Genomic DNA, 61,218 nt, shown 5'->3' on the forward strand with positions numbered 1-61,218 from the left:
GGCCCCACGGTTTCTAGTTACACCCCTGTATATATTATAGTTAACACACACACAAAAAAAAAAACATTTTTTGGCAGCTATGTTGGAATGCAGCGATACATTTAAAAAAGCAACATGCACATTGTGTGGATCTTTCTTTATCATTATGAAATGCAATAAATTATATTTAGAGCTTCCACTTCCAATATATTGAATGTACATATTACAATTTTGTTAAGTTATAAGGCAGTAGAATATTAAAAAGTACCAAAGAAAGTGAATAAATGTAACTTACCTTTTTTTTCTGAAACACTTGAAAGAATATTTTCTTGTTAAATAAAACAACACGACAAAAAGAAACAAAAGAAGTACGACCATAATAATAGAAACATTTGTTTCTAAACTGGGAAGGCTTCCGTTTTCTAAAGAAATAATAATAAAAGGTATTAGTACTCTAGTCAAGCAAATAACTAAACATTACTACTCAGTAGCGTACCTAGTGGGGGGCGGGGGGGTTGCGGTCCGCCCCGGGTGTCGCTCATCAGGGGGGTGCCACGGGCTATGCAGTTTTAAAGTGTTTGGGGGGGGTGCCACATACAGGATCCGCCCCAGGTGCCAAATACTCTAGGTACGCCCCTGTTACTAGTACATATACATATACTTATATGTACACATAAGGAGACTTTTGCCTGAAAAGCATGATGCTGCTCCAAAGTACAAAAGTTCTTACCTTAATTACTCATAAAGCATTTGCAACAATTTTCATATTGTAATTTTTAACTGTGATTCCTGGGGAAAGTTTTCAGTGTACCCATGGAAAACTATATGTTCCGAGCCAGTGCTTCCTACAGCGAGATCTACATGTGGCCTCCTCTGTGTCTGGGTATGCATGTCAGTGTCTGTCTGCCTAAGTATGCATGTCAGTGGACAGTCGTGTGAAAAAGAAAGTACACCCTCTTTGAATTCTATGGTTTAACATATCAGGACATAATAACAATAAGCTGCTCCTTAGTAGGTCTAAAAATTAGGTAAATACAGATGAACACCACATGATATAATACACCGTGCCATGATGTTTTCAACAAAAAACACATTTACACTGTTGTACAGGCTGTATACTCACTACTTTACATTGTCGCAGAGTGTAATTTCTTCAGTGTTGTCACATTAAAAGATATAATAAAATATTTACAAAAATGTGAGGGGTGTACTCTCTTTTGTGAGATACTGTATGTGTTGGGTCGGATGATGCATGTTGGGATATCTAGAACACCGCAGAAAGCATAAGAAATACATCTTCCACTTCCCCTAAGCACATAGCCATATATATGGTTGGTAAATCCAGAGACCCCCAAACCTTTAAAGTGCAAAGTGGTTTCAAGCAGAGAAAAAAATTGCACAGGTAAACCAAAAATACACATCTCTTGATTTTAGGGGAATACTCAAACTTAATCACCAAAGCAAAATTCCCAACAACAACTTTCAGGCACTTTTTGGATGTATGCTGCATGCTGGGCTAAATGATACAAGTGGAATTTACAGCCCCTGGTATATATCTGACTGTCATAACCAAACACTCCCATATGTATTCAGCAACATCTCCAGAGTACAACGATACCACCCATGCATATGTTGGGTTGTTTGGGGGCTAAAAGGCCACATTTGGGTGAAGTGCATTTTTGACATCTGTTCAGTCTTGCCCATGTCCTATTTGGGAAATCTTTGAATCTGGGCAATTCGATTTACCCTATCAAATCATACATTTTTGAAAACTAGACACCCCATGGATATTTCAGATACCAGTATTTTAACTCTTTCCCTGTGAGGATTTCTGTCAAGCTATAGAGCTAATTTTAGGACTTGCTAACATAATATTTAAAAGACAAGCTTTAGAGAGTTATCCTCCCTTCATCAGGTCTGAAGCAATACTGATCAACATGATAGAGGTTTCAACTTAAAACAAGTGATGGTATTAGAGGTATTAGAGAAGGGTAGGGTGGGGGTTGAGTAGGCTGTCATAAATAATAGGCCTGGAGGTGAAAAATGCAGAGAGGTGGAGAGATAACCAAAGGACAGAGCAAATAAACCTAGGGAAACCAATAAACACATTAACACATCAGAGAGAATAACAGCAATTAGACACACATTGGACATTAAGATGAATGTTCATATGAAGTTCTGGAAGTGTGTCAGGACTATTTATATTTGGACTTTGTTCTACATTTTATTGATACCGAATGGTTTGCCTCATGGTGATATTAGTGGGGAAATATTTTTACACGTTACCACATTTTTATTTTTGTATGTATTTTTTATTTGTTTTACTAATCACATTGTGCTTACTAAGCTAGGCTGCAATGACTTGCAAGGTTGAATGCAGTACCTGAGTCCATAATGGGCACCGCCATCTTGCGAGGGGCTAAATCTCTTGCTATGGCGCTGTCAGGCATCACACAGAGTGGTGCAAATTGTCAGGTGTGGTGGCCCATTTAAGAGGTCTGTCTCGCGTTTAACTCATTTCCACAGCTTGCTGTTTGGTTACCTGGTACGACTGAACCCTGCCTCCCTCACCTGAAGCCTGTTGTTAACACATCTGATCTCATAAACAGGCTTTATACCCCTGCCTCTCAGTAACGCAAGGGTAAGTTATTGTGACATCACTGGTATTAATAACATGTTCAAGAGGTCCCTCTCACCATGTTTTTTAAAATCACCAAAGTGTTGGTGAAAAAAAGCACAGGAAATTATTTCTGTGGCTACCTTTGATAGTGATTGGGCACTCTTCATGCAGCTATTTGGCCATCAAATACCCCTGATATAATAGTCTGGGTTAACTGCTTTACAGAAATATATACTTTTGTGGGTATTTTTGGTTTATATGTTTAAAATTAGAGTTGCAATCCCATCATACCTAATGTAAAAATGCTACGAATAATGTACACCTTATAGTATGTTCCCTATAAGTGCTGGGAAAGGAAATTCTCTATAAATTAGGTACTTCTGAAATCAGGACACCTGAATTGATAAACACATTTTCACTAGTTTTTACTAAATTTCTCATCCTAATTTTTCAGCTAATCATCTAACTATGGTATCAAAAGAAAGCTCCATCTCTCCTTAAAAAAATAATATATAGTTTACATGGGTAAACTATTCACAGGAAAAGAGAATAATCGCTGAACCTACATAGCGCAAAAATGGCAAAATTGCTCCGGGACTTGAGGTACCAAAAACCCCTGGGATTGAAGGGGCTAAGGGGTTAATATACATACCAGGTAACCAAACAGCAAGCTGTGGAGATGAGTTCAACGCTAGACAGACTTCTTAAAGGGACGGCCATGCCTGGCAGTTTGCAGAACACTGTTGTTGATTGCCTCCTAGCTTCTTTTAAAGTGCCATATTTAATATGGCGCATGTGGATGCTCCATGGAGCAATCAGACTGGACCCCTGCTGCAGAATTCAGGGTTGCTGAATGTCTCTATGTCGAGGAATTACAGCAACACCGTTTTGGAGAAGAAAGCGATCTTAGATTGCTTTCTACACCCGTTTCAACTTATGATGTGCCTGGCAATTCTTGTCAAGGGGTTAATGTAATGCTGAATATTAGCCCCAGGGAAATGTATTACTGTAATGCAGATGTTGTACTTTATATTACTGTAGTTTTCGGGCCCTGGATTGGAGCACTTGGAGAGGTTGCTGGGAGACCGGTGAGGTGTCCGGTTCCAGAGTTCCAGCACCCTGTTTTATCTCACCTGCAATAGCTAATTAATCACAGGTGCTGTTAAGTACTTCCCCAACAACAAGGAAGACAGAATATGTTTTGCTTCCTTGTTGCTTAGAAAAGGCTGATAATTTTGTACATGAACAAAACATCCAACCCAGTCAGCATTTCCTGTTATTTAGTTAGTGCTCAACAGAGCAAGGACTTTGTTTTCTTTATACTCTGCTGCAATTTGCCTAATTCTCTGCTCCAGTCCGCTGCTGACCATCAAGGGACTAACAGAAGAGCGGCTGAGACTCATACAACAAAAAAGAAAATACAGATGCTTTGCTCAAAAGTTTGGGGTCACTTAGAAACGTCCTTGTTTTTGAAAGAACAGTACGTTTTTTGTCCTTTAAAAAAGCTCATGGATCAGATACACAGTGCAGACATTGTTAATGTTGTAAACTATTGTACAGAAAGAGAAACACACAAGACTGGATATTCAGCATTCAGGCTTTATTGGAGTGTGCGGTCCAGACTGATAAATACAAAACAGGACTAGTTAATACAGACGCACAGGATAACGCACAGAAAAACAGCAGCTGCACAGCGGCAGGATTGTGAACAGGCCGGTACCTTGGCACAGGTAGGGTACAAACTGTAGATAGGGAAACACTGGTAGTGGAGAGCCCACGGACACGGCGCTGGTCATGGGTAGCCCATGGACACGCTGCTGGATAGCCCACAGACACGGCGCTGGTGCTGGGTAGCACCACGATAAGGTAGTAGTGGTGGGGTAACAACTTCCAGTTGAGGATATCTAATCCGAAATGCCTAATAATATACTTGCCCAAAACACACATAGCAAACTACCTAGCCCTACAGGAAGCTCTATAAAATCTGACCTGACTGTTGGCAATGGAATTGCATGTAAAACACAAAAAAGAGGAAAATATCAGAGAATTGCAACTTATCGCAAAGCTCATGTGGCAATTTACCCCTGCGTCCCCTTTCTCGGTTCTCATAATGAATATTCATTTATTGTATTGATGTTACACTACACAATTCCTAATTAGAGACAGGTAAGTTCTGACGAATCATTTGTTGTGTACTAAAAATTACCATCAGATTTCATTAGACTTGCCTTTTATTAGAATTGAACTTTGTTGCAGGTCCCCGGGATTTCAGACAGGGCACCTGTGAACAGAGACAACAGGGGACTGAGTGCGAGGACCGAGACTCAGTTGCCCTGCTCCCTATGCCGCAGAGGAAAACGTGTTTTCAGAGTGTTTTTACAGTTCATGGCCAGGGCCGAACTGGGACTGAAAAGCAGCCCTGGAACCATTTGGAGACCAGCCCCATATAGTTTATCTCGCGGTCGAGCTCTTGTACCCACACGCACCCCTTATACATACCCGAGTCATACTACCGTATTTGCTCGATTATAAGACAAGGTTTTTTCCAGAGCAAATGCTCTGAAAAATACCCCTCATCTTATAATCGAAGTCGTCTTCTAATCAGACCTCAAAAAATGTCTGCTGGGGCCATGCTGCTTACCGGGCTTTGGTCGCGAGCAGCATCTCTGCTACTAGCAGCAGGAGAACAGGAAGCTAGCACATAATTCCTCACATAAGCTACCTCCCCCCCTTCCTCTGGGGGCGGGGCCAGAGAAGTTGCTCGCACAGCCGGGCCTCTGCAGAAGTCTGCGAGTGGGAGAGATCTGCAGTTCAGGTAAGGGGGTGGGAGGTTTGAGCCAGTATGTGTGATTAATGGAATGAATGAGTATTTAAATGTTTGTGAATGAGTGTGTGTGTGATAGCATGGATGTGTAAGGGGGGTGGGGGTGGTAGCATGGCATAGGGAGGCTGTAATCACACTACTATCATCCCCAGGTTCCAGCATGTACTGGCTGCCTTGGCTTGATAGGAGTGTGATTGCTGTTAGCAGTTTATATACCTCCAGAAATGCATTTTAACCCCCTATATGCCACTCAGCCCCATGATATGCCTTTTAACCCCCTATATGCCAGAGTGGCATATAGGGGTATAAGGCATATCATGGGGCAGAGGGGCATATAGGGGGTTAAAAGGCATATCATGGGGCACAGTGGCATATAGGAGGGTATAAGACATTTCTGGAGGCAGAGTGGCATAAAGAGGGTTAAAAGGCACATCATGGGGCAGAGTGGCAAATAGGGGGGTATAAGGCATTTCTGGGGGCAGAGTGGCAAGCCTGGGGGCAGATGTGCATAACTGGGGGGGGCAGGTTGGCAAATAAAAGGAAATAAAAAAATATATTTTTCTCAATCATAGCTTTTATTAAATATGAAAAAATAGTTTACATGAATTAATATTTACTAGTAAAACTTTTTTCCTATAGGGTAGTCTTATATTCAGGCTTTTTGGTTTTTTCCTAAATTAATATTTTGATTTTGGGGGGTCGTCTTATAATCGAGCAAATACGGTATTTGCCATACAAATAACTATAAAACATTCTTTTTATCGCATTATTTGTATTAAAATGCCAGAAAGCAAAAGTGTTAAAAGGCCCTAATAAATGAAATACATTAGACATAATGGAATCAAACCATTTGCTACTGCAAACATTTTTAGATGTGGGATGAAGTGCCCTTTAACTTCATTAGGCGGCGGGAGGAGGCCCAGAAGCCGCTTTCAATCCCGCTCGCAGCCGCTCAGCGGCTGTTTTGAAGGTGGCCCATGGACTGATCAGCCCACCGGGAAATTTCCCGGTATCCCGGTGGGCCAGTCCGGCCCTGTTCATGGAATCTAGAATCTCCAATATTTCCCCACCTCATACCATGATATTCCTCATTATCAATTCCTCCATCTTAATCCCCTACGATATGTGTTTGTTCCCATACCTTAATAAGGGACAAGGTACAACCAATATAAGAAACTGATGAAGATATGCAACCTGTGATTCTATTGGCATAAGCCTCTATATGATATCTGTTACTTAAGGCCCCTTCCTGAGTCTCTGTGCGAGGATATGACGTTGCCATATGCCTTGTCACCAGAATGAGGAATCTGCACACACACCAAAGGAACTTCGGTGCTTAACTGTGCCAGGAAGGGCCAGCTCCCCAGTAGATCAAAATAAATAAAGGCTCCAGGCACTCAAGGGTTCCAGCACAGGAAGATTTATTGAAGGAAGACAGCAACAACGTTTAGACCTCACAATGAGGTCTTTATCAAGTTATGCCTTAGCACTGTTATGAGCATTTGGAAACTATGATGTGTCAGCCAGCTAAGAGACACACAGGGCCTACCTGAGGCAGAGGAGTAGGAACCTCTAGGCAGGATGGAACGCCAGGACAGGAACCGGATACATGGTCTCAGAACAAGCCGGGGTAAGTAACAGGTTAATAGGTCCAGGAGACTGAGACATATTCGAAACGCAGGCCGAGGTCGGTAACAGTTTAACAGTTCCAGGAGACAAAGACGTGATCATAGTACAAGCCGAGGCTAGTAAGAGGTTAACAGGTACAGGAGAGGAACTGGTGCAGGACTCCTCAGGGTAGGGATAGAGGAGCAGGAATACAAGCTTATCTGCGGAGGCAAGCTCGCGGATGGCGTGGGACTGCTCCGGGATGCCCGATGCTTCGCGTTCGGCGAGAAACAGATCGTACAGGACGGCGGAGGACCTGGGAATGTTGCAGGGTAAGTACTGTTTCTGACAGAATGGTCCAGCAGTGGTCCATATGTTTACATTGTACAATATGGTCAAGGGAGATCCTCTGATCTCCTCATCTATGATCAAGATGTTCCGGGCTGGTAAGTAGAGAGGGCTTGCTACTTAAAGCAGCATAGTTATTCCTAGTTGATAAAATGTAGAACCCCATACTCATTGTTAGTCTAATATGTCCTACCGTTGTGCTTTATAGGACTATGTGGACACTCAGCACTCAACTTTTCAAGGCTGAATTAAAAAGCGGAAAAGCTGAACAAGAACAGAGGAAGTTCTGGGCTTTACAGAAATGAGTCACAAAGCTCTTAGTCACAACATGAACTGTTTGTCTGTAAATATTATCTATTTAGTATTGTCATAATAACAGTCTAACATATTTTATTGTTACAAGGCCCTGAAACTACTTGGTAGTTTTCCACATCTTGAAACTACAACTTTGTGATCAAACTCAGTCATGGAGTTCTCTTTGTGTTGCTCCTTTGGTAAAACAGTTATAGTGGCAAATACCGTATTTGCTCGATTATAAGACAACCCCCAAAATCTGAATATTTAGGAAAAAAAGAAAAAGCCTGAATATAAGATGACCCTATGGGGAAAAAAAAGTTTTACTAGTAAATATAAATTCATGTAAACTATTTAAGTATGTAAGCTATGATTGAGAAAAATATTTGTTTTGTTTTTATTTCCTTTTATTTGCCAACCTGCCCCCCAGTTATGTACATCTGCCCTCAGGCTTGCCACTCTGCCCCCAGAAATGCCTTATACCCCCTATATGCCACTCTGCCTGCCTGGTATGCCTTATACCCTCCTATATGCCACTCTGCCTCCGTGATATGCCTTTTAACCCCCTATATGCCACTCTGCCACTTATACCCCCATATCCCACTTTCCAGTTTTTTGTTTTTTTTTTCAGGTGGGGCAGCGGGTGGCTTTAGTTCCGCCGGGACTTCTATGACTGAGCACTGGAATGTCATGTGACGCCGGTGCTCCACCATAGAAGCCCTGGCGGAAGTCCCAGCAGAAGTTCGCTGGCTGCCAGAGAAGAGAACTCCCCACAGCGATGTGGGGAATTCTCTCTGGCAGCCGGGGAAGGTATGCACGATGAGCATAGACAACCTCCGCTGCTGCCGGCACTGCTGCTCAGTGATAAAAGCCTCGGTGGAAGTGTCGGCAGCAGCTCAGTTACCAGACAGGAGGATCCAGGTCCCCTGCAGCGCTGCAGCGGATCTGGATGTTAGTCTCATAGTCAGATCTCTATTTGAGGTCTGATTAGAAGACAACCTCGCTTATAAGACGAGGGGTATTTTTCAGAGCATTTGCTCTGGGGGAAAAAATCTTGTCTTATAATCGAGCAAATATGGTATATATTTTCTACTAAGTGGAGTAACACAACACAGCAATGGAAAATGTGTCACAAACTGCTCCCTAATGCATGGATGTCTTGTCGTGTCAAGTATTTGCTTTGCTGCTATATATAATGCTATGGATTACGTGTTTTTGCCTAAGCATGCCAATTCCATTTAAATGCTTTGCTTGTAATGCACAATGCAGAGCTGTAAATCCATGCACATCTATTTACTTAAAGAAAATACACATGCTCACATGGAACGTGGCATGAAAGGGTGCACATAGTATTGTATTCTGAAGGAAAAGCAAAAATAACACTTTCAGTTCTCAGGCATTGAAACAAGCTTTTTTCATGTTAATGTTTACAATTGAAATTCCTCTCTCGCTTGGTCCTGCTTTATTCAGAACTTTTTTAATAGAGACATTCAATTTGGTGATTTTATCATGAATGCTGTAAGTGGTTAATGTGTTTTAATGTTCTCAATGTATACTTTAACGTGTCTCTATACAGAGATTGTTTTGTTCATCATTAACAACCGCTCTCTAGAGCTTGAGAGCAGGGTTCTGTTTACCTAATGTATCGGTTTGTCTGTGTCAATTCTGGTTTCGTCAAACCCTTTTTAATATATGTATTGTAAGAAGCGCTGCATAAATTGTTGGCACTATATGCATAAAAGATGATAATAATAATAATAATAATGGTATCTGTTTGAAATGTCAGTTGGTTATTTTAACTCATTGTTATTGTCGATAAAAAATATGTATATGGCATCAAAAAGTACCTTCAAGTCCAAACGATGCTTCAGTTGTTTCATTCAGTGCTTTGTTCCAAAATACACACTTATAATTTTGTATTGAATGTGTTTCACTCTTGATGGTACTTGATGTGTTATAAAATCCATCTTTTGTCAGGCTATGGGAAGTATTTGCTGGCAGAGTTATATTGTTGCCATTATTCTTCCAATATACTTCAGCCTTTGGAAAACCTAAGGACTGGCAAGTCAAAGATATTTCATTGCCATCACTTGACACCTGGGTATAACTGTAAATATTCTCATAGGAGGCTGTAAAAGGAATCAACGAAAAGGAAAAAAGAACACTGTTGATCATCTATTGTAGATGCACACTCAGAGTATGAGCATCTATGAAAGTGGATATGTTTACTATTCTTAATGGTTTCTCTAAATGGTTCCCATATGTGCTTACAGTAATGTGCAACTTGTATAAAAAGTCATAGATATACATGGACTGTTGAGGAACTACCAGTATCGACTATGTATGAGTGATGGTATAGAGAGCTGTGAACTGAATAATAGTGCAAGAAGGAGAGAGATGACAGTCACAGTATGAGAGCATCAATATGAGGGAGTGCTAATGGAATGTGGGTATGGAGGTTAGATTTTGGAAGAAGTTATAAAGCAAAACTAGTGGTTAGTTACAATAATAATATGGGAGGAACACAGCAACAAGAAATAACAGTGATTATGTGGTATTAAAGGGAGGGACTGAAAACCCTTACGATCAGAATATAAGCTTTGCTTTTCCAACAGATTTACCTATGAAACAGTTATTGTGTGGCTTATAATCAGTTCTTCAATGCGTTGTATTACCAAATGCATTGATATCATATCTATATTAAGGATGAAAAAAGTGGAAAAATATAATCGGCAGTAACAATAGATGTCCTTGAGGTGGATGAAACCGTTTATTCTGTAAGAACACATTAAAAGGCTTATGGACATGAAAACTGACCTTGTACCTCAAGAGTAATTGATTTGTAGTCAGATCCCTCCAACTGTAAAAAGCAAGTGTAGACTCCTGCATCGGTGAGCTTTACATGCTTGATTTCCAGCACAGCTGTCCCATTCTTTAGTTCCTCCATTAGCATTGTTACTCTGTTGCTGTTAGCATTCCCTTGGTTTAGTATATTTATCTTTCCATTATAGAGTCTCAGGATTTCTTTGTTTGCCCTGGTTGATGAATATATATGTTCCCAAGAGGCTAATAATTTAGTAATGTTAAAATTGTCTTCAATTGGGAAGCTGCAGTTCATTTGCACTGTGTCCCCATATTTAGCCTTATATATCAGCTTTGGAGCTGTCACTACAAATAAAGCTATAAGAAAAAATAGTAATTACAAATGAGCATTAAAAATAAATACAATGATTTTATACTACAGAATACTTTATATAACTTACCGTATTTGCTCGATTATAAGACGAGGTTTTTTTTCAGAGCAAATGCTCTGAAAAATACCCCTCTTCTTCTAATCGGGGTCGTCTTCTAATCAGACCTCAAATAGAGGTCTGATTATGAGACTAAGATCCAGATTCCCCGCACTGCTGCAGGGGACCTGGATCCTCCTGTCTCCCCCCCCCCATTTAACACCCCCCCACACACACTTACCGGTGCTTCCTGCTGTATTGCCGGGGCAGCGGGTTGACGTCTACGCGATCCGCGTAGACAACGTCCGCTGCAGCCGGAAGGAGGTGTGGCTAGCAGCGGGGGTTGTCTGCGTCCGTTGCGCATACCTTCCCCGACTGTCAGAGATCAGAGTTCCCCGCAACGGTGCGGGGAACTCTGATCTCTGACAGCCGGGGACCGGTAAGTGTGTGTGTGTTAAATGGGGGCATAGGGCATTTCTGGAATGCCTTATACCCCTATATGCCACTCTGGCACTTAGGGGTTAAAAGGCATATTATGGGGCAGAGTGGCATATAGGGAGGTATAAGGCATTTCAGGAGGCAGAGTGGCGTTAAGGGGGCATTTAATAGAGCACTCTGCCTCCTGAAATGCCTTATATCTCCCTATATGCCACTCTGCCCCATAATATGCATTTTAACCCCCTAAATGCCAGAATGGGATATAGGGATATAAGGCATTTCTGGAGGCAGAGTGGCACATAGGGGGTCAAAAGGCATACCATGGGGCACAGTGGCATATAGAGGGTTAAAAGGCATATAGAGGGTTAAAAAGCAAAGTTAATATTCAGATTTTGGGGGGTCGTTTTATAATCAGATATACCAAATACGGTATATTGTGTCCATATTTTGTTTATAAACATATAAAACATTACTAGCACCCCCCCTACCCAATAGATAAACATCAGAGCACAGGTACATCAGCTTGATTTCATTCCCCAAGATCAATAAAGGTAACATATAACTATATGTAATAACAAGTGATATATATATGTGTGTGTATGTGTGTGTGTGTGTGTGTGTGTGTGTCCATTTCATGGTACTCATTTTGAAATACCAATTTCCTTTATTTCCCAATACCCCTATAACTATGATTCAGCACATTCAACTACCGTAATTAAATATAGTTAAAGGAGAACTATCACCTCTGGGATAAAACCATAACTGAATACAGCACTGAAAACCACCCTTCAATTATATTATTACTTTTATTTAATATTAGGTTTATAAGTTTAGCCAAAGCTAATTTGAATTAAGTGAAAACCCATGATTGATATACAGTATATGTAAGTAATAATCTGACAGTTCTCCTTTAATTTGTAGAATTCTACTTGATAAGGTGTGACATCGCAACGAACCTGATACTTCTTGGAAACTGGATGCCATAAGCATTAAAGACACAAGACTGTACATGTTCTCTAATATCTGGAAAACATTGACAAGAAATAATCAGAAATTGTCTTTACGGATGTAAATTAGAAATTGTCTTTACAGATTCTAGGTTAATGTCTTCCTTCTGTTTAGTAAATGTTTGTTTTATATGAAAAGTTATGAAGTTATGAAGATATGAAAAGCAAGTCAATATAGGTCCTCTACATCTCATATTGTTCCTCTTTCTTCCAGGAAAGAAGATATCAGTTAAATGACAGGTGAGTAACTCATCTTCCCCATGTGAAAAAACCCAAGGCTTATGACTGGATATTTTGTCAAGGGGATTTTTTAGATTTGAGTCTACCTGCTACAGAATTTAACATGCTATCACCCTCCATTCCCCTCTTCTGTATTCTACTCCAGTATAAAGTTGTAATATTTTAAATTAGCAGTCAGAAGATGTAGTTTCTATGCTTACTAGGGAATATGCTGCTCTAGGGTATGGCTGAATGTGTTATCAACAGAGTTAGTGCAACCATATAAGCAGATTAGTTTTAATTGTTTGGCTGCATGTTTGGTGTAGTTGTCGTGCTGAAGAATACATCTGGGGCCAATCAGATGCCTCCCTGATGCTTTTGTCTGTACTTATCAGGAGACCATTAATTCTGACCAAATCCCCAACTCAGACTTGCAAGGAGCCTCCACCATGCTTCACTGTGGCCTGCAAAGACTCATTATTATAGCGCTCTCCAGCCCTTGGTCGAACTGCCTTCTGCTACAGACAGATATTTATAATTTTGACTCATCAGTCCAGAGCACCTGTTACCATTTTTCTGCACCCCAGTTCCTGTGTTTTTGTGACTAGTTGAGTCACTTGGCCTTGTTTCCACTTTGGAGGTATGGCTTTTTCACCACAAGTCTTCCATTAAGACTACTTATGATCAGGCTTCTCTGGACAGTATATGGGTATACCAAGGTCCTACTGTTTTCTGACAATGCTGACCTGATGGTACTGCTAAACATCTTCGGATTGTTAAGGGAAAAAAGCGTGATGTATCTTTCATCTACTGCACAGTTTCCATGGCACACCACTGTGTCTATGGTCCTCAACATTGTCTGCTCATTTGTACTTCTTTAAAAGTGCTTGGCCAGAACATCTAGAAATCACTGCCTTGAAATTTCTGCCCGGGAGAGACCTTCCTGATGCAGTAGAACTACCTTGTGTCTTTTCGCTGTGCTCAGTTTTGCCATAGTGTATGACTTTTGCTATACACTATTGCTAGTGAGTTTGGCTGTTCCTTACCCAGTTTTATTCCTCCCACAGTTAATGACTGTGTTTTAATCTACATATTAAATTGATGATCATTAGCAACTGTTTGCACTAGCGTCTGCCTCACCGTCTGTGACATAGCGGGTAGGGAGCTGGTGCCCTCTATCTCAGAAGAGTGGTGGCGGGTCGAGGAAGTCATCGGACCAGAGAGGGATCACCATGCAGGTAAGTCCTGACAATATCAACTGAAATTGGTAAATTACTCCTCGCCCTGGGACTCCACTGGGTAGTGCAGCAGCTTGCAGGGCGAGTGAGTCTAGCAGAGGCTTTCTGAGGTAAGTGATCTGCATGTATGTTTGGGTATTTTAGTTTGTGTGTGTTTGTATGTTAGTGTGTGTCTGTCTGGTCTGTTTGTGTGTGTCTGCCAGGGTGTGTGTGTTAATGTCTTGGTATGTTAGTGTGTGTCTGCCTGTATGCATGTGTGTCTGTCTGGATATGTACTGTCTGCCAGGGTATGTTAGTAACTGTGTAGGTATATAAGTTAGTGTTTGTCTGACTATGTTAGTGTGTGAACGTGTGTCTTTAGGTATGTTAGTATGTGTGTCTTGTGTAAGTTTGAGTATCTGGGTATGTTTGTGCGGTTGTCTGGTTTTGTATATAAGTTTGTGTGGATGTGTGTTAGCGTTGAGTGACTGGATGTGTTAGTGCTGAGTGTCTAGTTGTGTTGGTGTGAGTGTCTGGGTGCTGTGCATGTCCTATGTGGGTCCCTTGGGTGTGCGACATGTGATCTAAGCCTACAATGTAGGCGCCCTCAATGCAGGGGGGGGCAGGTCATGTGTATAATAGGCCGTATACAAGGGACAGAGCCAAAGGGGCGGCAAAATTAGGTTTCGCCTAGGGTGACAGCACAGTATATGTGAAACTATAATATGCTTATTTTAGGAAAAATCAGAGGAGGAAATGAGCATAGCATGTATGTAGTTTACCTCAGGTTACTACTTTACTATTTAAAGTACCTTTTTATATGTGACTGTTTTAGGGTTAATCCTTGTGGAATCACAGAACAACTTCCTCTAAGTTATTTTGCATGTTATAACAAAAGACATTTCAATATTTACATAAGCAGAGTTCATTACTTGCTCTAGGGACTTTCAGGGTAAGTAAACTGTGGAAATGGATATAAACAATAACTCCCCACATTGCATTATTCACACTTGCTCTTAAGTAAGTTAGATTAAGCAAAGCATGCAAAGTTTAAGGCATGCTTCAGCCATTGTATAGATTTTTAAAATATCCCATTGGCGACAATTGACACATCATGAGTTTAAACAGGTGTAGAAAGTGTTGTCATGCCTCAAAGCCATATTTAATATGTCAACGTCTGCCTGTTTAAAAGGCCTCCTAACCTTAAACCTTCCTCCTCTTGCAAATGCACGAGGGATTTGGCTAAATTTCCCATGTGCATTTGCCTCCTTCCCTGAGAATGATGATTCGATAATATGATCTGGGGGAGATCTTATTATTGAATCTATCATCGTTCTCATTCATCTTTCATGTGACTGTATAGTAGGATGACTGTATCTTTCTTGAAATGAATTCACTGCACTTATGTGATTAGTGATATTGACATTACAATATCAGGGGCAGAATTGGGTTGAGTCAGGGCTATGTTCACATGGGGGGGGTAGTCCCGAGCGTGAAAGGGTCAGGAAGTAGAGAGTACCGTATGGGAGTGACCAGAGCCAAATTCCAATACTACTAATCAGCTGCTACAGTACATGTTATGCAAGCATAAACCATTTTCAATAGTGTCCTATTCATCTAAAGAATATAGCCGCAAGTGAAACCTAGGCAAACTTATTATGTTGTTGTTGTTATTATTATTATTATCTATTACAGAAAGGAATATTCAAGACTTTTAAGACAGTATTATTATTTCTTAACATACTGGAAAGTGTGATATCATAATGACCAAGGTTGGACAGTAAGGAAGCACAATGCCTTGTTCAAGCATATAATCATTTTTCAATGGGAACTACTCAGCACATACTTTAGCGTACCTTGTAATAAGCTATAGTTAATGTGAGACATGTATATGGCATTTTCTGTATTATTGCTTTTGGTATCATCATGCTTATTGTTTACTGTGCCTGACCATGGTCCTATATAAGTAGTTAGAGGAAATGGCCATGGGGAAATCCAGCCGTGAGGGGAAATTGGTTGGCCAACAGTAACCCTAAATTGAGATTTAAAATATCCCTATTACAATAAATATGAAACAAATAAAATCAACACAAAGCTGTTCACATTAAGAATTGTTTTAAATCATAGTGATATCGGAATGGCCACTTTTTGGCCACTCAGTGTCATATATTATCACGCATTACATTGGCCTAGATTCAAATGCTGAGACCAAAATCTATCACACGTTACTAGGGAATATTGTCTCAGTTAATATGTTTGGCAAATATATCTGTTTTGAGTACCTATTTTTTTTCCAATGCAATGTCTGCAAAGATTATTATATTTATCTGTGCCATCAAACTCCAGTTATGGCCAAGCTTAAGACATATCCCAATTAATTGTGTGCTACACAGTTCTCCTATTTTTACGTTTGACTCTCTCTCACATGAAAATATTTATTGTATGCTATGTTGTCTTCTTTGAAAACATGGTTATATTGGAGCTGGACTCATCATCCCCATTGCTTTGCCTGACTATTGGTCTTGTCTTAACTGTGCATAGCAGTTGGATTACTCAACATCATTATCTCATCGCATCATGATTTCCCAAAGGATGCAAACCCTGGAGGTTGGGGTGGTTCACTCTGTATCTGGCTAATCCCAAAAGTCAACGGAAAGTGAAATAAATCATTTTGTTGTGCTTCATTATGTATCGGCTTTCAGATTGCATCCTGCCTGTTTAATACAGGAATATGTTCTGTATAATTTAGGGTTTTTTTAAACAAACATTCAGTAACTCTGTAACCAATAAATTCACTATGTGAATTTTTTAGCAAAGCAGTTCTCACATACTGACATCCATTTATAAAGCTCCATATGTAACTTTATTGACTTATAATAAAACCTCTAAATAGCTACACCACCTCTTGAAAAAAGATGATACATTTTGCAATCAGAGTCTTATGACCCTGATGAATTCTGGCCATTTTTTCTCCAAAGTCTCTGTAATCATTTTTCCATAATGCTGTGGTACAATTCCTGCTCTAAAAATACTTTATTTAATTCACTAGAGCAGAACTATATATCAGGCTTTACTTACACAGTGTTACTTACACACAGAAAAAAGCTTGATAAGCAGCTGCTAAAGCATTAACCCCTTAAGTTAATTCTATTATTAAAACTACTATAGAATGCATTTTATTATTCAATATATTTTTATTTTAAAGATACTGTACATGGTTTAAGTAAATGAAAAGCCAGTTTATCTCAGAGAGGCTGAGATCAGTGTCAAACAACTAGCATATGTATTCATTTCTTGTCCACCAAAATTAAAACAAAGATTCATTATATGTGCATGCAGTACTGTAATGAAGTCTGTGGTGTATAAGGACACAAACACTGGAAACCACCAGTTCCTTAAAAAAAAGTATTAGTCAACAAAACACAAATTCATGAAAACTAACTTACCCATAACTAATAAGGTGGATAATTAAGCCACTCACCATCTTCCAGGGCCCCTGTCAGCTGAAGGGGCAGACAGATGAGCAATTCTCCTTGCCTCCAGATTGTCTTGTCCTTGGTGGTCTTGTGATCTGTTCCTTCCTTGTCTGTATTTTTCACTGGCAGCCTCTGCACATAATGTCCCTGTGCTTCATTACACTAGACAGAAACCACAAGTGAACTCTGAGCAGATCTCATGTCAGCTCCACAGTATATAAGGCAATCTGGGGGCAAGGCGAATTAAAGGGAGAGTGTGGCCAGAAGAATGGAGAGCAATTAGATGGGTGTAGGATTTAAAGATGGAGGAAGCAGTTAAAGTATGTACACAAACAGAGACAGCATTAGAAATGACAGAAGGAAGATGGAGAGAAAAATTAACACTTGGGAAGAGACAGAAAACAATACTGAGATGCAAGAAAGACAGACACAAGAAAAAAAGAATAGAAGAGAGGTAGACATGGGAGAAGGAAAAGAGTAAGTGAGAGAAGTACAACATCTAGAAACTGGAGAGAAAAGGGAAATAATTGTAAGATAAACAAAAAAATAGACCGAAACAGATCAAGAGCACATTCATAGAAGTGCACCCTTTCCTTCAGCTGATTCCCATTTCACAGAGATGAACAGTCAAGTACTGTATGCAAAAAAGAGACGTTCTACCTGATTTCAGAGCAGCTGCAGAGATGTCAGGTTCCTGTTAAGATTAAATATGTTGTGATTATGTTGCAATGCTGCATCCTTTCACTTTTACTTTCTCTTTACTTCCCTTTGCTCTAACAATTCGATTTTTTCCAATTTTTCCATAATACTGTGGTACTCTTCCTGCTTGATAAGCAGCTGCTAAAGCATTAACCCCTTAAGGACAGAGTTGTTTTTTGGTGGGGGGGTTGTACCCTTTGTGACAATGGCTGTTTTAACATTACTTGTGTTTATCTGTAATTTTATTATCTCACTTAGTGTACACACAAAAGTTATGTATGGTTTTTTTTTCAGGACAAGAAGAACTTACTTTAGATACCATTATTTTGATCTAATTTATTATAAAATATAAAATATGGTGAAAAATATTTAAAAAAAGACCTTTTCCAACTTTTATTAAAGCTAATGGAAAAACCTGCTAAATAGATTCTTCCATCTGTTCTGAGTTTAGGAATACCGAATGTTTTTCTGTTTTTTCCTTTTGCAAGTTATAGGGCAATAAGTACAAGTGGTGGTTTTATTTGTTTGTTTTTTTAAACGGTCATTCTGCCCCCATGTACTATTTGGGACATCTTCAGTCTGTTTAATGTGCTTTCATCAAAAACTAGACACCCCAGGGTTTTTCAAATGCTGGTATTTTAACTCTTTCATGCACTGTTTCACTAATTCTACTACCAGCCTTTGTCAACCTTTGTGGTAGTAATAATTTTATGTCTTTTCACACACATTGTACCTCAGGTATAAATTTACAACTCCTGGAATATGTCACTTCAAAACGACACCCCAATATGTGTTCAGCAACATCTCCTGAGTACAGCGACGGTGCCTTGCTGAAACCTGTCTACTTTTAAAAGCGCCTTCAATGGGCCTGTGAGCATAAGAACTGGACCACGGAGCAATGAAAGAAGGTAGCCATGTCTGATGAGTCACAATTTCTTTTACATCACGTGGATGGCCAGGTGCATGTGTATCGCTTACATGGAGAACACATGGCATCACCATGGAGGCCCCACCACGCAACTTACAAGACTTCAAGCATCTGCTGCTAATGTCTTGGTGCAGGATACCACAGCACACCTTCAGAGGTCTAGTGGAGTCCATGTCTCGACGGGTCATGGCTGTGTTCGCGGCAAAAAGGGAGACCTACACAATATTATGCAGGTGGTCATAATGTTATTGCTGATCGGTGTATATTTTTGTACTTTTTTTTAAAATGTTACCATATTTTTATTTTTTTAAACTATTTTTTTCTTCTGTTTTTTTTTTCTTTCATTTATTTTACTATGCACATTGTTGTTGGTAAGCTGGCCTTCTTTAACTTGCATGGTTGAATGTAGTACCTGTATTTATCCTGCAAGAGGCAAAATCTGTTGGTATGGCACTTGTGACTGATCTCCCGAAATTTCGTTAAAGGAGATGTCTGGTGCCGTATTCAATATGGCGCAAGTGGACACTATGGGGAGTGTTCAGGCCGGGCCATTGATGCAGTTTTCAGTGTTGCTGAATGAATCAACATGAATGCATTACAGCGGTACCATTTGGGAGAAGAAACCATTAGATGTTTAGATTGATTTCTAATCTATTGATTGCTATGTTGATCAGCATGCTGGAAAAAATCTAATCCTTGCTATTACTGTTACCATCACTGTTTTTATGAGATGTACATTTTCTCTGAATGCTGTTGTTTAACTGCCAAAGCACAAAACAGTACAATTTTATATAGACGTGGGGCTGACTCCTGAGACTATACAGGTATGATTATGAAGGAATGAAGTAGAACGGTTCATGTTCATTTGATCCAGATACCTTGTAATAGTATGGTTTTAAAACATGGTTTTAAAACACGTGTATGTAAAATCTGAAAAACTCTGCTGGATCACTTTAGTTTGATGATGTTAGCCTATCTCGAAGGCTTGTATATCCATGGTTTGGACAGATCACAAGCTGAAACTAACGACCAATGCTGAAACCAGCTGCTAGTAGAGGCTTCCCTGGGAAGTGTGTCAATGCCAGCCTTCTAAATTTCTTGTTCCCTCGGAATTTCCCTCTTTCTGATTTAGTGTATGTTATATACCGTATTTGCTCGATTATAAGACGAGGTTTTTTTCAGAGCAAATGCTCTGAAAAACAACCCTCGTCTTGTAATCGGGGTCGTCTCCTAATCAGACCTCAAATGAGGTCTGACTATTAGACTAAGATCCAGATCCCACGCATCGCTGCAGGGGACCTGGATCCTCCTGTATGGTAACCTCAGCTGCTGCCGGCGTCTATCACCGAGCGCCGGCGAAAGTGCCGGCAGCAGCCGAGGTTGCATAAGCGCGTACCTTCCTGCTCCCGGGATAGCCCGCCCACTGTGGGGAAGCAGAGCCGGTTGGGGAGATTCCTCCAGAAGACCGGAACCCGGCGGTACTGCGCTGTCCCTGCACAGACCTCTTCAATTTTCTGGAGGAGGCGGGGCCTAGCGGGGTCACACAGCGTCATGCTGTAATCCCGTGGGAGCTGCAGCAAGCGCCTGCTGAGGCATCACGGTGAGTGAAGTGCCTGAGTGGGTAGTTAAGTGTCTGGGTGGGTAGGTAAGTGTAAGTGTCTGGGTGGGTAGGTAAGTGTAATTGTCTGGGTGGGTAGGTAAGTGTAAGTGTCTGGGTGGGTAGGTAAGTATAAGTGTCTCAGTAAGTGTCTGGGTGGGTAGGTAAGTGTCTGGGTGGGTAGGTAAGTCTCTGGGTGGGTAGGGAAGTGTAAGTGTCTCAGTGGGTAGGTAAGTGTCTGGGTGGGTAGGGAAGTGTAAGTGTCTCAGTGGTAGGTAAGTGTCTGGGTGGGTACGGAAGTGTAAGTGTCTCAGTGGGTAGGTAAGTGTCTGGGTGGGTATATTAGTGTCTGAGTATGTAAGTGTCCCCCTATATGCCACTCTGTCCCATGATATGCCTTTTAACCCCCTATATGCCAGAGTGGCATATAGTGGGTTAAAAGGCGTATCATGGGACAGAGTGGCATATAGGAGGGTATAAGGCATGCCTGGGGGCAGATGTGCATAACTGGAGGGCAGGTTGGTAAATAAAAGGAAATTAAAAACAAACAAACAGTTTACATGAATTATTATTTATTTACTAGTAAAACTTTTTTCCTATGGGGTCGCCTTATAATCAGGCTTTTTCTTTTTTTCCTAAATTAATATTCAGATTTTGGGGGGTCGTCTTATAATCGGGGTCGTCTTATAATCGAGCAAATACGGTATTAGTTTTTTCAAGACTAGTAGCTTTTCTTTAAAAAAAAAAAAATCTATAGAATCTTATAAATTGTACAATGATTGCAAATGAAAACCCTAATTATATTCATATACCTTTTCTGAGTTTGTATACACATATCATGGGTAGAAATTTCGTTTATTTTGTCAATTTTAGGGCAAAAAAATGTGCACAGATTTTTTTTTTCAAAATTGTAATATATGCAGATTTGCTGGTCATTTTTACATATTTTATTTCCCTACCAAACACATTCCACGTTAGCAGTAAAACAAAAATCTTTATAAGCAATCTTGCCATTTTGGGTATGCCAACTGTAGAAACAAAACACCAATTTGTTTTATGGCCTTCCCAGACTACAGGGATTCCATGCATGTATAGGTTTGAACAAATTAATTTTTTTTGTAGTGAAGGGCAATATTTATTTTATAGTGATTTATATTTCTAAGGGCACAAGGTGGTAAATTTTTCTGTTTTTATCTTTGTTAATCTATTTAAACTTTTAGATATTGCAAGCAACCAACGATTGTCAGAAAAAAAATCGCTTCCCTGTCTGATGTGTTCTCCGAGCCAGCTCTGGAGGTGACCGGCAGTAAGTATATCACGTTTCAGGAGATTTGTTTACACACTTATATAGTTACTGAGTCTGCTGCTGCTACTTGTATATGATACATATACTGCTGCCTTTCTAGAAAGCACGCTTACATCTTGTTCTGCCTTACAGTCCTGAAAAAAGTGTGCTGTTGTATTCAAACGCACACATTTCATTTTTTCCCCTGCTCCGCACTATAATCTGCACTTTGAAAAATTGTCTATCTCGTCAAAAATAATCGCACCCAGGGAGGACTGGCAACTTTTGGCCCGGGGACAGGGCTTCATATAAAGTGAAACTATGGTTCGAAATTCAGAATGTGCAGCATTTACCATGGGGAGCAATGAAAAGCTCTTGGGTTAAGATGCCTTAAATGCCACTCTTCCCCCAGAAATGCCTTAAACCCCCTATATGCCACTCTGCCCCCCTAACAAGCCACTCTGACCCAGATATGCCCTTTAACTCCCTATTTGCCACTCTGCCTCTCAGATATGCCTTATACACCCATATATGCCACTCTGCCTCCCTGATATGCCTTTTAACCCCCTATATTGCCCTCTGCCTCCCTGATATGCCTTTTAACACCCTATATGCCACTCTGCCTCCAGAAAACCATTGAACCCCCCATGCCACCCCCCCCAACTTACCAGTGCATCCCTTTACTTGTGACCCATGCTTCAGACTTCCTGGTGTCTAGTGGGGCAGCCGGTGGAGGTCTGTGCAGACCCCCGCTGCTGCTGGCCAGTACTTCCGGCGTGGCTTCTATGACTGAACGCCGGCATCACATGACCTTCCGGTGCTTCACCTTAGAAGCCCCGAAGGAAGTGCCGGCAGCAGCGGAGGTTGTCTGTGCGCATTGCACAGATGTCCATCGGCTGCCAGAGAGAAGGATCCGGGTTCCCTGCAGCGCTACGGGGAATCTGGATCTTAGTGTTATAGTCAGACCTCTATATGAGGTCTGATTAGAAGACGACCTCGAATATAAGACGAGGGATATTTTTTTAGAGCATTTGCTCTGAAAAAAACCTCGAGCAAATACAGTAATATTATTATGTTTTATAAATTATGCTGGTGTAAAGGCCGATTTCATTAGTAGTTGTGGCGATAAGACCACTTTTTGTACCAGCATGTAAAGTACAAGTGGAGCAGTGAGTAGCAACATTTTCTGGTTGCTCTGATTGCACCAAGTTGTAGTAGAATTACTACTAATAACTCCAAGACAATAAATCAGTATATACCTGTGTCTAAGGGAGGGCTAGCACCTTCTGACCCAGGGAGTACCTTAGAACCTAATGCAGTTCATATGTTAGAGGCCTGTTAGGCCTAAAGTGGCCATTACGTGAAAATATAATTTTATTTTTTTCCCTCTAAACCATAGCTATTGGGTAAGGACGGAGTCCTCATGGGTTTCCATTGGCTCTTAGTGATAAGATTTTTGATATGGTTGCACAACTATAAGTACATGCATAAACTCCTCTGACACTGATCTTGTATCTCTATTCATAGAACTGAGCGAAGCTGCATGACGGAGCAGGCCCAGAGTCTGTTTCAGTTCCAGCTCAACTTAATGCATCATGATCAGCTTGTAGTCATCCAGATTTCCACCATCTCCTATGATGTTAGCAATGCGTCAGTCTTAAAAGGCCTTACAAACCTTATGCCCATTGCAGCTATGGTAATTGTTATTTACCTATGTAAAGAACCATACCTTTTAAACTGCAATCAGAAGCAATCAAGGAAATTCAATTTGCCGGGGAAATGCCTGGCACAAGAGCAAACAGGATTTAACTGAGTAATGTCACATAACTGGAACAAGGTTTTCATTGACCAATATATCTAATGTGCTAATAACTTTCAAACGATATTACAAGGAAATGTATGATGTATTTTGAACATTATTACATTGGCATAAGCTGATAAAAATGTTTAAAAAAATCTGTTTTTATTCTGTACCTGCCAGAATATTATATTTATGAAATTCCACACATTTAAAGTGCTATATATTGCCACACATCCCAATTCTTTCAACGCCCCAACAGAATAAATTAACTGGAGACTGGAGTGTTGTATTCGTTTTTGTAAAGCATTGAAGAATTTCAGTTGAACCTCTTCCATATAAATAATCTGTATGAAGAGAACCAAAACTTGATAGAGCATAGTTTATGCTTGGAATTTAAGTTCAGGTGTTTAAAAGTCCTGTATAAATCGGTAAATGCTACACCATAAGATACGTTGGGTCCTATTAAATTGGCTTCTATAATTCTGCAACTTCAGATGTTTCTGCAGATGTCTGTTGAAAAAAAGGTATATTAATTGAATATATATAAATGTATATATATGTGTTTTATTTTGATAGTTAAGTAGGAAAAGATCCTTCTAATATGTAATTAGTGATCTGTAATCTAATCAAAATATTAGTTTTCCATGCACAGTAAATTTCAAGATTACTAAAATGAATACGGTAACAATAAAAGGAAGTCTGTGTAAGAATCCCTCAGAGGGATTGCAAAAAAGGATCCAGTCATGATTTAAATGCCGCATTCCTGTCTAGGTTACATTGGCTGTCAGGAATAATTATTAATCCTCTATAGTATTTACCCTCTGTATGTTAACCTCTGCTGGCTATCATGTAACTTAAGTGGTAAACCAAATACATGTGTTACATATTGTTTAATCATATGACGGACTGAAGGGAAAAAAAAGAACACCCCCCCCCCCATATAAACACACACACATGTCTATGGTAATACACACGCAATCATCTCCTGGCAGAGGTATTGTGATCTCTGTATTAAAAGAGTGCCTGTCCCATTTGCTTTATTAATTTAATCATTATGGAATGAAGTAGGGGTTGGCAGAACTTCTTATTAAAAAAAATAAATAAGGATATGAAAATAAAGGCAGTGTATTTAGCAATAGGGGAAGTATCTTGTTAAATTTAACCAATTATATTACATTAAGGAATAGGGATTATGCAGAAACGTTATATTGTAGCAATGTTTGAAAAGTGGTTTTTTGCCCTTTGCAACTATAGACGGGTTTAATAACAGGTACATTCTATTGGTTGCTAGGGTTTTTTCCATTTTTGCACCAGGATCACTTTTTATACATTATTCCCCTATGTGTTATACTTACAGAATACAGGAGTTTAGAGGTTGTGTTTGTGGAATAGGGCCATTGATTACTGTGAAGTTGTTGAGCTTTTGTTGTTTTTCTCGCAATGTGATATCTGTGCCAGACTAAAGTAATCAAAATGAAGAAAAAAGTTATAACTTTTTGTTCGAGAAATTTGTATGATCATATTTCCCATTTCGTTACATTATTGTTCCCCTTTGGCAGCATTTGTAAGGGTAGACTAAGGAGAAGGGAGATCAGTCCGGCAAACCAATTAGACATACACATTGTGACATTTTGGTTTAAATCTCAATCTGAATTCAAAATCTGCTGCTTTCCTGAAATGCCACTCTTCCCCTTTTAGCGCAAATATTTCCAGGTAGGTATAATCTATTTTAAATTGCTGTTATTCATTATTGTTATTCATTAGTTCGTGCTGAACAACATACAATATGTACATGCAAATTAGATGAACTTTAATGGTCATTATCATACCTTTAAGAACACCACACGTGGTGGCTAGTATTAATATGCACGAAGCAGTGATTATCATCCACCTATAGCTTCTTATTTCCACAGTGTCATCTAAAATCAAAATTGTAAACATGAGGAGTGCAACAACAGTATACAGACTGTGACATAAGGCATAACAACATGTTCAGAAAGTATGCAAGACTTTTAAGTCAAATATATTAAAATGTGAATAAATTATACAAAGGATCTAGTCAGTTTACAGTGCATAAAATATATGAAGGGAAAGTAAGGGGAATGAGCAATTGCTGGTAACTGTTCCTGTGTATGACTTTGGCTACCCTACTTCTTTGATTTGGGGCTGGTGTTCCTGGTGGACCCTCAAAGTTCGGGAGCTGTTGTAAGTTTTATCCTGTAATCCATGAACCATTTTAGTAGCCCTTCTCTGAACTTTCTCCAACATATATATATCCTTCTGGAGATCCGGTCTCCAGTACTGTACACAATACTCCAAGTGAGGTCTCACCAGTGATCTGTACAACGGCATGAGCACTTCCCTCTTTCTACTGCTAATACCTCTCGCTATACAACCAAGCATTCTGCTAGCATTACCTGCAAATGCAAAATTATTTTGCATTTATCCACATTAAATGCCAGTTGCCATTTTTCCAGTTTACCTAAATCATTTGCCATTTGGTTTCTCCCTCCAGGAACATCTACCCTGTCATCAGCAAAAAGACATACCTTACCATCAAGACCCCATTTGGAACACACTAGTCCTATTGACATACTTCCGGCTTTCAGAAGATTGACAGGGCACAAGAAAAATTACACAAGTCTCATTTTCTAACTCCAATAGAAAAAGATTGCACACACCAGTTTGTGGGAGGCAAAGTCTTTGCAATATGGACTCTATTACAGTTAAATAATGGAGACCAGACTGCAAGTACTGGGTCATTTTTGTAAGTGTTCTTTCATATAAACCTATGATGAAGTGGTATTGTCTACGCAATAATATTGCTTCTTTCAGAAGTTACTTGGTGAGAATTAATAATTATTTGTATGAAAAATTAAAAGAAGAAAAAAATGAATGCACCTGGGATGGTGAAAGTCAAAGATGTAGTGTTTATAATATCCTTATTCCAGAAGCTGCAGGTGAGTGTTCTATTAGCTACAGAGGAAATCCTGATTATACTTGTGACGTTGAACATTTCTTCAGCAGTCTTGACAGAGCTGGTGTTCACCACCATACTTAGATTGTCCCTTGCGTTTAGCCAGGTGACCTCCGCTTCCGGATACCCTACTGACTGACAAGCTATTTCTTTCATTCTCTGTCCTGTTGCAGTGACAATGTCAGCAACCTTTACATTGATTTTCTTGTAGGGAGCTAAATCACAGGATGGAAAAGAAATGAAAACACATTAATGTATGCACTCTCATGTTTTAGCAATGTTAACACACAGTTCATCCATTTGAAAACTATGATTATATGCAGTAGGTTTTCAAGGAAACGGTATGAAAAATATTAACATTCACAACATTAGTTATGGCCCAAGAGAAGATGTAGTCGAAGGACCAAGGTTCAAGGAGTAAGATGTAGAGTAACATAAGATTTAAAGGCTTCAGAAGACTCTTTTTCAGGTGTAATGGAAATACATATCAATGAACCATACAAAAGTGGGTGCCATTACCTTGCACTTCCAGATTCAAACTTTTGTAGTCCGATCCTTGGTAAGATACCATGCAGACATACTGCCCAGCATCTCTTAGCGTAACATTGTTGATCTGGATAACGGCATGTCCCTTGGGCAGCTCATCCTTTAAAATCTTAACCCGTCCCTTGAAGTCTTTGTGCTGCGATGAGAGTATGTCCATGCCTTGAAGAAGCTTGACCACTTCATATGTGCCTCCCTTTTCTCTGCTATGTTCCCAGTACACAGTTAGATCTTCCACTTTCACTCCATCACCCACATGAAAATTGCATCCCATTCTGATGTTGGTCCCGTACTCTGCTGTGTAATGTGTTTTCGTAGCCTGAACTGTAAATAGAGCTGTGACAGAGAATCCTTATTAGACAGGAAAGTTAATACCTTAGCATAACTGACATTAAATAATTGCAAAATACATGCCGTATAATTTTGATGCTCATATTTACCAAGATGATCACCATGCCATAATATCTGAGCACCAGACATTTGACATTTTCTTATTCCCTCTGTATTAACATTCTTGGCTGACAATTGACGTCACGTTAAAACATCTTGTTGTCGACAATCGACGATCACTTTTTACTCCCAGACGGTGTTGCTGTAATGCCTCGATGTCGATAGCGAGGCATTCAGCGACACCGAAAACCCACGTCAGGATGTACTGTGACCACTTCGGAGAGAGGTCACAAGTGCCACCGCAAGAGATTTTGCCTCTCACAAGATGGCAGCTCCCTTTAAAAAATAAACAAGTTCTAAAATAACGCTATATCTTCAGAAAAAATCCTTGCGTAGAAAGAGTAAAAAACGCCGGCATTTTAAATGCCCATGGGGTGTTTAGTTTAAAAAAATTTATGGTTGTAATCTGAATTGGCCATGTGCAAAAATGTCCTAAACAAAGGACATGGGCACAGACTGACCAGATGTTGTTGAACACATTTTGGGGTGTTGTTTGATAGTAGCATATAACAGGAGCCGTAAATTAATACCTGAAGTAAAATGTGTGTGAAAAAAATGCAAAAAAACCCAGTACTTGAAATACCCTGGGGTGTCTAGTTTTCAAACACATATGGTTTGAGGGGGTAAATTGAATTGGGCTGCTTCAAAGATGTCCCAAATAGGACATGGGGGCAGAATTACCAGATTTAAAATAGCAATATGCTACTTGCACTTATTATCCTGTAACTTGTAAAAAAAAAAACATAAAAACATTGGGTGTTTATAAACTCAGGACAAATATTAGAATCTATTTTGCATGAGGTTGTTTTTTACTAGCTTTTATATAACTTACGTGTTCAAAAAATAATATGAGCATCGCAAAAATGTTTGCCATTGCCACAATAGGTGCAAAAAAATAAAGTCAGCCATTGTCACAAAGAGGGTAAGTATCACAACTGATGGGTACAAAAGTAACCGTTGAGTTGTAACTATCAAGCTGTCAAAATATGAATTACTTACCAGTAAGAACATCACATTGGCTCCAGAACAAAAGTGTGACCATAAGACTTCTGTGAATATCCATTTGGACCCTGGTATACAAGACTGGGAGAAAATTGTTGTTTTGCCATCAGTGAGGGAAACATAGAAATAACGCAGATAAGGGTTAGGGCCAGATCAAATAATACTGTTCTGTGGCTGAAAAGTCCGATGTGTCAAAACCTCTCTAGTACTTCCTCATAACTTTACAGTACGTATAAGGGAAATACATCAAAACGAGTATACAAGAAACAATTACTGACAGTTATAGAAACAGATTACGTGGCTGTAAAATATATCCCTTAACAACTGAGCAGTGTGTGAACAGGTTTTCATCAGACAACAGTAAACCATTGGCTTTTCATTTAAAAGAAATAAATTTGATATTATCGCACTCTCTTAGCCCCCATCCCAATTTCACTGATATGTAGGGCTCCCTATTTCAAAATTCAAAGTCAAGCATATTTGGTTACAAATACAAGTACAAACACAATCATCCTTTTTACTGTAGCATTTCAATTTCTACTTACAAACACCATAACATGCTGAAATTACAATTGCACTTACAGCTCCTTGTAACAAACGTTGTTTCTGCCTCATTTGGTATATGATCAATGTAACATGCCATTTGAATAACAGTCAAACTGATGAATGATGTCAGAATGAATAAATCATTCCATGTCAAATATGCGCTATATTTCGCTATCTTTAAACAAATACACCCACACCAATACTTTTGCCAATGTCAGTATTCTTTTCAACACCTACTTTTTTTTCCACATAGCAGATAAACATTTGGATGTGGCCACTTTCTTCTTTCTCCCCACCCACTTCCCTCCCTCTATCAAATATATGCGGCTAACTCTGCCCCTAAATGTGGCTAACCCTAACCTTTTATAAAGCCACTCCCAGGACAGGAAAAGCTCTATGTAGTCTTCATCAGGAACGGGGGAGGCTGGCTTTTACCTCCTCTGATCCCCCCAGCCTGAGAGGTTCACATGTATGATAAAATACATCAGTATACAAATATAATTACAATTGCCTATGTAAAGTCTTAATTAAATGTCAGATTAATCATTACTCTTGATTTCGCAGGTTCCTTAAAGCCAACGCACTAGCTGCTGTGCTCGTGATCATGTTAACCACAGTGGAAGTATCAGAAGTTTTCCCTATTGTGTGTTTATGCTAGTGTTTACGCTAAATACATTTGCATCCAAAACAATAAACAATAAAATAACCAAAGCCCTGCCATTTGTGGCTTTGTTAAGATGTCTTTAAGTCAGTCTATATGAACTTATTTATAGAAACACTGAAGTTGGCACAGATAAATATAACTCATAGAATATAGGCTGTATGTTTCCTGCTGTAAAAACCACAAATCTCAACCTATAAACTTCCTGTTCACCTGTTTCAGTGATGTTTATAGAAAAAAAAACATCAGATCTTGTCTCAAGTTTTATGATAATTTGAATGTATCCCTCATTATTTTGAACATTTAAAAAACAATTGTCTGATCTAAAGTAAATTAATTATTGATCCACTCTAAATTATCTTTATTTATATTGATTATTATTATATTGACCAATATATAAGAACTAGAACATGTAACATATACTGGAAATGGTTGTACTTAACCAATAAAAATAACATTGTTTTGTAATCTAAAAGTAATAATGCAAGTGAAAGGAAACACATTCCAGTAATGATTTCTCCATGACCACAGCAGACACACATTTAAGGCATATTAGGCAAATATTATAACAAACAGTAATCATTGTAATTTGGCATTTAAAATCCTTAAAATGTAAAAGACCTTATTTATTTATTTTAATAGAAGCTATGATTCTACTGAGAAAATGTATTTAATGAAATAACATACTGGGGTGTATATTATCTTTAGTTACAGGTTGTCAGTATTTCAGTAGGAACAAAAATACCTGTTCCCTTTCTTAATTTAGTTCACCTTTGGTTCAATCTAGAAATGGAGTAGGGTTTTGTTACTTGAAACAGACAAGCAGGAAAACTTACGTACACTTTTGCATGAGTGTTCTTTAGTTCCTGGTTTTCTCTGTGATTTACAGAGAAAGAATCCGGGTTTTCTTGCAGATTTATATGAACTTTCCTAGCTGTACATAAGTCACGAGTATTCTTGGCATATACAAATATTGTTTCAGAATTTTCTGATGTGTCATATTTAAGAACATGTGACACCATTTGTGGCTAGTTCCTTTTCAAAAGTTTAGCATTATCGGCAACAGAGGCTATGTTTTTGTCGTAGAAATAGTGGTGTTTGCTTACATATCAGCAAATTACGCACTTTTATAATGTGTTTTTGTTCTATTTTTTTTTTATTTCAGTTTGTATTTCAAAAATGACACCAAAAGGGAAGGCACCATGCTGTCAGAGTTCTATCAGGTTTGTCACGCAGAAGCACATTTATTTCTTTGGTCTGTAACGTGTGACAAAAGCGTTTGCCTTTATTGTTTGGCAGCAGGTAGCCTTGGAGGAGGAAATGCGTCAATTACTTTCTATCCCAAATTCAGAAATGATGCTGTCCAGTTCCGCCCAAAACACATTTACAGAAAGTGAATGCACAGAAAGTCCACAAAAGAAATGCCACAATGATGTAATCAGGATGTAAATGTTCTTTAGACACGCTGGTGCCTATATGTGAAGCTGAAGTGAAACATACAAAAGAATTAAGGTACACAATGTTTAAATTAGCAACTGATCCTCTGTTCAGCCCTCCCCCAACTGAAAGGAAAAAGGAAATGTTCTACAATTATGTAAATTGTGTTCTATCCATGAAAGTATGCAGCAGCTAGCACATTTGCATACTCCGCACCAAGGCTCCACACCCGGGTTGCTCAGGTAAATCGTGGAAGCAATGTTGCGGCCTCCTAGCCTCTCACAAATAGGTTAGCTCTGCCCAATTGCACAGCAACCCCTGCCCCAGCCGAAGTCATTTACCTGTAACAGGGATGGCTCCAGCAGTGGCGTACCGGGGGGGGGGGTTGGTCTGCCCTGGGTGTGCACCCTTCCAGAGATGGACTATATTTTCCGCTAGAGGAGCAGGCTCTAAGCCTATCACCGGCTTATAATCAATCAAGGGAGCGGGAGGTCTGTTAATAAGCAGCATATATTGATGCTGTACCACCATCAATGTCTGTCTCAGTATATAATGATAGGAGTTATGCTGTACCACTGTCAACTACTGGCTCAGTTCGGGGGGGTAACTAGAAATCACAGGGCCCTGGTGCGAAAATTGCCCCAGGGCCCCCCAACTTCAACAGCTGGTCTGTGCCATTGTTGTCCCCAAACAACTTATCTGCGTCTTCTTTGCCCCTTGCCCCCCTTTCAACAAGCAACATATGTAAACACACACAAATTACACACACTTACTTATACTCACACACACATTCCATCTCACCCCACTTACACATCCATGCTCACACACAATTATACATCCATGCTCACACACATACACCCCACCCACCCCCTTTCACCGCTCCTGCAGCTTTCTGTCGGGCTGCTCACTCAACGTGTTTGCAGCCTCTATTTCACCAGTGCGGTGCAGGTCGGAAGGGGCCTTTCTAAAGGGATTTTTTGGTATGAAGATATAGGAACAAGGGGTCGCACCGGGCTCCCTGTAGTTACGCCAGTGGGCTTAGTATATAATGATAGCAGTTATACTGTACCACCATCAATACCTGTCTCGGTTGCGGTGCCAGCGGTTTATGCTGAGCCCCGGGATCTGACGTCATCATATGACAACCTCAACAGTGAAGCTGTGCGCACCGTGATGGAACAGTGAGACAGAGGCCTTGCGCTCTCCCCATAGGACTTCAGCAAGGTAAGTGAATTAGAAAAGTGGGGGGTGGGGTAGTGAGAAGAGGAAAAGTAAGAATATTTCAATAAATAAAGAGAACATAGAGAAGAGTTTTACTCTTTAGAGTGGGGGTGTTACATAGAGGATCCGCCCTGGTGCCGAATATTCTTGGTACACCCCTGGGCACCGGCTACTATTTATCGGGCATCCCATTTTTAACACAAATAATAAAAACAATTATGCACAAAGATACTCAATTTTTCTGACCACAAATGTCTTTTAAATAAAATGTAACGGGGAATCTTTATTGATCTTGTATGTGTCTCTATCCTGTAATGGACCCTTTAGACTGAGGGCCCTAAACAGTTACCAAATATGTTTAGATGGTAGAGCCACCCCTACTAGACTTACGCCCTGCCAACGCTTTACCTCATTCCAAACATTGGCATGGATGAGGAATGTAAGCTCTATCGTGTATTTATTCACTACGCTTCATCTCATTCTACATACATGTGTCATTACATTACGTCTACAATACTCATAGCATTTACTGTTTACTGTAAAGGGTGGAAGGGAACCTTGATAAGGAAACAAAAAGTAATGATGGAATGCAATCATTTTAAGGGTACTTGGTTAGATTTACTTTTTCGTTTTATTGTTTCAGCATTAATGGAAATTACAAACACTTCCAATACGTAAAGGATGAGAACAAATGAAACAGGCAAAAAAAAACAATATTAGTGAACATTCACAGAAACAAATTTCTGCAAACAAACCTTAACCTAAAGACACCACTCACACACAGGCAGAATCTTGCACTGACTTGGGTAAAACCCCAGGACACTCTGGAGATCATTTATTAGGCATCAGAACCCCCCAAGTCAGACATCTAATGTGTATTTGTTATAGTTAACATGATATATTGTTTTTAATGATTGCAACATTTCCAAAATGAATATAATGTGTATGCAAAGGGAACATTGTTGTTCTTTCGTTTGTCTGTTTCTAGTGATGTCTTTTACGTAGGAACGTTGTTGACCTTGGGAGGGGTAAGGAAAAGTGTTGGTATTTTTCTAATTCATATAATGTATGTTAAATCTTGACCTCGATATGTAAGGTGTTCATGTCACAGAACACTCATTTGATGAGTTTTAGAATGTGTGTATATCTTGAAGGGAGCTTTGGCTTCATTTTTGTTATTACATTCCAGTAAACCTTATATGCAATAGGTTATTGTGTTTTGTCAGCTCTAGAAATCCCTGTGTTGTTCAACCAATTCCTTTTTTCTTCATAGCAATTAGTGAAACATTGGGTAAGCAATGTATAGTTATTTAAAGGAGATAATGCAAAAAACAACATTAAACTGCAAATTTTTTGCTTTTCCTTTTGTTTTACTCTGTGCTGGTAGATGCTTGGAAGTGATGACCAATACTTATAAGGATGCAATGAGTCTCATATAAGGACCCAATTTGATTGTGGAGTCTAGCTACTAGAAGATGGCCACTCTTGGGGAGCACTGTAGATGAGGTGGCTTAAGAGGATGCTAATCACCCATGCAATAGGGGTAGGAAAGAGGGTAGGTGAAATGGTCTGGTACAGAATGATAAGCAATGTAGTCAGAATGTCAAGGTTTAGGGGCTGGTGGCAGTAGACTGACACAACACTGGTATTCATGCCTGGGGCATACTCCTAACAAAAAAACAAGACCTGAAGGATTTGCAGAATACATGAAGAAGAAGCTGCAAGCCAAGTGCTTAACATGGACCATTCACCATGGGAACAGATGCAATGTAGCTTCTGAGCCCCCCAAATTTAGATGTTTCATGCACATGTGTCCCATTCCTGTCACTTAACTTAAATAACTGACAATTGACCATCTCATTTTCTCAAATGAAATACAATATTGCAAACAGGGAAAAGAAAAAATGTCGGTGCGCTAAGCTAGTCTCAGGCTCAAATAATACAAATGTGTAATACGAGGCCTACCAAACAGGTGTAAGCATGCTGCAAGAAACAGTTTATTGGCTGTACAATTTATACAAAAAACAAAAACTGTCTGCGCATCTTACCCTAATAAAGTTGGCAACAAATATATAAACATAATATAAATGAGAGGTTTTGGTAGCAGTATAAACTGCTTTGTGTGCCCACTATGTAGGAGGTGAGAGTAGGTTCTCACCCTATTGAGAGTGTGCCTTGACGTGGCGGGTGAGCTTAATTATGCTTTGGCCAATTCATATAACCAAAACCTCTCATTTATATTATGTTTATATATTTGCTGCCAACTTTATTAGGGTAAGAAGCGCAGACAGTTTTTGCTTTTTGAAATACAATATTGCACAGCTACTTCAGTCAGACCCGTAGTCAACTGGTAGATATTTGGTCGATTTTTAGTATTCTTATCAATTCCTGGATATATTTCAAGCATACTGCTGATATAGCTCCCCCCCCCCTTAAATGCGTGATAAATGCTAAAGATGTTGTGCGGTTAGACTACTAACTGCCCAAATACTTATTTTGATATTTGCCTTCTTCTTTTTTTTTTTCTTTTTGGGGAAGAATAGCAATTTGTAAAATAAACAGAATTCACTTCTGTTTACCCTATTTAAAATGCTGACAATACAAAAAAAAATGTACAATTTATATAGAGCCAGCTTATATATTCAGCACAAATTACATTATGCATAGCTGCCAACAGCTCCACCAACTTTGCCTGGTCAGCCAATACAGCAGGACATATACCCAATTATGGACTTGCTAACATGTAGCGATATGCCTCTAGATTCTTTGGAATGTCAAAGGGAAGTGCTTTGAGTTCTTCTGAATTAAGTCCAGGCTGCCTACGGTTGCGCCTAAGCTCAGCAGTGGAACCAAGACAAACGCCTTTCACAGCCAAATTGGCGATACGCTTCAGTCAGTTTATTTTAGTAAACTTGACTGTGGGTGAAGAGGTTTTGTTCTCAGAGTCTAGTGCTGCATCCTTTATATTCTGCTCTAATGTAGTGCTCCTCAACCCTCTCCTCAAGGCACACCTAACAGTCCAGGGATTAGGTATTACTCAGGTGTGTCTACAGTGAGGCACAATTAAAAAACAAAAACACCTTAGACACCTGAGTAATACCTAAATCCTGGACTGTTAGGTGTGTCTTAAGGAGAAGGTTGAGGAGCACTGATCGAATGCCTTAAGCGTGAGTGATGTGTATACACATATCAAAATACAGGCGGTTAAACCAGGTAACGTATAAAAATATCACAAAGTATGCTCAGAGACAGACACATTCTTAAGGATTGTTTTAGAGACCCTATCAAAACAGTGAAAATGAAAATAAAAGTGTTTATGGTTTGATGGGGTAAATTGACTTGGCCGGGTTCAAAGATGTCCCAAATAGGGCATAGGCGCAGACTGAGCCAGAACCCAAACAACCCGACAAACCCATGCATCGGCACACTGTACTCAGGAGATGTTGCTGAATACATATTGTGGTGTTCTTTTGAGGGAAATTAGATGATATGATAAAAAATATGGATGCACCGAAATGAAAATTCTGGACTGAAACTGAAAATTCAGGTATCACTTGGCCGAAACCGAAAATGACCCCAGGTAAGCAGCCTGGCCCCTGCGATAATGTCCCTAATAAAAAAGGCCTTCTTGTTCTGAAAAAACCTATATACCTTGTGTGGGTACACACAGACACACATATATATACGCACACATACATATATATATATATATATATATATACACACACACACACGCACTGTATATATACACATGCACATATATATATATAAATAGATACACACATATATATATATATATCTATAAACACACATATATATATATATCTATAAACACAAACATATATTTATATATACACACGCATATATATATCTATATATGCCGTATATATACACACACACATATATATATATACCTTATATGTACACACAAACACACACATTTATATATAGATACACACACACATATATATATATATATATATATATATATATATATATATATATATATATATATATATACCGTATATGCACACACACATATATTTATATATATAGAGACACACACACACATATATATGTATATAGTCATATATCCCGGTATATGTGTGAGTCATTAGCATTTCCCGAGCGCCTGAGCCCGGTGAGTTCCTTAACACTCTAATAAATCTGAGAAGAATGTGAGACGTTCGCTTTCAGTTTCTCTATTGCTAATCGAACTCTTTCACTTGCAGACCGTGCTGGGAAACGTCACTAACATGAAGCTTCTCAGAAATGCTTCCGAACTCCCGGAGGCTTTAATGTGAGGCCAGGAGAGGGCGCTGTTGGTATTTGCCGCAGTTACACGGTGTTACCCGTGCAGGCTACGCGCGCTGTGTTTTGGAGCAATTCTCGTATACACTCCCTTCCTATGATTACGACAACGTCGCCTGCTAACCGCTTGTGTGCTGGACTCACTTACCTTTGCCATTACTCCGACAAGCGTCGCATTGGCGTTCCAGCGAGGGAGGGGTTAACAGCTACTTTGTCATTGACTATCCCCAAACCTGACCTTTACCCACCCTTCCCTCCTACTCCGCTACTGTGTAAGGAGGCGTCACACGCAGAGGGGAGAAAAAAGAGCAGCCTATAATCGTGAAAAAGGCGGTAAACTTTTACATACGTACGTTTATTTCATTTTTCCCCTCACAGGAGCTGAAAAAGCAAATTCGATTTATTATACACAGTCATGTTAATATGCCCGCTCCTGCCCGGCGGGGAGCTCGCATGCCAGTCTTTGTACAGTGAACAGTGTAAGTATTGTGTGCTAAGGTGACACACTAACACGTCATAGCAGTGACGTAGGTAAGTGGTGGTGTGATCTCATATATCACAGGTAGTTCCTAAAGGCTCACCGTCATAGCAACATAGCAGTATAATGGGAATTAACACATGCAGCGCTGTTTTAAGAGGAATCGTTTTATTATTTTATTTGTGCCTGGTGTGTGAGCTCTATAAATACATTTCTACTATATGTAAGGATCTGAATACATGTAGCTTGGGACAAAGGAGATAAAAACGTTATTATTATTAAATCTTTTATTTATTAAGCACCAACAAATTACGCAGCAATTCAACAAAGCACAAGAAGGACGTTTATTTCAGAGAACAAATGGTCGTAGTCTAAAGCTAGCAGGTCAAAGGCTTATATATTTTGTGGGGCAGCTTTTCCTCAGGGCATGGTACCTGAGAGGGTGGCGGATAAGTGGAACAGCCTTCCAGCATAGGTGCTAGAGGCTGAACTAGTGTGTTTGTGTGTGTGCGGCTTCTCGGCAGTGGTATCTATGATTTTTTTTCCAGGTTAAAAATGCTTATTAACTTCCAAAGTACCTTCATATAGAGCAGGGGTGTCCAACCTGCGGCCCTCCAGCTGCTGCAGGACTACATCTCCCATGCTCCTCAGCCAGCCACTTAGCTGAAAGAGCATTATGGGAGATGTAGTCCTGCAGCAGCTGGAGGGCTGCAGGTTGGACAACCCTAATATAGAGTGTTCGTTGGTGGGGCTGCATGGGACACAGGAGTGTACCTATATAAACAATCGGTGGAAAGAAAATGTGACAATTACATACTACCTTTTATGGAGTTGGATTCCGCATCCACATGGTGGCGTTCAATGACTAGTTTTTACGTGTTTTATAAACTATATTCACCATAACTCTCTGTAAGCCTACAATCCTCTCCATTGTGTCATACAATGCTGGATGCAAATTGCCAGCTGCTGAGGAGAGGGTCGTGGGCGCCTACAGACAATGTGGCCATATTTATAACTTTTAGCGCCGTGCTGTCTTTAATGTTAATATATTATTTATAGCTTAGTAAAGCAGGCAATGCTAGTCACTCTATGATGCAAGTACTGCGCAGGACATTGGGGTTGGGCACAAAGTCTAGTATGGCAGACTAGACCAGACATGCCAAACGGTTGAGGTGTTTATTAAAATACAAGCAAATGAAAAAATATAGTCATGACTGTTTCTTTCAGTAGCAATGTGGTGTGTGTTGAATACATTTGATTGTGTCATCCTTTTTTTTCAATTGTTTATTTCAGGTTCGGTAGAAATGGGGTCCCTTTTTTCCAGAGCCGTGGATGAAAACATGAAGAAACAGCAGGAATTCATGATGATGAACTCACAGCTTCAGGTAAGCTTATAATGACCTGTCACGTTACTTTTAGCGTCATTTTAAGTAGGCAGTTGAATGTCCTATTGTTATCATAGCCTGGGAGATGCTGTGAAAAACATTCGGCAACATATACGACCCAAAATGGGTTAATTAGCGGAGAGCTGGCCGTAGAGTTAGTAGGAGAGATGAGGTTACAACTCACTGAATTCATTACCCACAACAACCTCTGCTGCTGCCTGCGCTTTCGCCGGCGCTCAGTGATAGACGCCCTTTGTAAGTGCCGGCAGCAGCTGAGGTTACCAGACAGGAGGATCCAGGTCCCCTGCAGCGCTGCGGGGGATCTGGATCTTAGTCTTGTAGTCAGACCTTACTTGAGTCTGATTAGAAGACGACCTCGATTTGCACGTCTGCATTATTATGCTCTTTTTTTCAGGCACGTTGATCTCAACGAGTTGAAAATGCAGTTCTTCTGTGGCTTCTCCTTCCTACTCCTGCTTAAGTGAATAAGTAGTAGTAAGGGGGACTCAAAGAGTGGTTCTATGTATCACTCAATTTTTAAAAATGTGTGAACCAAGTATACCTGAAAACATGCATACTTTATAAGCGACTGAGAATCTGTTTCGATGTATGCCTTTTTAATTGCACGCTTTAGGGCTAAAGGACATAAAAGGTTTTTTGGTGCAAAGTTGGAATTGTGGTTGTAGCAGTCCAAAAACCTTTTACTTATTTTTAGGACTTCGCACATGAATCGCCATTTATACATAACCCTCTTTGGGTCTTACTACCTTTGTGCTTCAAACATAATATGTACCAACATGCCCATTAGCTTCTCATTGTTATTGGTCGCTCAGTTCATATGTATTTAACATAACATATATTCATCCCACCTTCCTGGAACATACCTCCCAAAGCTTTCCGTCTCTTGCTTGTTTATAAGAGACAGAAAATCCCTTTTAAATCTGTGAAATTTCTTGAAAGTTACCCCACCAGCTATTGATTGCGCAGGACCAGCTCAGCCTTTGGTGGATGCCAAATGCTTATAATGTATAATTGTTAGTGATTTGGATCTGCAGCTTTCCAGCAAACTCCCGCTTTAGTGCTATTCTAAGGTATAACATAGTAATTGAATATATGTTATTTTGATAAATTGTAACATGCTAAAGAGGGAAGCAGACTGAGTTGATGTTCTGTGGAGCGGTGCTGATGAAAATCACTTATATACCTGATGAGTAGATTACGCAATCTGGATAATCGGATCACCTACAGTACTGTGCAAAAGCTTAAGGCAGGTATAAAAAATGCTGTAAAGTAAGAATGCTTTCAGAAATAGACATGTTAATAGTGTATTTTTATCATTTAACAAAATGTAAAGTGAGTGAACAGAAGAGAAATCTTAATGAATCAATATTTACAGCATTTTTTTCCCGCCTGCCTAAAACCGTGTACACTAAATCAGGAGTTCTAGCCTTTTTTTTGCATGAAACTGAAAACACGGAAGTTTATGAAGAATGGCATCCGGTATTGTATCTAGGTTACCATGATATCGCTTGATTGTCTTGCCTGTATTCTAGGTGTCCAATTTTAAACAGCCGCTCTGGCAAAGAGACATAACCGCTGTAGTCCAAAAGTAAGCTGGTTTATTATGTGTCTTTGATTCAGGGGAAGTGAATTAAAATGAATTAATCGTTACTTCATCCCCTCTTTATTTGTAAGAAAATTACCAAACAGAATATGGCCACAAACTAGACATCCTTCTGTTGTGGCTGACACAATATTGTTGTTGTTATTATTTATTGTTTTATACAGCACCATCACATTCCATTGCCTCCATTCTAAATCTCGATATGTATAAGGTTTTAACTGCTGAACTATCACTAGGTGGCCCTTTCTCGTCTTGGTTTTCAGTTTCTTTGTGTAGTTCTGTCCCTGAACTATACAGCCATTATAAAAATAACATCAAGTGCTGTTTATTATATGAACCTTTCTTGTGATCAGCATAGCTCTGATATTTATCTTCAGCACTATTTATACCTAATAAGTGATATCATTTCTGCTACGTGTTTTTTACCAACCACTATGAACGGACGGGCGTTTAATTGATGAATGTAAAAGTGTTAAAAATAGCCAGGTTTGTTCCAGCAACAACCGAAAGGTAGCGTTTGACAGAAGTAGCGCTGAACAAATTGAATTACAGCATAAAAGTTATTAATAGATTCACATAATAAGGGTTATCTGGTCCAAGACCAGTATAGTAAGTAATATTGTTACTTAGATCTGTTTGTAATTTGTTTGCTTGTCCACCAGTTTATGAGAAAAAAAAGCCTATGTCTTTGTTCCTTTAAAGGGACAATTTAAGTAAATATTTGCAAATGGAATCTATTGAAGGAGAACTGCCATAGTTAAGATAAACCATAAACGAACCTAGCACTAATAATATTGACGTGTTATTATTTTTATTCTAATTTAATGTTTAGTATTTTAGATTTACGGTTTTCATTATTGTTAGCACTTCAAGCAAATGCATAGCCAGGGTCATATAAATGATCCCTCATCTACCACAATGTCCAGCATTCGGTTTTACTGCTTCTGATCTAAGGAGGCAAAAAAACTGCCTTTTGTTTTATAGCATTGTTTATAAATTCTTGACAGCAAAAGAACACCCAGTTGCTCCACCATTACTAACTAATCTAAAAAAAAAGGATCTATTTTCTGTGCTGTGTTTGACACTTTCTCAAGTCGCTTTGCGTGACCCCACCTATCAGATAGTTGGTTGCATTGGCTTTGAACTTAATTGTTCGAGCTTATAATATTCTACCATATACACCTTTAGTGTATTGTAAATTAATCCAACCTCACCACCCATTCTTTATAACCAATCATTTAATTTTAATAACTTTGTACCTTATTTGGACTTTTTTTGGATCCGCGATGGTTTTTTGAGATATGTTGCTCAAAATTACACTGCATTACCAAGGTTTTACAAAATGTCCAGATGTCAAGCATCCAATATCTACACAAAAACAAAATGTGAAGTCGTGGGGGTCGGTCTATACGCATGTATTTTCAGGACCGCCCGAAGTTTGGGGTGATATGGTTATTTTAAGGTGTTTGCTTCAATGACATGCTGGCCAGTCGGCGGCCCTCAGGGGGACAGGTTTAGTGCCTGTGGATTACAATGACAGTACAGCTAAAAGTCATTGAACATATGTATATTTTATATTTTTAAAGGTCACAGGTTGATGTAACAGTGACGAACACCAGACTGCCTGGAACCAAAAGTGACATTCTTTTGTAACTCTTCATCTCAACAGAGGAAGTGTTTGGAAGTTCACAAACTCCAATTATGAGGAGAAATGTTTGTTTCTTGTCAACTTCCTGCGAAGCACAGAGTAATTGCTTGTCATGTGGGTTTCTGGAGGTCTTTAGGGCCCTTTGCTAGTTGGATGCTGCTAATTTAGTCTTAACTGGAAGTAATTGTCCATGTTTTGTCTTCATTAATCCCACAGCCTAATCGACTAGCCCACGTACTTTTTGAGAGCAGACATCATCAGCTAAAAGAATGGTAGCGCAGAGGGTAGTAAACTTTCCAAATGTGAAATAAAATTGATAGCGGTATTATTTCTTTGGGGTCTGCACCTTTGAACTGATTATGTCTTAATTAATAGAAACAAAATTGCAACTAAATATCTTCTAATGGTATTAAGGAGCAAGAATTCAGAGCATACAAAGTGAATAATATTGAAACATTATTAAAACTCCTATCTAAGGTATAAAAATTGGGATTCTGTCACACTATATATATTTGTGTGTGTATGTGTCTATATAAATATATATATATATATATATATATATATATATATATATATATATTATATTGCTTAGCCCACCACTACGTCAAAGTGTCCCCAGGTTGGGCGAGTCCTATCTAATATTTCATGGCTATATCGCTTACCAAGGAGCTGAATCGATGTGTTACTTCTGCACAAAAGTTTAAGTGCTGAAGACTTTCCCTGGTGTTAAACAGCCAGATCATATAAATGGAAATGGATATGCTTTAGTTTTCCTATTTATGTCTCTATCTGGACATAACTGAAAACAAGAAAAAATTATCTTGTAGTTTACAGAAGTTTTTGTGCCATTGCGGATTAGTATTTGTTAGAGATGTCATATTGTGCTAGTACATTTATGTCCTTTTTTTCTATAAATGTATATATTTGCTTTTTTGTCTTATCTTCAGATATATAATAAATTGACATGTATGCACAATATCATTTAGATATTGCTAAAAAATGTAAACTATACATGTTAATGTTAAAATTTGAAATTCAGTCCCACGTTTCAACACATTACTGCCACATGTTAACCAGGTGCAGTAAGCTTACGGTGTTGTTTTACTATATCTTGGTCCAAAAGTATTTTTTTAGGATCTTCTGGTATAAATAGGTTATAGACAGCGTTGTGTTGAATATATTCCTTTAAACTCATATTTTTTTAATAGCTTGATTTATATGGATGCTTCATGACTAGATAGATGCCTATAGTCTTGCACTGTATTGACTTAATTCACAAATAAACAAAAAGAGAACACTTTGCTTTGGCGTGCAGTTAAATTATCAATGTTCCAGCCTCCTAATTCGGCTTTCTCACAATATTTCATGGCTGCTATAATTATGAAAATGAAATAGTCTTTGTGGTATGTTCACTAAATGGAAGAGTTGTGGTTTTAACTCTCTCACCTCACTATTCACTAGTAAATTTGTCTAGCAAGAAGGGCTGGGCTGGTGAGAAGACTTTGTAGAACTATCACTGATTGAACTATACATAATACCGGGCCAGTCAAGCTCTTCCTGCAGCAGAAACTCACTCATAATATAATGTATAGCGAAGTCAAGAAACTCTCCCGTTAATGAACAGACCCTTTGTTAAGAGAGTTATGGGTGGTTGCAGATGATGATGGTGGTTAGAGGATATAACAAGGTGTGTACAAGGGTTGTGTATTCATTGTACAAGAATAATGCTACTAAAAACTAGTAAATGAAAAAGGGGCCTTGCCTGTATAGTCAATCAAAAGCTGATGTGTTAAAAAGGGTTTGTTGCACATTAAATTTGCTGTGCCCTTGTATTGATTTTTTTCGTGGAATCTTTTTTTGTTCTGTTTGTGTTTTCAAAGTCTCTGACGCACATGGACTTGGAGAGATAGAGAGAAGCTAACGGAGACTTGTCTTACAGATATAATGAAACCAATTAGCCCTTATTTTTCTTAGCGGCTGATAATAAATAAACCAAACAATCAGTGAAGTATTTCAGCAAAACAGGGAGGATTCAACTATGTTGTAGAATGGAACCTTTGAACTATTTTGCCATTTACCAAAGTAATTTAGAAGTGGTGTAGTATTAACCCCCCCCCCCAGGGCTCAGTAGGGTAAACATTTTGACCATGGCCAAGGCACTAAAGACTTTGATGCTCCTTGGTAACAATGGCTTATACAATTGTGGCCAAAAGTTTTGAGAATGTGAAAATTTAGAGAAAATAAATGCAATCCCAATAAAACATTTCCACTGCATTTCAGCCCTGCACCAAAAGGACCAGCTGACATCATGTCAGTGATTCTCTCGTTAACACAGGTAAGAGTGTTGACGTGGAAAATGCTGATTTGAGTTAACGTCATTGTTTTTCTTCTGTTAACCATGGTTACCTGCAAGAAAACATGTGCTGTCATCATTGCTTTGCACAAAAAAGGGCTTCACAGGCAAGGATATTGCTGCTAGTAAGATTGCACCTAATTCAACCATTTATCGGATCATCAAGAACTCCAGGTTCAATTGTTGTGAAGCATGTATCAGGGCGTCCAAGAAAGTCCAGCAAACGCCAGCAACGTCTCCTAAAGTTGATTCAGCTGCGGGATCGGGGCGCCACCAGTGCAGAGCTTACTTAGGAATGGCAGCAGGCAGGTGTGAGTGCATCTGTACGCACAGTGAGGCAAAGACTTTTGGAGGATGGCCTGGTGTCAAGAAGGGCAGCAAAGAAGCTCTCCAGGAAAAACATCAGTGAGAGACTGTACCAATCAGGTACGGGGATTGGACTGCTGAGGACTGGGGTTCTGGAAAAAAGCTTATCCAGAGATGACAAGGTAAGTGCTACCATCAGTCTTGTGTCATACCAACAGTAAAGCATCCTGAGACCATTCATGTGTGGGGTTGCTTCTCAGCCAAGGGACTGGGCTCACACACAATGAATAATGAATAATGAATGGTACCAACACATCCTCCAGGAGCAACTTCTCCCAAGCATCCAAGAACAGTTTGGTGACGAACAATGCCTTTTCCAGCATGATGGAGCACCTTCCCATAAAGCAAAAGTGATAACTAAGTGGCTCGGGGAACCAAATATCGATATTTTGGGTCCATGGCCAGGAAACTCCCCAGACTTTAATCCCATTGAGAACTTGTGGTCAATCCTCAAGAGGCGGGTGGACAAACAAAAGCCCACAAATTCTGACAAACCCTAAGCATTGATTATGCAAGAATGGGCTGCCATCAGTCAGGTTGTGACCCAGAAGTTGACAGCATGCCAGGGTGGATTGCAGAGATCTTGAAAAAGAAGAGTCAACACTGCAAATATTGACTCTTTGCATAAACTTAATGTAATTGTCAATAAAAGCCTTTGATACTTATGAACATCTGACAAAACTATCTAAGAACACTGAAACAAACTTTGTGAAGACCAATACTTGTGTCATTCTCAAAACTTTTGGCCACGACTGTAGTCAACCACCATACTCTTTTGGTAGTTAAATAACGCTGAATGACACACAGACTTGTCAAGAACATGACGGAGGCAGGTATAGATATGTAAAGCAGCTTCAAAATGTCCTGTACAGGTCGTCTCAAAATACATGTGTCATTTTCATATTAACCCTTTTATATGTTAGATTTTGTAGTTCGTGTCCATAATCAGAATATCGGTTTCAATTGAAATATTAACGGAGCACTATCAAACTGATCCGTTAGGGTCTCGAGTGTTTGGATAAGGGTAAAGAACGGCAATGTTTGAATGTCACCCTCAGCTCAAAGTTCTAACATTGCTAGACAAAGTATGATAGGCTATGAGAACATTCTTTTTTTATCACGGGAAAGCAATTGTCTCCACATTTGACCAAGATCCGAGACAAATGCCTTTGCTTCTAAAGATCCGTCATCATCAGCTTATATGAAGTGTATTTTTAAGGAATCACTCAAAACTCTAAGACCCTCAATCTTTCTACAGCACAGCATTTATGCAGAGATACTGTGCTCCTCTGCTCTGTGCTGTCGTAATAGGATATTATTGAGTGTCCTTGACATTAACAGCAGTTAAAGCCAGATCACCAGGAGTATTATCTAAGCAGGAGACATTTAAAATACAGAAATGCTTTGTGCTTTTGCTGATGGAGTAAATGTTGGTGTTGTGTTCTGTGTTAGATCTCTTTCTTTGGTAAAGATCATACTTGCGTGTAATGGATTGCAAGCTTTGAAAACTATCTAGGTCTCTTTCTATGGCTAACTCTACCTTTTTGATTAGAGAAACATTGCAATTCTTCTAAGTTATTATTGTATTGGTTGCTTTGGCCACATCCACGTTGAGAGGCATAGTTAACTCTAATTGTAAATAACAAAAAAAGATCAATGAAACTGGTGTATTCCCTTTTCCTCTCTCCAATCAATCTGTTAATCAGTAGTTATGGTGTGAGGATGAAGCCAGGCATTCTGTAGTGACACCCTGTTGACACCACAACGATGCTTACCCCTGACTAGTTTGTTAAACCCTATCACTTTCTGAGTCATTGACCTTTTCTCCTTTTCCTCATCTGTCACTTTTCATAGAATCAAACCTGGCTCGATTTGTTATGCTACAGTGCCAACTTCAGACCATCTGTCATTCAAGGCATTTGTCCTTTTTTGGAATGTTTAAAGAAATGATTTTGTATTTTTACTTTAATGAGACAGAAACAAACACTTTTAGAGGAGAAAGAAACACACTTTTGTATATGTGTCGCATGTCACATTTTTAGGGTTGCGGTTAGAGGGGAACGGGCCTTTACAAGACTTTCATGTGACTTTGTGACCTGTTCATGGCTATATATGGGTACCTTGGAGCTCTCCAGGTGAAGCGCTGCTTTTCAGGATCTCAAGGTCACTGTGCTTTGTTTCTGGGTTGTGGGAGTGGTATTTAGGCACACCCATTTTCTGACCTATGCCCCTCCCACTCCAATACAGATTTACGCTATCTGGGACTACCCCCGGCCTTATATAAGCAGTTAGTCCTACCCGAAAAAGGTAGCCTTACCTGGGAAGTTCCCAGATATGTAATATATGTAACCTATTCATCGCTGTGAGCTGGCCCTGCATAATGCATAGCTTAACTGGTAAGGAGATTTTTAAGGAATCTCATGGGTGTGAATTCTACAAAGCCAGCCGAGATCCACATGCTGGGGAAGCTCGTGGGGGTTGGACCTTCGTAAAGCACGGTGTAATTGGTGAGTTCAGAACCACAGCTCTCCTGCAAAAAGAATAATAAAAAAAAAAAAAACAGTTTCGTAAATGAAGCCCTACTTTGCAATATCAGAGAAGGACTGTTTTTATACGTACTTGATATCAATAAGACAGTGCCGATATCTGTCTGTTTCCGAGGCTAGCAAAAATCCTTGAGGCTGCATTGGAAACATTTCATTTGTATAACTCCATTTGGGGAAATAAGGAGCCACAGAGGACACTACTTTTGTTAATGTGGCAATTACACATTAGAAACTGAATGGATTTGTCAATGAAATACTATCCACCAGCTTGCTGTCTGAGGCAGTTTGTTGCCCTGTATTACACGGGGTGCATGGATGCATCTTTATGTATCATTAGTAAGACCAAACCTTGAATTTGTACATATTATATATTTATATATATTATAATATATATAATGTTAGCCATGTGCCTATCCCATGCATGTTTACCTCTACCACATCTGCTGGAACTCTGTTCTATCTAGCTACTACCCTCTGAGTGAAATGAAAATTATATTGCTTTTAAATTTCCTACTCTGTGAATGTTGATTCATTAAACTGTATTACTAACTCCTTAAAACAAGTAAGTTTCTCAAGCTTATTTAAAATCAATCGTAGCTGAGTTGAGGTTGGAGCTATATTGTATACATATGATTGAAAAACATGCTTCAGCAGAATAATGCCTCCAGCATCGGAAACGTATATATTTTCTTGTCGGCAAGCTCACCACTTCACTTAACTTTCATAATCTGTTCTGAGCAGACCTAACTATCATTAAGAAATACCATTGGGAAGCAAAAAAAAACAATGTAATGATGCCAATTAGTGCAAACATGAAACATTTGCTTTTTGACAGTATTGATTAGGGCACGAATGTCCTGAGTGTTTGATTCTGAGTTTTGACAGGCGGGATGAACGACTGCGTTTTATTCCACAACATTCAAACATTTGTATCATTTACCGGAGCACAAAGACTTAAATTAGGTCCTCCGAGGTAAGATTTCCAGGCATTAGTTGCTGCCGTGCTTCGTTATGACGACATTATGTGATCCTGTCAAACTCCATGTATCAATTAGTGAAGACTGCCGGGCTTATTCTTCTTAATTGGTCAAAAGTCAGGAGCAGGTTGGGGGTTTATAGTCTATGATGCATATTTTCACGTGTAGCGTGTTAAAAAGATACATATAACACATTCTGGCATGTTGCATCATAAAATCGTAATAAATGTGTATTTTGCCCATTGCTTTTGTTATTTTTAGTAGGCCATATTGTATAATATAATATTATAGTACTATATAGTATATATAGTATTATTTTATATATATATGTGTGTATATATATATATTTATTTTTTCTTCTATCTTGATGTTACCTCCTCTTGTTTTAGGAGTTGTGGTTTATGTGTGATGTGATCAGAATCTTTGAAGGCTTAGATTTCATTTCAAAGAATAATGTACATTATTATAAATTAATGTGCTGTTGCTTTGAAAGTAATCACCCCCGGACGATACACGTTTGTCCCAATGTTCCTGCTACTTTTGAGAAGCAATACTAGAAGTCTTTAAATGCGATGTGACAAGTTCTGTCTTCAAATTATTTTGTATAGTTTGAAAGATATCAATTCTTATTTTAAGCATCGTTTTCATTTTTAGGTTAACAATTTTGGAACCCGTTTTGCAGAAACTCAATACATGCTAATTCTTCAGTCAGAATCACGTGATATAATCTAGAGGAGATTGTCAAATTATTGGATGCTTACTTACCAGTCTATTACTTTTTTTTTCACTTTTGTGTCCTTTGGGTTGTCTTTGACTGATTCTCAGCCATCTTGGAAAAGTTTTATCCATTTTACACCCAAGGCACATTTGCGGGATTCGTGTTCCACTTTTAGTTCCCCCCCCACGCAAAACTTGATACATTTGTTTCTTCTTTTTCCTGTCCATTTATATTAGAACAAGCAACACTGGAACACACATTTCTCAACACTATAATAAGGTAATAAGAGGCAAACGTTTTTTCCCCATTTTTATGGGCCTTTGTACAGTAATAGACAAAGTCATAGAATGTATTGATCGTTCCTCGTATGAAAGAACTAACCAAAATGTTGTCTATTTTGCCATTCAAGTGACTGTGGCACTCTTAGAACTTGTGCTTCAGTGGGTAGCTTAGTGTATATTTCTAGATGAGTTATCAGATAGCGTTCTGTGTTAGTGAATGTGTCCATCATGTAACTAAGGAATCAAGCCTCTTTTTGCCTTACCAAATAAACACATATAGTCTGTGTTTATATATGTGTGTGTGTATATATATATATATATATATATATATATATATATATATATATATATATATATATATATATATATATATATAACATATTCTTTATTGGAAATAAAATATCAGGTGTGGACCTTGTCTGGTATTTTGTCTTAATAGCCCAATTTGTCTTTGAATGAGGACGCTGCACTCACACAGCAGTGCCAAATATAAAAATGATTGAGCTTGCTGTTTGGGTTGTCTAGTTGTTATTAGATGTGTGTCACTCCACCTGCTCCCGTTACATTAAGAAGAAGAAGAAAAAATCATTGTGGATAAGGAAAAAGGTGCTGACGAAAAAAGGGCATGAGATAAATGGGCGGCTCTTATATTCCACAGACTAAAGTAATTAAGTCTAAGGCAGAACATAGAACTGTGATAATCGATATTTTAAGTACTTTGTAGAATACAAAGCAACCAGCAAAAAAAAAAAAAAAAAAGGTTGCTTAAAAAATGTTGATTAAAGCTGTATTTGGCATTAAAAGATACACCTATCACTTTCAGTCGAAACCTAATTTTTATCAGCTGGTAGGAAATGTAACCTTCATCTACCCCATGAGCAAATTAGACACTGCAGTGCTTTGGAGGACCCACTGATTTGATTTGTAATTATTATTTTTTTATTCTCTGTTTTGAATGTATTTAGTTGACTCTTTGTTTTAGTATCGTTTACTCACCATTATTCAAGAAGTCTGATAGGAAATCAGCAAAGAACTGATATATGGACTCTGATATGTCTGCCTTGTGCATTTGTTTTTAAAGATATTTTCATAATACTATTAACAGAAATCCAGCACCATATGTCTGATCTTCCTCCTGCTCAGGTGGTGTGTTAACTGTACAAAGCAATTTAGAGTTTTGCATCCCTTTATTTACTTTATCAGTAAGAACATAGAATAAAATTACTTTATTGCCTCTATCCAACATTTTGGTTGGTCTTCTTCGATTCGCGAGGTCACAGTCTTAAAGGGATACTCCATCCGTTACATTGCCTTTAATGCATTGTGGTGCCTTTACTTTAATATCTATTTTTGTTGATGAGGCTTCATGGGGTATTAGACCGTCCTTTTATCATTTCTTTTTTTAATTTCATTTTACAGCCCATAGTTTGTGGCTATTCTTCTCAAGACCTTTTTGGTGTACACCTGCCCCTAAGTTACTGCAGCTTCAAGTCTGCTGTTTTAAGTTTGTTGTAGGAAAATTGCTTTAAATACTTTTGTTGTAGTTGTTACGGATTCAACTTGATATCATCTGCTAATTGCATTTTAAGGAACTCATTAGCTTTGCCTGTGTCACCTCCATGTCAACCCAGGGTGTTGTGCAACTGTTTGCAGGGTAGGTTGGGAACACTCTGATTTATTGTACATAATAATTCTTTTCTACCGCCTCGGGACCTCGTTCATCTTCAGCAAACTCTGCTGTGGGTAATAAACATTGAGTATTAATACGCAGTAATTTGTACCAGGACAAAAACTAATTATTCTTAATATAGTGTTAAGTGGTCATTGGACACCAATACATTAAAGTGATGAGTGCATGTCTTTGGATGAAGGACCTTGAATAATAGTGTCATACTAGTGTATAAAGGACTGGAAGATTGAGTATAAGACGGTGTAAGCAGTTTCTCATCGAAGAGTTCAGCTGTATTTAATGGGATTTTGGTTTGGATTAGTTTGGTTTCTTCTGCAGTTTATTAAAAAAAAATTGCGGGAACAGTTAGTGAAATGTAGATTTAGATGTTATAAGATATGTTTTATCAGGTCAAGATTTAAAAGTTATGGGTGTTAACCATTTGAGTTATTTATTTGGATCAGGGGTGCACTAAGATATGAGCATGGCACCCAGGAGCCCTGGTGACAGAGGTGCCCAGTGGGCTTACTTAACACTTTTTATGTTAACAGCAACTTGCAGTATGGAGGAGCAATGTGAGAGAGAAAGGGAAGGAGAGGGTGTCAGAGTAAGTGTGTGTGTGTTGGCATGTATGCACTGCCATTGACATTAACAAAGAACCCCTATCTATTTGGATTTAATCTAGGGAAATAATTTATTCATACAGAATTGCTTTTTTAACCCCTTGGCTGCTAAGCCATTTCACACCCTGGTGCTAAGCTATTTTTCGGCATTTTGGTGCATCTCACGTTTAAACGTGTTTCAAGTAAATTTCTTGGGAATAAACTATACAAACCATATATTGTTTTTTTCAGCACACCCAGCAGATTCCAAATATACCATTTTTATATGTGTATGTCTCATTAGGTTTGCAAAATACAACCAAAAATGGGAAAAAAGTGTAATTTTTCACTTCCAACTCAATAAAAACTAGTTTGTAATGTTATTTTTCTAAACTCTAATATCAAAACCTGTGTTGCTAAATATTTGTAGTAGGTAACCGGTCTAAAATAAACAGACATTGAGAACAGTAGACTGTGTTTTTCTAATATTTTATTGCTAAAAGTTAAATTTATTAGACTATCACAAAATTCATCTTTAAATTTAATGCATGGCTGCGTCAATTAAACAGCTCTAGCTGCCCAGGATGTTAAAATATGCCAACAAAACTATATATTTTTAGAAACTACACCTCCAGCCGCAGCAAATGAGGTCTTATTTGTATTTGTATCACAAATCTGACTTGCACAACAAATAAGTGAATATCACACAAATAAAAATAAAAAATAAATAAAATTAAAAGCGACAAGTTCATTTATGTCTTCCGCACTCCAGGTTTGTCCTAGAAACACATGCAGCCCCTCATTTGATGCGCCAAGGGGTGTAGTTTCTGAAAATATATACTTTATGTGCCATAATTTAACTTCCCAGCTGTCTAGAGCTGTCTAAATGCAGCCATCACCCCTAAATGTTTTAAGACAATTTTTTAACAAGATTCTCCAATCTGCCATATCTGAAGTTAAGGTGGTCTAGACATCTGGGAAGTTAAATTAGGGTACATAAAGTACACATTTCAAGAAACTACACCCCTTGGAGCTTCAAATGAGGGGTTACATGTATTTCTAGGACAAAAGTTGAGTGCACAAATAATGATGGAATATGTCGCTTTGGCTAGAAAATATGTTTTTTCTAACCATAGCGACATGTTCATTTGTGTCTTGCGCACTCCAGGTTTGTCCTAGAAACACACGCAGCCCCTCATTTGATGCGCCGAGGGGTGTAGTTTTTGAAAATATGTACTTTTTGTGCCATAATTTAACTTCTTACGTGAGCAGTAATGCCACGTCAAGGCTTCAACCCTAATTACTGACCATTCACACGCTTTTCATATCTCCATTCACTCGCAGAAGCACACACCATACTTTCCGAACATTCACTCGCAGAAGCACACACACACCATTCTTTCCCCTTACAATCCCAAAGAGATGATCGTAAAGGGAGAAAAAAATCACTTTTACAGCAAAAATAAGTTTTGCAGTAAAAATGCAAGGGGCTCCAGGGATGACATGGTTAACTTACGTACTACAGGCTATACGGCTGATTTTTGCAGTTCATCTGGATTTCAAAAATTGCCTTCCTCTACCATTGGCTAAATTTAACCCCACGATCAAAGGGATCATGGGGTTAAAATTTAGTATCGGCTATTTTTAAAAAGGGAATGTGACTTTTTATAGCTGAATGATCACTGTGGTAACATTGGCTACCACAGTGATCATTTAGCTAGAATACTTAAACTTTTTTTTTTTTTTTAAAGTTAAACCAGTTTATGTTTAGATAATTTAATTTGGGGGTCTCTAGGCAATTTTGATCTTTATTTATCTGCCTTTAGAGACCCCCAAATCATTTTTTTTACTTTTTTTGTACATTTTTATTTTTTTAACATAATATTTTTTATTTTTTGACAAGCATTATACCGTTGGAAAGGTGAGGCGATTACCTTTCCAACGGTATATGTTGGGGGTATGTAGCTGCTCAGATGCCTGAGATGCAGGCATCTAAGCAGCATGCCCCCATACCGTGAAAACTGACAATTGTCAGTTTTCAATAAAGTTGCGCGGTGACGTCATCGCGTCATTACGCGCGACGTCACCGGCCGGATCGGGTGGTCCCAGTGATGCCCTTCAAAATGAGGGGCAGATCGCCGGGGTAGGTGGTGATGGGGGTCCACAGACCCCCATCAAGGTAGGAGAGTGCTAGCGACGGCATGGTGCCGTCGTTAGCACCTGACTGGGACTGCTAGCGACGGCACCATGCCGTCGTTAGCAGTCAAGGGGTTAAATTACATACTAATAATAGTCATGTTTGGGGATTTTTGAGGCATTAACTTATTACTTCAAGTGTTGTCTAAAATAACTTACATTTTGCCTGAGGAATCTATGGGGTTGTGCATCATTTTGGCTGAGACAGTGATTAAAGATGATGAAACGTAAGGGGTTTAGAGTGTTGGTGGTGGTAGTAGTAGTAGTAGTGGTGCCTGAGAGTGGCAGCAAAGTCATGGTCAAAGAGTTTCATGTAGTTTGCTCCAAACATTAAAACAAAATGTGTAAATCTACAACAGAATGGCTGGAAAAAAGAAAACAATCAGGTTGTTGCAAAGGCCCAGTCAAAGTCCAGACCTCAACCTGATTGAAATGCTGTGGCGGGATGTTAAGAGACCTATGCATAAATAAATGCCTGATGTGAGACTGATGTGAGACATTTATAAAGTCATACAGAAAATGATTTTTTCAAGTTTTACCAGCTATTGAATCATAAGGTGTACTTAGTTTTTCACACATGGCTTCTCCATTTTGGCTTTATTTTTGTTGAATAAGTTATGACACGGTGTCATGTCTTATTGTTTGTATTTACCTAATTTTTAGACCAGCTAAGGAACGGATGATTGTTATTAAATCCTGATATGTAAAACCATAGAATCCAAAGAGTGTATTTTATTTTTCACATGACATATGCACACACACGGTAGTATATTAATGCTGGGTGCTGTCTTAGGTGTGTCCCAGAGCTGCACCCCAGGTGGATCCTCTTTCTTTTGCTGTGCTTTGATTGTGTTTTTTTGCACTGGGGCTTTGTGTCAAAAACTGACTCATGGTGCAGAAGAAGAGATACTACATAGGCTGTGCCAACTAGGCAGTGTACCATGCACCTTGATATTGCAATAGAGTGATCTGCAAAGGTAATACACCACAAGATCTGTCAACCACAGGGGCCTGATGACCTTGGTGTTTGTATGCATTGTTAGATATGTGTAGTTTCCTTCATTTGACAACACTGTAAAAGCAAAGGTTTACAATTGTATGTGTTTGTATTGTGTGCGTATGGAACCACCTGCCTCAAATAAAATACAGATAACATTTTGTTGCATTTGCAATTTAAGGAATTAGTTTTTATAACATAAAAAATACAAATCAAATTGCATACTGATGGATGACAGATCTGGCTAATAACGGTACAACCGTGTTCAGGTGTGCAAATTGCATTGCGGTGTTGCCTAACTAAGTTTGTCCTATATTGTTTTCTACCTTCCAGTTGGAAAGACAAATCCTCATGCAAAATCAGATGCGAGAAAGGCAGATGGCCATGCAGATTGCCTGGAGTCGGGAATTCCTTAAATATTATGGGACATTTTTCACCTTGGCAGCTATCAGCTTAACAGCCGGGTTTGTAGTTTTGTCGAACAATTGCATTGTTCATGTTCACAATGAATCATTATACAGAACACTGGGGGAGATGTATAAAAACTAAAAAGCAAGTTTCTAACTGTATGCACGGTTCCCATTTTAATTTCCTCTCTCCGTTTTTACAAAAAATATCTGTCTGAGGACAATAACGTTAACCATTGGGACTCTTTATACACTGACGTTTTCATTATCACATTGTGAGTCTTGTCCGCAATTCAGAACATGTCAAAGAAGGGGTGGTAGAGAATTCTGGTACTAAAGTGTTCTACCACGTTGTGTTCTGGCAACTTTTTGTACATAGTCTACGACAGAATTCTTAACCTCATTTATACATCACTTTTCTATTTTAGATTGGCGGCCACAAATGTGCCTTTTCAGGTGCTAGTCATCTCATACGTACATAGCGAATGCTGCCTGTGTCACAATTACTCTTTCACAATAAAACGTTTATCACCGACGTACATTTCTGCATCTCCCTCATTAAGTTACGAGTGATTGGAGGAGTTTTTATTTTTACAATCTTCTAAGTTACATGAGCGTACATTGGGACTACAATTGCCAATATAGACAGAAAAACTTATGGCAACAGGGTATAAATGTGAATATACCTGGTTACCAATTTTTGTTTTTTGAATAAGACCCCTGGACAAACATCTTTATCGATATGAATGGAAGGGTAAATACGTTTTATAAAGAAGGGCTTTGAAAATAAGATGAAAGATTGAGATAGACAACTGAGGACACACAATGATGTTGGACTTGAGCTGTGGGAATGGTTACCGAGAAGGGGATCTCTGGCTTAGGGGACAATGAATAGAATAAATAACATGAAGGGAGACTTTGAATATTGTTGAATGTTTTAGGCAGGAAAGAAGTATAAATATTGGAAATCTAAACCTTACGATTATTCGTCTTGTGTAATAAAGCAGGCCAGTAGCGCTGAGTGTTCTGAAAAGAAATACACGTTCTATATGCAGTAGGACAGACTGAAAGCTAGAACTTTTAGAGAAACTGCAACTATGTATATTTGGTCATTGAGCTTAGCGGTTGCATTTCAAGTGCATGTCAGGCTTGTTCTTTATTGCCTGCACAGTATGGCATAAACATTATGAATCATCGAAAAGTATTCACAATACAAACACTGCATCGCTACAGAAATATGTATGCCAGAAACTATTTTTCCTAACGCTACTGAGGGTGACATTTTAGTTCTCCTAATAAATATGAGGTATACGTAATATATTGGTTAATTTTATTATTCCTGTAAATATTTGGGGTTTTGTTTTTTTTGCACTCAAACTCCTACCATCAACTATTTCCTAGGATACACTGCTTCTTTAAAATAATGTATGTGTGTTTATTTTCAGAAAGCCTCCCTCTTATATATATTCTGTTGCATTTACAACAAAAGCCATCACTGGCACCCTGCCTTACAGTCAAAATGAAATACCATTAACGCAGTATGCTTAGGGAGAAGAGTGTATATCCCCAACTAAACTACCTGTGTACAAGCATGAACTGCAAACTTGAATTCAGGTTTTGTGGTACCAGATATTGTTATAGCTTGCTGTATAGGTGGTTCCATTGGAAACATCATAAGTGGTATTAGCCCGGTTTAGTTGCTATGGTGACTGAACCACTTTTATCGCGCTCCACCTGAATTGCACTTTAGGCAGATGCACATTTCAACCGGTCTGTAGCCCCACCAGCACTTAAGGTCCTCCAATGCTTGTAAAAAATTCAGCTTTCCACTGTTCCTGTAAACTGTCTAACACATATTTATGTTTCTGTACAGGGCCATTAAAAGTAAGAAGCCAGCCTTATTCGTGCCTATTGTGCCACTCGGATTTGTTTTTGCATACCAGATGGACATGGGCTATGGGACTCTAGTTAGCAGGATGAAAGGTACCTAGGCGAGGAGACTGGAGAACTCTCACTAACCTAACTATACATTATACAAGTTCAGCCATGCAGAAGCTCACTGGGGTTTGCTGTTCATATTGTACAGTGAAGTCAAGGAAACCAAACAACTCTCCTTTTGGGTGTTTATGCATATGTGTTCTCCGCTATTTGTTGCATGTGTTTTGTGAATATACTTTATCCAAGCTCATTCCTTACGCCTGTACCTAGGGGGTAAAGCTCTCTGTAGCATTGCAAGCACATAACAGCCACCTAAAGGAATCACTGTGCTTCTTCCCCACTTTGTTTTTTGCCATATGTGAGTTGTTTTTTCGGTTGCATAGGCCTTTATTCGTTCGAACAAGCAAACTACTGTCTACTCACTTAACCACTATTAATTTTTTCATTTATTTTTTTGTACTTAGGTGAAGCTGAGAACATTATTGAAAAGGAAAACAGCTTGTTAGCATTACCTAGTGGGCTGCCGACATTTGAGAGCATTGAAAAGGAAAGAAGAGCTCGGAGAAACTTATTCATAGAAAAATAGAAAAGGCGCTTTCAGCTGACCATAAGAGCACTAAAGAATCTGTCCATGCACTGCCGATCCCTTCCCTCAAACTCCATCTACGAGAACCTCATAGCTCTCCCTATGTAATCTGACACACACAAAGAAACTTCCGGGCTCCTGTGTAACAGCGTGTATCCAACCGCCCCCCCCCCCCCGCTCCCAGAACCAAAAAACGACACTTTTATGTCTGACTGCCACGTTTTAATACTGATACTCATAGTAAGGGCAGATATACACCAATGATAAATATTAAGCACTAATATGGTGCTTCTCAAAACAACTAAATATAATTTAGGAAATGGTATCACCATCAATATGCTCATTTTTATTGTTAAATAATTTAAGAAATGATTGTAAAAGCACAATATAAATAAAAAATAATTTTATATAATGTGACAGTATGTATTGTATGAAACATACAAGTTAAAATGCATCCCATTGATATTCTTGTAGAAAAATAATGTTATCGTTGGTGTTGGGAGTAATGAGTTCTGATGGAAACAAACAAAAAAGGTGGAGGCCTTCCTCTTATTTTTCAAGTGTCCCTTACAGGTTATTTAGTGGCCTACAATAAATCTCATGGAAACTTTATTTGCAGATTATGCTGTAATTTTGATTGTAATCAATTGCGTCCAGTTCCTTGTCCCTTCTGATTTTATAATAAATGTGCTTTTGTAGCGGCGTTGAGGATTAAAGGAAACCTTTGGGATATGATAAGACTACGCACAAGTGAGAAACAGATTTTGCAGGTTCTAGGTCTTCTTAAAGGCATTAGGGGCAACTTCATAAGCTAGAATGCTTGTCTATTAAAACAATGCAAAAAAAAAAAACCACTGACTTTTGTATTTGCCTTATTACCGATAGCAGATATCATTTTCTAATGCCTAGCTAATAAAATCTAGCATGCTGAAAAGCGAAACACACTTTACCAAAGGAAACATGTAGCCAAATAAATGGGTTCTCGGGGAAGGCATTAGAAAGTATACAGTAACATAATCTTAAAATGATCTATTTTGATGTAATGTATGTAATTTTCAATTTTTTTGTTTGTATTGTTATATGAAAAGAAGTTTTCAGTTTTGTGTGTGCAAGTCATGTTTGCGTGTAATATTTGTGAACTCACTAGGGTATTTGAATTTGAATTGCCCCTCAAAATGTCTTATGCATTCAGGCCAAAGATGCCCCTTTTTGGTGAAATTTCTACTCTGCTAGATCTGCTCCGGTCCACTTTAACAGCTATTGTGGAGTGAAAGCATCTAGGAGTAACAAGAGCTCAGCCACAAAGCTAGATATCATGCATACTGACACAGCGTACTGAAGCATATAGCTCATAAAAATTGTTTGTCCTCTGTAGCATCCCTCACTACAGAGTTCCATATTGTGTCTGGAAAGAAAATCAGCACAAGCACTGGGTGTCAGGAGCTTGGCAAAAAACACTATTCTCAATACCAGCTTTCAGCGGAAATGGTGTAAAGTACACCTCCACTGGACTCAGGAGCAGTGGAAATGTTCTCTGGAGTAATGTATCAGACTTTATCATCTGGAAACCAGAACGCTACCTACCAGAATCCATAGTGTCTACCGGATCCCTTAGTCCTAGTGAAGGGTGATGTTAATGCTACAGCATACAGACATTTTCGACAGCTTTATGTTGCACCGGTTTAGGGAAGACTTTCCCGTTGCAACGTCGCATGCCCATTGTAGGCGCTTTCGGCAGTGGACAGGGGTCAGCATGGGCACCCTGACTGGTTTACGGCTACACAGCCCCATACGCAACAAACTGCCTTTTCCCCCATGTGCATCAATGAGCCTTGGCTGCCCATGACCCTGTCGTTGGTTCACTGCTTTTCCTTCCTTAGACCAGTACTGACCACTGCAGACCGGGAACGCCCCACAAAAGCTGCAGTTTTGAAGATGCTCTGACCCAGTCGTTTAGCCATCACAATTTGGCCCTTTTCAAAGTCACTCAGATTCTTACGCTTTGGTAACAAGATTGTCAGTGTTATTCACTTCACCTATCAGTGGTCATAATGTTATGACTGATCAGTGTATGTGGAACACAATAAAAATTAAAGTTCCAGACACACAGATTCTGGTTAATGTATAGCTCTTGGAACTTAATTTGCATTCTGACATGTCTGTGCTAAATCCATGATTGCATGTTACAAACACTAAAGAAGGAAGAGCAGGAAAATATCTAATTGCATAAAACAATGCTTTCCAGGAAATACTGGAATAAAACCTCAAACCTTATTTAGTTTTGGTCTTGCGTTAAATTTAGAATAACTTTATGCCATTGACTGTTTAAAGGAAAGTACCGGGGGGCATCGTAGATTATGGCGTCGGCGAAGTTTAAAATGCCGCCCCCCCCCGGCGTCGGCGGGGGGGGCGGCGTTTTAAACTTCGCCCCAGGCGGCGTTACGTCTTCGGCCGGCCCTGCTCTTATTAAATATCTGTTAAAGTAGACAAACCTTTGTGTTATATTTTTATATTTGGTTTTAAACACCACAGAGCTTGGGTTCCACAGATCTTTTCCCTGTCTGGAATAAAAGTATATAAAACACAGGTGTGGGTATTATATGTTTCTAAAAGGGTCAACTTCAACAAAAACATGTACACATACAGTACAAGTTAAGTCTATAATTATATTAATCACTACCACAAAATAGTTACAATGTATGATGAAGTAACCTTGTGAAGTGGAAAATGCTGGGTACAGATAAGGAAGAATGGAAAGCAGTGGGAGGGTAATCAGGATCCCTAATTACTTGAAATTCATAAGGAGTTGTTCATGGCTAGTGATAAGTGGAAAGCATTGCAATGGATGTATCTCAAGGTTGGTATTTGTACATAACTCAGTGTACAACTAAACATCCCATGTACCTCGGAAGGTCTATGCTAGTATTTGGTACATAGTATAACAACTCTTGGCTATATTCTGATTGTAAAGGGAACATACATATATTAATACATTTAAAAATCTTATCAACATGGGAATTGTCGATCCTACTGGCTAGTGCCAGGTGAAGGTCCCTTTGTGCCAGGTGTGTCCCTTTGTTATCTGTAATTGTCTTCCAAAAGCAGTGCACATTTTAAAATAACAGAAGTGCCTTCTTGATCTTCAACTCTCAAAACCGTGGTATTAACTCGGAAATGTAACAAAACAAATATTGTTATTGATGTCTATAAATTTCATATCTTATATAAAATTGGTTGCTTAGGAATTTGCCTAAACTTTTGACATAAACATTAGTCATGTGACTATAATAACACAAAAAAATGCTCCAAAATCTTATATTATCAAGAGAGTTCCAAAAACAGATCCTCATAGATTACCTTCTGTAAAATTCCATTAAAACCAGATTCACTTTAAAAGATCGGGAAACATATTGACAAATAATACTAAGAGACATGAAATTTAGAAGGTGGCTAACACACAGCTTGCCATGTAACAGAAAGGTCACAAGAAAAGAAAGAGAGGATGTGATACAAGAGCAGAAGCAAGGTGGTTGAAAATGGCTAAAAATAAGGTAAGGTGCATTCTGGGCAAAATAATTGCAACTTGTAACTAGATCCGTGTCTTCTTTTTACATCTGTTTCTCCTGGTGTCTTCTATCTTATGTCTTCCATAAGAACCTGTCCTCCTTGTGCAGTTCTGCAAAAGGGCGGAGCCATGAGGACATCCTTTCCCTCTTCCTCCAATCATGG

At 38.9% G+C, this 61,218-nt stretch overlaps 3 protein-coding genes across 4 annotated transcripts in view; 1 reads left to right on the plus strand and 2 right to left on the minus strand.

Moving 5' to 3' along the window:
* The window catches only part of LOC128496458 (programmed cell death 1 ligand 2-like), a 25,692-nt gene extending 8,383 nt beyond the window's left edge, over nucleotides 1–17,309 (minus strand). Inside the window, exons 1-5 of the mRNA XM_053466094.1 lie at nucleotides 17,266–17,309; nucleotides 12,298–12,364; nucleotides 10,491–10,853; nucleotides 9,521–9,802; nucleotides 275–401 (exon numbers count right to left, since the gene is read on the minus strand). Of these exons, the coding sequence (XP_053322069.1) occupies nucleotides 275–401; nucleotides 9,521–9,802; nucleotides 10,491–10,853; nucleotides 12,298–12,364; nucleotides 17,266–17,268 (842 nt within the window). The 5' untranslated portion in view covers nucleotides 17,269–17,309. The remainder of the gene's footprint in view (nucleotides 1–274; nucleotides 402–9,520; nucleotides 9,803–10,490; nucleotides 10,854–12,297; nucleotides 12,365–17,265) is intronic.
* A 6,215-nt stretch (nucleotides 17,310–23,524) lies between these two features.
* LOC128501959 (programmed cell death 1 ligand 1-like) lies at nucleotides 23,525–28,603 on the minus strand. The gene is made up of 6 exons (XM_053471661.1): nucleotides 28,540–28,603; nucleotides 27,067–27,441; nucleotides 26,472–26,762; nucleotides 25,400–25,489; nucleotides 24,926–25,029; nucleotides 23,525–24,080 (listed from the first exon to the last, which is right to left on the minus strand). Exons 1-6 carry the CDS (start codon nucleotides 28,601–28,603, stop codon nucleotides 24,045–24,047), a joined length of 960 nt encoding a protein of 319 aa, XP_053327636.1. The 3' UTR covers nucleotides 23,525–24,044.
* An 8,197-nt stretch (nucleotides 28,604–36,800) lies between these two features.
* On the plus strand, nucleotides 36,801–57,493 carry PLGRKT (plasminogen receptor with a C-terminal lysine). Of its 2 annotated transcripts, none has more exons than XM_053466116.1 (5): nucleotides 36,801–37,067; nucleotides 38,490–38,581; nucleotides 54,892–55,022; nucleotides 56,839–56,948; nucleotides 57,368–57,493. In XM_053466116.1, exons 2-5 carry the CDS (start codon nucleotides 38,501–38,503, stop codon nucleotides 57,487–57,489), a joined length of 444 nt encoding a protein of 147 aa, XP_053322091.1. In that variant the 5' UTR covers nucleotides 36,801–37,067; nucleotides 38,490–38,500; the 3' UTR covers nucleotides 57,490–57,493. The 2 variants fall into 2 exon arrangements, with proteins under 2 accessions (XP_053322091.1, XP_053322100.1); XM_053466125.1 differs by having other exon boundaries at nucleotides 36,801–37,051.
* The last annotated feature ends 3,725 nt before the right edge of the window (nucleotides 57,494–61,218 follow it).

The sequence above is a fragment of the Spea bombifrons genome, chromosome 1 (genome assembly GCF_027358695.1).
Source record: "Spea bombifrons isolate aSpeBom1 chromosome 1, aSpeBom1.2.pri, whole genome shotgun sequence".
In the NCBI taxonomy this organism is placed as follows: domain Eukaryota; kingdom Metazoa; phylum Chordata; class Amphibia; order Anura; family Pelobatidae; genus Spea; species Spea bombifrons.

Coding starts and splice junctions, on each gene's coding strand:
- LOC128501959 (XM_053471661.1), bottom strand. CDS start 28,603: ATGGATATTCACAGAAGTCTTATGGTCACACTTTTGTTCTGGAGCCAA. Junction 27,442..28,539: donor CCAATGTGATGTTCTTACTG/GTAAGTAATTCA, acceptor CTGTCTAATAAG/GATTCTCTGTCACAGCTCTA. Junction 25,030..25,399: donor CACGTGTGGTGTTCTTAAAG/GTATGATAATGA, acceptor TGATTACTTTAG/TCTGGCACAGATATCACATT.
- PLGRKT (XM_053466116.1), top strand. CDS start 38,501: ATGGGGTCCCTTTTTTCCAGAGCCGTGGATGAAAACATGAAGAAACAG. Junction 55,023..56,838: donor GCTATCAGCTTAACAGCCGG/GTTTGTAGTTTT, acceptor GTTTCTGTACAG/GGCCATTAAAAGTAAGAAGC. Junction 56,949..57,367: donor TCTAGTTAGCAGGATGAAAG/GTACCTAGGCGA, acceptor TTTTGTACTTAG/GTGAAGCTGAGAACATTATT.